The 72,089-nt window shown below is 43.4% G+C and overlaps 2 protein-coding genes and 1 pseudogene across 2 annotated transcripts; 2 read left to right on the forward strand and 1 right to left on the reverse strand.

The window, feature by feature from the left end:
- The first annotated feature begins 17,584 nt into the window (after positions 1 to 17,584).
- LOC123048495 (disease resistance protein RPM1-like) lies at positions 17,585 to 18,766 on the forward strand (annotated as a pseudogene).
- An 11,414-nt stretch (positions 18,767 to 30,180) lies between these two features.
- LOC123048496 (putative F-box/LRR-repeat protein 23) lies at positions 30,181 to 33,929 on the forward strand. The gene is made up of 2 exons (XM_044471585.1): positions 30,181 to 30,633; positions 32,954 to 33,929. Exons 1-2 carry the CDS (start codon positions 30,329 to 30,331, stop codon positions 33,621 to 33,623), a joined length of 975 nt encoding a protein of 324 aa, XP_044327520.1. The 5' UTR covers positions 30,181 to 30,328; the 3' UTR covers positions 33,624 to 33,929.
- A 551-nt stretch (positions 33,930 to 34,480) lies between these two features.
- LOC123048497 (probable flavin-containing monooxygenase 1) lies at positions 34,481 to 37,090 on the reverse strand. The gene is made up of 5 exons (XM_044471586.1): positions 36,623 to 37,090; positions 35,951 to 36,188; positions 35,573 to 35,748; positions 35,123 to 35,475; positions 34,481 to 35,023 (listed from the first exon to the last, which is right to left on the reverse strand). The coding sequence occupies exons 1-5, from the start codon at positions 37,061 to 37,063 to the stop codon at positions 34,672 to 34,674; spliced, it is 1,560 nt and encodes a 519-aa protein (XP_044327521.1). The 5' UTR covers positions 37,064 to 37,090; the 3' UTR covers positions 34,481 to 34,671.
- Between the last annotated feature and the right edge of the window lie 34,999 nt (positions 37,091 to 72,089).

The following is a 72,089-nucleotide window of genomic DNA, read 5'->3' on the forward strand; positions in this document are numbered from 1 at the left end:
TGACCCCTCCGAACCTTGTTGTTTTTGTTTTCTTTTCTCACTGCTCCTTTCTACCTCATTTGCAATGCAAGTCAGAACCCATTTAAGGTTAAGTTTGGTTGTTAGTATATTGCTCGGATGCGAAGGCCCCCACGATGATGCCATTGTGCAGCTTGCCATGGAGACGATGAATGTCGTGTGGCAAACGACCAAGCCACACCATGAATTTGATTGTTTTTCACAAATTGCAAAATATTCATGAATTCAAAACACATTTGCTAATTGGGAAAATTATTCATGAATGTGGAAAAAAATCTCCGGGAATTCAAAAACTATTTGTAAATTTGAAAAAAATAAGAACTAAAAAAATCCAAAAAACTAAAAAATCGTGAATTGGAAAACTAGCTAATTCAAAAAATATTTTTGAATTTAAAAAATGTTCACAATTTCTATAAATATTTTTGAGCTTGAAATATGTGTGATTTCAAAAATATATTCAATAATGTAGAAAAAAGTTATAGAAATTAGGAAAAATCATGACTATAAAGAAAAGGACGAAGGAAAAAAATTACCAGAAGAAACCAGGCAATATCCATGTTAGCACAAAAATTCTCAAGAGCAAAGAAGAACGATGGTAGTTGTATTTAGCGTCATGGTTGGGTAAAACCATCAGAAGGGTGCGTTAAATTAAATGTGGACACCGCATTTGATTCGGATAGTGGATCGGGAGGATCCGGAGCAATTCTTCGCGAACAAACGACGCTTTCCTGGCTGCCTCATGCAGTCATATAGCGTTTATGGTAGATACAAAAACAGCGGACACTAGAGGACTTTGACATGGCCTCATTTTGACAGGTGACATCGGATGCCACAATCTTGTGGTTAAAGCTGCCTGCATGGGAGTAATTGAGGTGATGCAGAGTGGTGGAAACTCCCTCGGTCCGACGGCAACAATTTTTGAGGAATGTACCTTTTTATGTCATAATTTCAACTCTGTTAACTTTAATCATTGCCCTAGGGAAGTCAATATGGCGGCGGATGCACTAGCTAGCAAAGTGGATATCTCGCGAATCATTGTATGGAATTCGGAGCCTCCAGGTTTTTTGGTTGATGCTTTGTCAAACGATGTGTCGATTTCTTTCACATAAAATGTAAAACGTCATGATGGCATTTATCTAAAAAAAATGGGAATAAAAAACCAGCCAGGGAAGGTTCTAGAACCAACCTTTCCAAAACCGGAAGAGTGAGTACGTTGGGAATCTCTTGTTGGGCCGGCCCAATACTTGTGTGTGTTTGCCTGATATCCACAGCGTTAGGCGGCAAATAAGGATTTACGCGCGAGAGATGATGGTTGTTGCGGCAGCCCGGGGGAGAGAGGAGAGGGCGGGACGCAGGAGCAGTCGGACACGGACTGTCAGGACAAACCCCACCGATTCCGGTCTGGACTCTGGCGTCGACGACAGAATTTTGGATGCTAGGTCGGCCCCATAAAATCGAGGACCCGGCCGGCCTAGCTACTGCACGATCAACAGCTAGCCATAGTCGAATCGAAGGGAAACCTAAAAGTTGAGTAGCATCTTCAGATCGATCGCCGGAAGGAGAGAAGCGATGGACGTCGTCGAGGCCGACTTGCCGGCGCCAGAGGCGGTGGGGACGAAGAGACGCTACGAGCGGGAGGAGGGGCAGTGCGACGTGATGGTAGAGAAGCGCTACAAGTGCAACTACTGGGAGGACCCTGACTACGAGTGGGAGCTGCAGCGATGGAGCTCACGCCTCGCCCAGCTGGCCGCGCTCGACAACGAATGCGAGCGCTGGGCCGCTTCAAGGAGGGCACGCGCGGGGCGTGCTTGATTTTTAGTTATAGTAGTACTGTCTGTTCAAATTAGTAGTGTTTGTTCATTGTCTCGTCTAGTAGATCTGTCATTCGCAAAAAGAAACAATATTGTACATCTGTCATTCAGTCATTGTATCACACGAATTGATTACTATCTCTCTCTTTTTGTCTCTTTTTTTGCACTTGGTTGAAATTTCTAGTTTTAATTTTAGGCACTCAAACCATGATTAACGCTTAATCAAGAAATCAAATGACATTTGAAATAATAAGTATTTCTAGTTATAATTAGCTACTAAACAATGTCGTCATGCAACGTTTAGGCTATACGCAATGTAGCCATTTGACATTTCTAGAGAGGGGCTCCCGACGTCGTTTACTCGTTGTCGGAGGAGGATAGGAGCACCTTGTCGAAGTCATCGTTGGAGTCAGGGTCGGGAGGTGTTAGGACATACATAGCTATGCGTGCACACATTCTACAGATGTTGGATGACAAAGGGATCCATGAAGGAGAACATGACATGCATGGAAGCAATTCTATGAACAAATTGAATACAGAAAAATAGTAGAAGTTGGTTGTCGCACCTAGTTTATAATACAAATGAGTCGTTTACATCATATATATATATATATATATATATATATATATATATATATATATATATATATGCATACTAGTTTTTCTTTTAGAGAATATACACACTAATTTCACTTCATAATCCCCGCAATTTTTTTTCACTTCATTACATGTCGATAACCGGATTTTCACACCACAAACCACCAAATATTGAATAAACTACAAATAAAATTTAGAAAATACTCTCTCCGTCCTATAATATTAGATGTTATTCCAACCAATGTACGCGACTTTAGGAAGTAACGAGTAAGCTCAAACAATTCTAGAAGTTAATTTAGGATATATATTTTTGCACGCCCACCTCTTTTTCCGATGCATCCACCTCATTTAATTTGGAAAAAACATGATTTTACCATATGGTGTATGTGGTAAGCAACCTCAAACAATGTCAAGAACATCATTCTAAACAATTCCGGTCCAACTTGTGGCCATCTTGTGAGATGGCTTCTGTCGGATTCACGCAAGCCAGTGCATTTGGTAAAAGAAGCCCACACTCAACTAAACATTGACGATTCTTTTCCAGAAATCATAATTTTGTTTATTTCTACTTTTTAACGGGTAAAATGGAAAATATGGAAACACTGTAGAAAAGAAAAACTACAAAGATTCAGGGTTCGTCATCTAATTGATGTTTTGGTGCTAAAATTCGTGCATTTATGACAAAGGGGTACGGCTATGGATCCGTAAAATTCCTGTGATTCAAATGCTCGCATTAGGAAAAGGAAAAATAAATAAATTAGTACACAGATTAGCCTATGTTGACAACTTTTTTGTGATTTTTACCAACTACTTTCTCTGTAAACTAATATAAGACTTTTCAAATCACTAAAGTAGGCCGCACTGGAATTGTTTGGAGCAGATGATAATGACGTTCGTGACCTGGATGGGAACTTTTGCTTCGTGGGTGTATATACATCCTAGATGAAAAAAAATAGTAATTAACTAAAAAATTTAAAAAGTCTGAAAATATTTTTGAAATAAAGTTGACCTTTCATTGTACTTGTATAAGAAAAAATCAACAAAAAGAAAAAAAGACTTCTTTTCAAGAAAAGGACAAAATAATGTTTAATAGTGACCTATAATTGCAAAAAGAAAAAAGAAACCTGAAGTCAGAGCTGGGTTTTTGTTCACGAAAATTTGTACTAGTGCAAAAGAAAATGAAGTTTATTCCAAAAAATACTCCTTATTTTTTACTTTTTTGTAATTATTAATTTTTTTTCTCATATATGGTGTATATACACCCAGGAAGCAAATGGTATTTCCCTTCGTGGCCTCTATAAATAGTAATATGATTTTATCCTTAAAAATCACTGTACACTCTTGGATGGTTAGGTGACAGTGGTATTCCCAGTCGACCAGGGTTCAAATCATATTGTTCTCGTTTATTTGCTGGATTTATTTCAGGATTTTCGGCAATGCGCGTCCAGTGGATGAGACGTTCTGTCGACTACGAGGCGCAGGGGTGAAGCCGGATATAAGGTCGCCGGGGTCAACACAAACAAATAACACTAGTGTTTCCCTAAACAAAGGCAATACTATATGGATAAAAAATATGTAGTTCGTATTAAGTAACATGTCCATAATTTTTTTTACTAACCTCACATAGATAAAAAATCATAGTTGTAAGCTTCGATAACAAAAGGTAGTTACCTCTCTATGTTTCTAAAAGAAATTCAGAAAACGACGATGGCGAAGACCGGTGGTGGCGTTGGCTGCGGATGCGGTCGGTGAAGTGTCAGATGAGAGGGCGACGCCGGCATGATTTGAAGTTCAAATGGCTGGCCGCGCCGCTATTTATAAACCAGAATAAGCCGAGTGTCATTTCGCGACCACTCGGCTTGCAGACAGGCCAAGCGTTTTCTAATAATAAAAAGGAAAATCAAGAATATAAGCCGAGTATCCCGTGGAGCATACTCGGTTTACACCTATGGTCATCAGGCTAGCCGTTAGGTGCGCCGACATGGCCACGTGGTAACAGACTTTGTCATCGTTGTTTTCTATGCCGAGTATATTTTCACGAGCCTGACGGCTTACTCTCCTAAGCCGAGTGTCGCCTGTAAGCCAAATACCTTTTGTTCGTCCTCATGGCTTACTCTAGCGTAACTTCCCCCTGTTTGCCGTGTACATTTTGGTCGACACTTGGTGTATCCTCTTGTAAGCCGTCAGACCGTGTTTTAACACTCGGCTTACTGCATGATACTAGTAATCGTGTGTTTTTCATGCAGTGCTATTACAATAATCAATCAAATAGTTTAGGGACCATGCACTTTGCCGTTAGAGAAAAAAAACCATGTCGACGGAGCAGGCAGCTTCATGGGAAAGCTTGGTTAATACGCTGCGCTCTTTCCAGGAACAACAACACGATCATTTCCTATTCATCTGCAGTTCAAGCTGATTCGTTCAAACAAAAGTCCGAAGTAATTAACAACCGGGTCGGCCGGCAGTTTGACGTCTTCTTTTCTTTAAGTAAGCAAAACTCCATCAAGAAACCAAATCGGCCTTTGGAACCGCACTTTTTTTTTCGAAAAGGGGATAGTCCCGGTCTCTGCATCAAAAAGATGCATACAGCCACCTTTATTGCCAAGCAAAATAGTTCGATAGTCGTCTCAAAGTCTCAACAGAGTACAAAAAAAGCTCAAAAAGAGCTAAAGATCAAAAATAAAGCCACCACCGGCTAGCAAGAAAAAGATAGGAAAACTAATTGCCTATCCTATTACATGACCGCCATCCAAACCGGTTGAAAATAACCCGTGCTAAAATCTCCCATCAGATAGACCCAGTAACCAAACGCTCCCTGACCTCCGTCGGAGTGAGTAGCGACCACATACGAATCAACGCAGTGGCTCGGAAGATAACCTGCAAAAAATGAGTATTTGATGCTCTGTTAAAAACCAAATCATTTCTGCAATTCCAGATAGCCCATAACAATGCACATACTCCTACGCGAATGTGTCTCGCAGTTTGGGGCTCAACCCCATCAAGCCACGTCCCAAATAACGTGTTGATATTATTCGGAGGAGTAATATTAAAGGCTATGTGTACAGACTGTCAAAGAATTTTTGCCAAGGGGCAATCGAGAAAGACGTGTTTGATGGATTCATTCCGATCACAAAAGCTACATCTAGTGGATCCATTCCAGTTACGTTTTATTAAGTTATCCTTAGTTAAAATGACTTGTTTGTGTACAAACCACATAAATACTTTAACTCTCAAAGGTACTTTGACATGCCAAACATTCTTCGAGTTAGGAATAGAGCTAGAGTTAATAACATCCAAATACATGGATTTGACCATAAACTAGCCATTCCTAGTTAGCTTCCAACACAACTTATCAGATCGTTGAGTTAGTTGAATATCCATCAATCTTCTCACAAGATGAAGCCAAGCTTCCTAACGGTTTCCGGCTAGCGCTCTCCTGAATTGAATATTAAGAGGCGTGGACTGACATACTGTCTCAACGGTTGCATCTCGCCGTTGAACAATGCTATAAAGAGAAGGATATTGAAGCGCGAGGGGCGTCTCCCCTAGCCATGTATCCTCCCAGAATCTCGTAGAAGTACCGTTCCCAATAACAAACTTTATTCAATTAAAAAAGACTGATTTAACTCTCATCAGTCCTTTCCAGAAAGGCGAATCCATCAGCCTCACTGTCACCTGGCCTAAACTAAGTTTTTTCTTAAGTTCAGTAGCACGTCGTTAGCTTAGCTTGAGAGTATTCTCGGTAGCGCGTGCTCCTCGCAATTTCTACGTACTTGTTGCCAGGAAAGGGGGGAGCCGGGCTAGCCATGTCATGACGTGACGCTCAACCGTCCGGTACTTCCGTCATGTGCCCAGCAAAGTTATAAGAGAGAGAGAGAGGAGAGTGCATTTTCTACCACGCACGGTATATACCGTGCATTGATCAGCCGCTTAATTATTTTAGGGTCCTAAAGAAATTACAATGTACTAACCTGCTGTGCGTCTTACTTTTCTTCACCTTTCTGTCACAAGGTCAGTTTGTGTGTGTCAGCCTTTTTTAAATAATGTTCTTCCGTTTGGATGCATTCCCCTTTTGCAACTCTATCCTAAAAATATATTTTCTCTTTCTATTCAAAGATTTGGATGCTTGATATCTTCTGAAATAAAAGCTTGTGTTATATTCTATTTGGACAAATGTGTTTATGCAGACGAGATATGTTAAACAAAACTTGAGCTATAAAAAACTCGATGAAACTTGGTACATACAATAGTTTTTTACAGTTCCGTAAGGTCTCTCCATGTTTCATATTTGAATTTTAAAAATTTTGAAAATATATTCAAGAGTGATCTTATTTCAATGTTCTCTTCACAAGGAACATAAATTTGCAAATGTATCATAAATCAAACGTACGGTTCAAAAGATAAAACAAATTTAATTTTTAAAATCGTATGAAGAAAACCCTGAGTGAGTGTAGTACTACTCGTCTCTACTTTGTGAGTGAGAGGAGAGATATTACAGGTAATAACTACGGGGAAAAGTTGTCAGGAGAAATAGTGACTGATTGATATGACATAAGTTAATAGAACAAGGGGTCATAAATTGAGGTTAACTAAGCAACACAAAGACTAGATGCATGCAGGACCCGAATCTCAAAAATAATCGGTGGCTCATACATGCACGGCATATACCGTGCATGGTAGAATGTCTTTTCTCAGAGAGAGAGAGAGAGAGAGAGAGAGAGAGAGAGAGAGAGAGAGAGAGAGAGAGAGAGAGAGAGAGAGATGGAAGCGACGGCGGTGAGCTTGGCGAGGTCCGTGCTGAGCAGCGCGGGCTCTGCGGTCGCCGACGAGGTCGCGCGGCTCCTGGGCGTGCCCAAGGAGGTGGACTTCATCCGCAACGAGCTGAGGATGATGCAGTCCTTTCTTAGGGTGGCCTCGGCGCGCCCGGACGCCGCAGCGCGCAACGACACCGTGCGGACCTGGGTGAAGCAGGTGCGCGACCTCGCCTACGACGTCGAGGACTGCCTCCTCGACTTCGCCCTCTACTCCGCCACCGTCTCCTCGTCGACGTGGTCGTGGCTCCCGGGGCCCCTGGCCGAACGCCGCCGCATCGCCGCGCGGATCCGGGACCTCAAGGCCAGCGTCGAGGAGCTGAACCAGCGCAACCTGCGATACCACGTCATCGTCGACCACTGCCCCACGACGCGCGGCGCCGAGGTGGACGTTGTTCAGCAGCAGCTGATGCCGGACCAGGACGTGCTCTCCGCCGCAGAGGTGGCGTTCCAGGAGTGGGACATCATCGGGCGAAGCAGCGAGAAGGCTGAGCTCAAGGACAAGATCTTGGGTGGCGACGACGCTAAGCTGGGTGTCGTCTGTCGTGTCGGTGTGGGGCATGGGCGGCATGGGCAAGTCGTCGCTGGTGAGCATCGTGCGCAACGACCCGGTTCTCCTCGACGCGTTCGACTGTGGCGCGTGGGTGACCGTGCCGCACCCGCTCGACAACGCCGACGATTTCAGGCGGTGCCTCAGAAAACAGCTCCAGCTCGGAGCGGCAGCGCACGACGAGCCGGCGGACGCCATCCGGGTCCGGGAGCACCTCAAGGACAAGCGGTACGTGATTGTAGTCGATGATCTGCTCTCGCAGGAGGAATGGACGCATGTATGGCAAGTCCTCAACTTCCACAACGGCAAGGGAAGCCGTGTAATCGTCACGACGCGCCGCCAGGACGTCGCCCGGCACTGCGCCGGAAACGTTGGTGAGGGGTATGGCCTTGTCTACGAGCTCAAGCCACTTGGGGATAATGAGTCCATGAGTCTCCTGTGCAAGAAGGTGAAGTCCTCCCACTTTTATTGAATCTAATCTTAAATTATTGCATCACTTTTGTGTTGTACTTTAGTGGTGTACTTGTTTAAATTGTTTTACGTAATGGGAAGGCACTTATGTTGTGTGTACCAGTCCGATGATACTACGTGCATCAACATAAATAAGTGCAACAAAACAAATAAAACTGCCCAAACGATAAGTGCAACCCGTGTTGCACGAAGCAACATGGTCCAAACGCCCCATTATCATCTACTGTATTTTGCCACATCAAACAGATGACATCAGTGAATTTTTTGGGGGGTTTTGAATTTAAAATGTTTTATCTCTTAAATAAAAAATCGATTAAAATTCTGTTTTCATCATTAAATCCGCCTCGAAGAGATCTTCAAAACTAGATCCCATATTGATATGTTTCAACGTTTTTTTGGCCAAAAGTTGTCATGATGTTGCACTGAAGTTGTCATACTGTTTACAATAAAGTTGCCATGATATGTTTCATCAATTTTTTTCTTCTAGATTTAAAGCTACCATTGTATTTCGACTACTTTTAATGGTAAATTTTATTAATTGATGACGACAATTTTTAGTAATTAACCACGGCAAATTTAACTCATGAATCATGGCAACTTTTAGTAATTCATCATGGCAAATTTAGTTTACAGAGGCAATTTTAGTATTTTGACATGGAAATTAATTTTTGTATGAACCATGGCAAATTTTAGTGCATATATCATGTCAATTTTAGTTTCTCGTTCATTGCAAATTTGAGTCATTGACTATGCATTTTAAAAGTAATTGACGACGGATTTCTTTTTACCTATGAACCATTTTAAAAGTAATTTTAGTAATTCTTCATGGCAAGTTTAGTTCCTTAATTCACTTTTCTATAACATGTCAAAATTTACTTTAAACGTAGAAGAAAAAATAGTTATAACATATCATGGCAACTTCAGTCTAAACACCATGGCAATTTATGTGCAATAGAAATGGCAACTTTTTACTGCCAAAAAATATCGTTGAAACATATCGATATGAGATCTAGTTTCAAAGTCCTCCTCGCCGCCGATTTAATGGTGAAAGCGAATTTTCAATCGGATTTTTCATTCAATAGATAATACATTTTAAAATGTTTTAAAGTTTGAAATATACAAAATATTCCTGCTGACGTCATCTGTTTTTGTCTGTATTTGCATGCATGTGTGAAAGAAACAAAAAACGGACATGTCACAATGAGTGGCTAGAAGGGAGTTTGGCCTGACCTCCTTGAGCCCACACGTGTGGGCAGAATTCCTTCGTGCCACCCGTGCGGCACTTACCAGGGTCCTAAAACTATTGCAAAAGCAAATGTAAGGTTGTTCTCCGTTTATATTTTGAAACAAGAAAACAACAAAGCATCTAACAAAACCATGTATAAAAAACTTTTTGATTGAATTTAACAAGGTGCCATTTTTTAACAAAATGTGAAGCATGAACCACACAGATTTGCTATGAACGTCCCACAAATATACCGTCCATGACCACACGAAAAATATTGCAAAACATTTGACTTATGATTGATAAGCATGATTTGTTGAGGTGGCATGGTTACATGGATAGACTATTGCCATAATATAACTTATGACTACATGCATTTCTTACTCATGTGGGCATAGCAACATAGAGTGGAAACAAAGCTAGTGGGTTACAACATTTAGGAATAGATAACAAATATGAGACCGAAAAGTTGGGTGCTAGAAAGCAATTAATTATGGCGCTATAGTGCTACCAACTTGCGGTAGAACTATCGACCATCGAGGTGTTATGAAAGTTTCTAAACTCATTTCTTGGATTATTTACAAGCGGTATTCAAGCTCTTATTTTTCAACAATAGCCGCAGCCTATATAGGTGATTCCATGGAGGGTCATTAATGTCGTATGTGAGCTGGGTTTAAAACGTCGTGATACAGTTCAGTCTATATCCATCTTTGATAATATTGGCATAAGATGTATGTATGATGTTAAACTAATTATATTCATTATTTACCAATTGAGCACGGTTTTCCTAAAGAGGAAGGGAAAATATACTATTCATTGAATACCTTTTCCTCTTATTACACTAGTACAAAATAGGGCTTTCGTCACAGGGCAATATTCACATTAGTCCCGGTTCAGTCACGAACCGGGACTAATGTGAGCATTGGTCCCGGTTCGTGCGGCTAAGGCATTAGTCCCGGTTCACCTGGGCCCTTTAGTCCCGGTTGGTGCCACGAACCGGGACTAAAGGGTGCGATGCCCATTAGTATCGGTTGGTGGCACCAACCGGGACTAAAGGTTAGTCCTTTAGTCCCGGTTGGTGCCACCAACCGGGACCTAAGGACATGTGCTGCCTGCGTCGCGGCCAAAGTTTAGTCCCACCTCGCTAGTTGAGAGAGCTCGAGAGTGGTTTATAAGCGCTGCTGCGCCCACCCTCTCGAGCTCCTCTCAATTGCAGGCTTTCGGGCCTAACCGTACACTGTGTGCCTGTGGGCCTACTGGGCCACCTGCGGGCCTGAATCCTGGCCCATGGTTGGGTTTCTAGTCGTATTCAGGCCGTGGTGGCCCAGTAGATGGCACTTTTTTTCTTTGTTGCTTTATTTATTTTATTTTGTTTCTACTTACAACAAAATACTTACTGTTGCTATTTTTATTTATTTTATTTTTTAATTCTTTTTGCTTTTAGGTCACAAAAATTATAAACTTTCTGTTAGTGCCATTAGTTTTCAAATTTGAATTCTTTGATTTTGTTATTACTGTGTTTTATGATTCTATTTAAAAATAGATTTTGTTATTTTAGTTTCTAACAAAAAAATCTTTATGATCATGCTTTTTGCTATTAAAATGTCTAACAAAAACATTCTTTATGAAAATTCTTTTTGCTATTAAAGGGCCCATCAAACTCTACCCCCCGGACCGCCTTTTCAGTTTTAGAAAAAACAAAAGAAAATGATGGAAATGTCAAAAAAATAAAATAAAATAAGTTTCCCATGTGATATGTGGTCTAGTTGTTGGGAAAATTAACAAATATGAATTTCGACTTTATTTGCAAAATCTCTCTGGAATTTCTTAAAATGGGCATAACTTTTGCATACGAACTCGGATGAAAAAGTTTTTTATATGAAAAATCATCTACTCGAAAAGTTACATCCGAATTTAACCAGGGGAACCTCGTTAAACATTTTCAAAATCCTCAAAAACCTAACAGAAAAAAAGATACGGGGCTTTTAAGATCTGGAGAGGCAAAAAAATTCAAAAAATTTCAAATTGTGGTCAAACTGTGGTCAAACAATGGTCAAACTAATTATTCTAGAATATTAGTGTTACTAAATAATTATTTCAGTTTTTTTGAATTTTGGTCAAATCTGGTCAAACTGTGGTCAAACAGTGGTCAAACAATGGTCAAACTAATTATTCCAGAAATATTAGTGTTACTAAATAATTATTGTTTTTTAAAACAATAGTTTCAAACTCAAACAGTGAAATGTGTCACTTCATGCTCAAGCTAAATTCCTGAGGGTTAATAGAATTGACATCTTACTATTGTCAGGAAAACAACAAGTGCAGACTTGGAAACGAGGGAGAATAGAACCCGGAAGTTAAGCGTGCTCAGGCTGGAGTAGTGAGAGGATGGGTGACCGTCTGGGAAGTTAGATGATTTGGAATGATGAGGGGTGATTAGAGATTAGAGGATAAATTGAGCAGTGATGAGGGGTGGTGATTAGAGATTAGAGGTTAAAATAATTCAGAAATTTGAAAATAAAAAAAATAAAAAAATTCGCAAAAAATCATAAAATTTCCTTTAGTCCCGGTTGGTAACACCAAACCGGGACTAAAGGTGGAGCTCCAGGCTGCGTCCACGTGGACGGCCTTTAGTCCCGGTTCGTGTAAGAACCGGGACTAAAGGGGGGAGGCATTAGTAACGACCCTTTAGTCCCGGTTCAAAAACCGGGACTAAAGGCCCTTACCAACCGGGACAAAAGCCCCCTTTTCTACTAGTGTTAATGTGTGTTATGGTTATGAGCTAAATTTTGATGTATGTTAGATTATGTTATAGTCTATCTACCCAATAAAGTTTTAGTATTGTGTTAACTTTTGAGTAATCCCATCATGCATTATTAGCATGGTAGTACAAAATTATATCACTGTAGCTAGTAAGGTTCAAGTGGCCTCTGCATAAGCCTGCTAAATCCATTAGTCAAAATCAATTGAGCTAACTCCATCAAACTCAAGTTGCAACCAGAGAACCAACATGTGCCTGGGTGGTTAGTACCGTGGTTAGACCCCAACCTAACGGTGATCAAACCCTATATTCTTTTGGTAGGAGGTCATACCCTTGATGGTGAGTCACCTATGGTCATTTTGTCAAATTTGAAGCTCCGCGGCTTTGGACTTTAGTAGGCGCTATGTGGTCTTGGGTGTATGGTGGTGGTGCGCATGTATGTGTGCAATACGATGTACTTTATGCCTCTACAGTAAACTAGGTTACTTTGTAGTACTAGAGTTGTTCTCGCATAAGAACAAATAAGTGATGTAAACAATAAATGTTTGCGAGGATTAATATTGATAAAAGCGTTCACGAATTTGCTAACTTACAATTACTTGGTTAGTAGTCAAACCCAATTTATTTCCATTTTTATCGATTAGACCGCGTCTTTCTATTTCGCAAGCATCCATCTATTACACAACTCATGAAGTTAGTCATTTGACTGTATCTTTCCTGTTTGGGTAGTGAATACAAGGAAGTTGGGCTAGAATAGAAAGAAGATCTAATAGCAAAATAAAATTACTCCAAAACTTGACCGTTTTGAAACGAATAGTAGGGTATTTAAATTGATTCAATTACAGTACTTTACCAAAAGTGAAATTTTGGAATAATTTTTTCCTCCATGATATTTGGGAAACAATAAACTAGAGTTTGAGAGCTACATATTTATTAGGTCCAACAAGGTACCACTGCCATTTAGGGACATAAATTCTTAAGTTAATCCATAATATACAACTTCTCACATTGGCCTATACATGGTTTATTTTAGTGAGGCAAAGATATATAAATTTAGGTTAATGAGAAAGTACACTGCCTATAGATGTGATCTGGTTAAAATGGTGTTGGTTGGTTCTAAAAAAGATCTATTCACACTACATATAACAATGTGTCTAAATACTAAGTATCAACATAATATCATAGTATCAGTAAAATATCATACAGTAAAGTACATATCTACCACATGAATTTGAAGGACGCTTCAAAATTCAAGTGTTCACATTCTCAGCTCTTGTTGGATAGTGAAATTGCTAGGGCATGAATCCACCAATAAGGGTTCATATCCTATTAGATTGGAGGGATGGATGAACATCATCTAACCTGATGTGGATGGACATAATGTAGGGGGAGAGAGAGAGAGAGAGAGAGAGAGAGAGAGAGAGAGAGTTGAGGCCCTAGGGAGGCCAAATAGGCAAATACAATATATAGGACAAACAACTCACCAATCTCTACCCTTCCACACCAGCAAATGAGATGTTGAAAAATGAAACCACCATATCCTCCATCAAGTGCCAACATTATATGATCTTTGCAGCTTTGTTTTGTCGAATGCTTGTATAATTTGAATGCATGTGAATGTCACTCGTGCTCCCCTATTGCTGAACATAGCGAGTGGTATATGTGATTAACAAACCTGAAATTGGAGTTCTAACTTGTTAGGCAGTCCATAAGAAATTACACGATGTTATTAAGCTGATTAGTCTACATGATGAATTGGTATCTGCCTCTTAACTAGTGCAATATAATTTCTACATAAGTGTTCACACCTTGCGACATGATAAATAAGTGTTTGAAACTGGAAACCTTCCCATTAAACTACTAGGAAATGTGCATGTCAATTGACAAGAATTGGATACCTAGGTCCTCAGTTATCCCACAGTTATTTCTGGTAGAATAAAAAAAATCCTTATATAGCACACAGCTGCCTACTGTAGCTTTTAATATATTTATTTTATTTTTTAGAATACTAAGAATATGTTATGTTTGCATCATTTGTAGGTCTATAATACAAGTAATTTTAATTTGCCTGTTGAAATGGAGGAGCAAGCCAGCCGTATTTTAAAGAGATGTCGAGGTCTTCCACTCGCCATTTCCACAATAGGTGGTCTCCTAGCCAATAGGCCGAAGACAAGCATTGAATGGATGAAGATGCATGAACACCTTGGAGCAGAGTTGGAGTCTGATCTTCGCAACATCACAAAGGTGATTGTCTCAAGTTATGATGGATTGTCGTACCATTTGAAATCAATCTTCATATACCTCAGTATCTTCCCTGAAAACCAAGAGATCAGATGCACCTGCCTATTGAGGCGGTGGATGGCAGAGGGCTACATAGCAAAGAACCATGATATGCCCGTGGAGGAGGTAGGGGAACGTTTCTACAATGAGCTTATCAATAGAAGCATGATCCAACCCTCAAAGAAGAAGATTATCCCTGGTGTGAGAGTTGCTCGCTGCATGATTCATAGTATGGTGCGGCAGATCATCCTATCCAAGGCAGTTGAGGGAAACCAACTCTTCCTCATTGAGAAGCAGTGCAATGAGGTACCACAGAGTAAGATACGCCACTTGGTAGTATCTAGGTGGAAAGGCAGGGAGGAGAAGCTAGAAAACATAAATCTGTCATATATTCGATCATTGGCGATTTTTGGAGAGTGCCCTGTTTCCCTCTGAAAGATCGTGGATGTCGCCTAGAGGGGGGAGGTGAATAGGCACTTTAAAATAATTACGGTTTAGGCTTGAAAAAATGCGGAATAAACCTAGCGGTTAATTTGTCAAGCACAAAACCTACAACAACTAGGCTCACCTATGTGCACCAACAACTTATGCTAAGCAAGATAAACTACTAGGTGATAGCAAGATATATGACAAGAAACAATATGGCTATCACAAAGTAAAGTGCATAAGTAAAGAGCTTGGATAAGAGATAACCAAGGCACGCGGAGACGACGATGTATCCCGAAGTTCACACCCTTGCGGATGCTAATCTCCGTTTGGAGCGGTGTGGAGGCACAATGCTCCCCAAGAAGCCACTAACGCCACCGTAATCTCCTCACGCCCTCGCACAATGCAAGATGCCGTGATTCCACTAAGGGACCCTTGAGGGCGGCCACCGAACCCGTACAAATGGCAACCGTTGGGGGCGGTCACCGAACCCGTACACTTTGGCAACCCTTGGGGGTCACCGGTACCCGTCAAATTGCTCGGGGCGATCTCCACAACCTAATTGGAGACCCCGGCGCTTGCCCGGAGCTTTGCACCACAATGATTGAGCTCCGAACACCACCAACCGTCTAGGGCGCCCAAGCACCCAAGAGGAACAAGCTCAAGGGTACCAAGCACCCAAGAGTAATAAGCTTCTCAACTTGTAACTTCCACGTATCACCGTGGAGAACTCAAACCGATGCACCAAATGCAATGGCAAGGGCACACGGAGTGCCCAAGTCCTTCTCTCTCAAATCCCACCGAAGCAACTAATGCTAGGGAGGAAAATGAGAGGAAGAACAAGAAGGAGAACACCAAGAACTCCAAGATCTAGATCCAAGGGGTTCCCCTCACATAGAGGAGAAAGTGATTGGTGGAAATGTGGATCTAGATCTCCTCTCTCTTTTCCCTCAAAAACTAGCAAGAATCCATGAAGGGATTGATAGTTAGCTAGCTCGAAGAAGGTCAACAATGGGGAAAGAACACGAGCTCAAAGGATTAGGTTCATTGGGGAAGAAGACCCCCTTTTATAGGAGGGGGAAAATCCAACCGTTATGTGCTCAGCCCGCACACGAGCGGTACTACCGCTCCACGAGCGGTACTACCACTCGGGCGGAAGAAGCAGGGAAAAGGAGCAACAAAACAAGAACCTTGGGGCGGTAGTACCGCCGATAAGCGGTACTACCGCTCACCCCAGCAGTACTACCGCTGGAGGAGCAGAACACGGGATAAAAGGAGGCAAGACAGAACAGAGTACGATGGCAGTAGTGCAGTAGCGGTACTACCGCTCGACCGGAGCGGTACTACCGCTTATAGGCGGTACTACCGTGCCTTACTGCCGCGCGACTACTGCTGAACCCGACACGAAAAGAGCAGACCCAAAATCGAGGCGGTAGTAGAGCGGTACTGCAGCGGTACTACCGCTTGACGCTACAAGCGGTACTACCGCTGCCACCGCGGTACTACCGCAGGGAGAAAAACAGGACTGCCAAAACTTCTTCATATGAGCTCCGAATTGAGCAAACTCAAGCTTGTTGGATACAAGACGACGAGTAGCATCAAAACAGCGGAGTGAAACCTCCAACAGAGAAGAACCGACATAACCTCCAACATCGAAAACATCATAGAAGATGCGAGTGAACTCCATTTTCGATGAACTTGAGCTTGTCAACAAGATGACCAAAAGCTCCAAAACTCACAAATAGAATAACCAAACAAGAACCAATAAAGATGATGCAAGGATGCAATGGTTTGAGCTCTCTACGAACGATACGATCAAGCTACTCATCGAGAGCCCCCCTTGATAGTACGGCAATCGATCCTATAACCCGGTCTCCCACAACTACCATGAGACCGGTAAAATAGAAAACATATCAAGGGCAAACCTTTGCCTTGCGCATAGTCCGCTTGAGCTGGATGATGACGATCTTGACTCCCTCAAGCTGGACCACTTTTCTTGATTGCGTTGGCTCGGTGAAGACTAGTGGATTGCTCCCCCATACTCCACTATGGGTGAGCCACTCTTCGGCACATCTTCACAAATCCATTGTCACCACAATGGACGACAAGCTTCAAGCATAAGATCTCTTTGTGATGATCCTACTTGAACTTGCACACCACAACCTAACCCCACAAAGAACTCTCACGAAGACCATGGGTTAGTACACAAAGCGTAATTGACAATGCTTACCATACCATGGGATCGCTTGATCCCTCTCGGTACATCTTCTATGCTTTGTGTGTTGATCGACTTGATTCACTCTTTGACTTAGTCTTGATCAACCTTGAATCTTTTCAACTCTCTTCATTTGGATGATATCTTGAAGGTAAACATGAATGATCACACACTCTTCTTCTTCAAGACATGCTTGCAATTAAGCTCAACCCTCACAAGACCAAACTTTGAATAATTCCTTAATAGCACCTTGGTCATCACGAACTCTTCTTGAAGCCAACAAATGGACTCCAAGAAAAGCCTATGGAGAAACCCTTCAAATATAACTCAAGGCAACCATTAGTCCATAGAGATTGTCATTAATTACCAAAACCAAACATGGGGGCACCACATGTTCTTTCACCCTCATCTCTCCTAAAATGCGGTTTCTGCGAGTGCTGGACCTAGAAGACACAATCAATATGAGGAATGAAGGCCTTAGGCACATTGGGGAGTTGCCTCACCTTAGTTACCTTTCCTTGAGAGGAACAGAGATTTCAAAGCTTCCATCTTCTTTGCAAAAACTTCGTTACTTAGAGACACTAGACATTGAAGACACAAAGGTGACAAAGCTCCCTCATGGAATTTTTAAACTTGATAAGCTACGTTATCTTCTTGCTGGAGTGAACTTCTCAAAAGATCTATTGCAAAAGCTGGTGCAACCAGAGATGAATAACAAAAACACAAACCTGTTGGGAAACATGGCACCTTTTCTATGCTGCAATAGAATGGATTATTGCAATATTTCCAACATGGACCAACTTAGTGTAAGGGCTCCTGAAGGCATCGAGAAGCTAAGGAACTTGCATATGTTTGGTTCATTCAATGTTGGCCAGGGCAATTGTGTAGGAGGGAGGCTCGGGAAGCTGACTAACCTGCAAAGGTTAGGGGTCACAGTCATAGGTCTCATTGAGGAAGAAGGCTAGGAGTTGTGCCAGTCAATAGAAAAGCTTGGCCGACTGCAGCGACTTGAGGTGCGATCTCATTCTCTTGAGTTTCTTGCGAAAATGGATGAATCATCAACACCGAAGCATCTAGCTTCACTCAAGCTGTTAGGCAATCTATTCATATTGCCCAAATGGATTACGTCGCTCAATGATCTGGCCACGGTGAAGATGGTAGGAACAAAACTACAACAGGGACAAGTTGATATCCTTGGAAACTTGCGCAGTCTCGCTGCCCTTTGCTTGTGGGAGAGATCCTACACAGGGGAGTCATTGTGTTTCAGTGTTGGTAAGTTTCCAAAGCTCAAGTTCCTTGATATTGATTGGCTAGAGAATATTGAAACTATGGAAATCAAGGATGGTGCAATGCCTGAGCTTGAGCGTCTTTGGGTGAACAATTGCAAAGCACTATGTGACAGTGGTGAGGGCTTGTCCGGAGTGCCGTATTTGCCAAACTTGAATGAGCTTCTTGTGAAGGAATGTGGCGAGAAGGAGAAATTGATGGAGATACTGCAATGGCAGGTTAGTGAACACAGGAGGCGCCCTAAGTTCCTAATTGGCAAGTCCATTTTACCTACAAGCTCAAAGCCAAGCACAAGTGCATCAGATGTACAGTGAGGATCGAAGGCCTTTCAAAAATATATTTTTTGTTTGTGCATGTCAATTATGTAAGCTCCTTATGTTTTTCATTTTAACTTGGTTGCAACTCTAAGAATATTTCCTGCAAGCTTGAGAAAAATGAAGTGTAATATTTCTCTGTTCGAATCTACTTATTTAGTTCAACAGAAATATGGGTGGACGAGATATTGACACACTCTTTACGAAAACCTAGAATAAAGAGAGGGTGAATGCATGTTATATTGCCTTATGAAATTCAAGTTCAATTTTTTTTGTTTAAAAATAAAAATGGTAATGTGGAGGGTTTGCATGTGCTTGATGATAAGGATGGCTTGCATGTGATGGAAAGTGAAAAGTAGAAAGTTTGCCTGCGCTTCATGATGTGGATGACTTCAGGTGCATTTAAGCAAGTGATCTCATTCCGACTATATTCGTTCGATGGGGGAGCATTCTTGTCGACTACGAGCCGCATGTGATGACTTTGTCAATCTCAAAATGTTATGTCGGCTAAGTATCTTGAAGGTGCTCATAGGATAGAATGTGCATGCTTATGTTTATAGGGATGAGTGTATGCACTGACAGAGCTCTTCTTGGGCAAGGTAGTGTGCCGCCCTACCTTGATGGCGTATACATGTTTATATGGGTGGAAGCTCATGTTCGACGCCTTAAGCGCTGAACAATTCCTGGCGCTCAAGTGCCCCTCCGTCGTGAGCCAGCCTAATATGAAGACGATGGCTCGTTCACGATTGACTGCAGACTTTTCAAGAAAATGTGAAAATTTTGAATAATAATCCAAAAGAAAATTTTCCCAGATTAAAAAATACGTGTTAACAAAAGTTCACGAATTTCAAACAAGTTCATGAACCCAAAAAAGTTCATGAGCTCAACAAAAGTTTGTGGGATTTAAAAAAGTTTATGAACTCAAAAAATTTCACAAATTTTAAAACGTGAGATTTGAAAAAGAGTTCCCGAAGTCGAGAAAGTTCATGAGTTCAAACAAAGTTCACTGCATTTGGAAAACTTTTGCGGGATTTAAAAAAAATACGTATTTGGAAAAGTTCACAAATAAAAAAAATCACAAAAAAATGTAAAGGAAAAAAATGAATAGGAAACCAAGATAAATGGATGGAAGCTTGTAGAAGCTTCCCAAAACCACCTGGAAGCTTCTAGAAGCTTCTCACAACTGGCTGAGACTCTACAGAAAAAATAAACAGTGTCGCACATGTGGGATTCCCTGATTCACGTGCAAAAAGTGTGCATGCCCGAAAATAAGGTCGAACGAAAATAGGAAAATGGGCCGAGCTCAATATGGCAGGGGTGTAATCATGTATTTATATTCAGTTAATCCAAGCATTCGAAAAAAATGTTAAACAAGTATTTCAAAATTGGTAATCAAGCATTTACAAAATGTTAAATATGTATAGAAAAATGTTGACTAGGTACTGAAAAAATATTAAACTTGTTCTGAAAAATATTTAATAAAGCATTTGAAAATTACTAAATGTGTACAGAAAAAATGTTGACCATGTATTAGATAAATTTTAAATTTCTACTAGAAATTTAATAATCAAGGACTTGAAAAATTGTAAATGTGTGTAGAAAAATGTTGACCATGTATTAATATTTTTTAGTCTAGTATTTCGAAAATGTTTATTGAGCATTTGTAAAATGTTAAATGTGTACTGCAAAATGTGGAGCATCTATTTAAAAAGTGTAAAACTTGTATTAGATAAATGTTAAGGATTTGAAAAATAATAATTAAAATGTGTGTAGAAACAAAGTTGACCATGTATTCAATTTTTTTAATTTGGTATTTAAAAAGCTGTTAATCTGGTATTTAAAAAATGTTAAATTTATATTGAAAAATGTTACAATGTATTCAATAAATGTTAATATTTTACTTACAAATATTAAACACATATTAGAAAATGCTATTAGACATATACCAAAAAATTATATATAAGAACAAATGAAAACCAGAGAGAACACACAAGAAAACCTGTAAAAATGAGAAAACAATAAGTAAAGCCAAAGAAAAATGTAGTAAAAATCTAGTGAAAACAAAGAAAAAACAGTAAAAACAATGAAAAGAAAGAAGAAAAATCGGTGAAACAACAACAACAACAACAAAAGAAAAATAACCTGAAAACCAGTGGAAACCCCACCCTTTTTATTCGTTGTGACCTACTAATTAAAGACGAACCAGTTGGTGGCCCAGTGGCTAGCAGTGCAACGTTGCAGCCTCGCCAAACATGCTTTTGATATGGATTTTGACACCATGTGTGGCTCATTAACCCTTCAAATTTGAATTGTATCCCTATGAACGTTAATCAATAAAAGAAGTGTGTTTGGACTTAAAAAAAGGAGATCGCGGGATTGATTGCTGTGGGACCCTTTTTCTAGTGTATTATTTTAACACGAATGGGCGAGCCCGCAACAGTAGACGCTTCAGGTGAGGCCGAAGGAAAACTCGCCATAAGCGAGATAAAGCCTTTGCGCAAGCTAATAACTATGGCTGGAAAATAGCTAGATAAAAGATAAGGCCCTTCGTTGGCTCAGCCATGCTAGTTGAGCTCGGCCTAACCAAGTTTTTTAAGCAACTGAGCCTAACCCCTCCATTCCTTAATGTAAGGTATATAATTTTTGGCACGGTGACCAAGGCACATAATTTTACACAATTTAGGATGAAATTAACCTTGGCTAAATCAATGATTAGCATCAAGTAAATCATTTAGACTTGGAGAGGAAGAGATACACGTAATCTGGGAAGAGATACTTTCCTTTTCTTCACTATAGTTAGAGATACATGCAATCAGAGGAGAGATTCTTTCATTTCTCTGGAGGGCTAAAGACAGAGTTACGAGGAACTAAAAAAAATGCACCTTACATTGTGAAATTTTATCAAGAAATAAATACACCTTATATAAACGGACGGAGGGAGTAGTTTTGAGCGATGAAAATAACAAATTTTCTCTCTAGTATGTGGATTTTGGGACATAACTCTATGCGCACCCGTTTAAATAATTTCATTTTTTAATTCTTAAAAAAGTATTTCATTTTTAAATAGTAAAAAAAACTTGAAACTTTTTGGTGATAAACATAGTATAGCATAATAAACACATTTAAGCTCTCAGGACAAAATGAGTTATGTAGTATTCTGAGCGAAAAAAGGATAATTGCAGCTATAAAACTGTGAGCTGTAGCGGTTATATAGTATTGGTTCTATCGTATTTTGCTATGAATATGGGATAAATAATTTTGTCCCGAAACTTGTTTTTTGCGGGAACCCGAAACTTTAAACATGAGTATTATGATTGACATTGTATGTTGCCAAAAAGTTTCAATTTTTTTACTACTTTTATTATTTTTCTATTTTTTTGAATTCAGGTGTGTGCACACATAGGTTTCACGATGTATTTTGTTTTCTCTCAAAGAAAAATAAAACAAGAACACATCGAGCCAGCCTCGGTGACTATCCCTACACACACGCCAAGAACCAAGCCAGCCAGCAAACTTCGGTGACTGCGCACGCCACGAGCCGAGCCAGCCAGCCAACCTCAATGGCTCTAGCACACCCCGCATCCGACACAAACCTGCATAATTCCGGCGATTATATGGGCTTGGCTTATTTTTCTGGCCAGACCAAAGCCCGCATCGGTGTCCGGCCCGTAAATATTTTTGCCGCAGCCCGCAAACGCAACCCCCGAGCCACTATAACTACGGGTTTGCGGGGCAGATGCAGGTCGAAACTCTATCCCCCCGCAACCGCGTCCCCCTTCAATTCCCCACCGCGCCGCTCGATTTGTCGCCGCTGGCGAGCCTTGGACCGCCATGGACGACTCGGGGGGATGAGGCGGAGTGCCGCCGCCGCGCCAGATCTGACGCCGCGCGCAAGCGGGGGGCGCGTCGGTGGCTCAACCACGGTGCGCGGCCGCCGCTGGCATTCAACCGCCGTGAGCTCGGAGTTCGAGCTCGAGCGCGGCCGTCGCCGCCGCGCCTCCTCCGGCAACTGGTCCGCGGGGAGCTCATCCGGCCATGGTTCCGCGGGGTGCTCATCCGCGGGCGCATCGAGCTCGCGGCCCGTTCCCGTGAAGAGGGAGCCGGAGGAGGCCGTGCCCGATGCGCCGCCGCGCCGAGGCGTCATCGGACCCGAGGACTACCTCCCCCCTGGGGCAGGAGGAGCTCCTCGAGCGCGTCGTCCTCGAGCGGTCGGCAAGGGATCAGGAGGAGATGGAAGAGCGCATCCGGTGCGAACTCGAGTACGAGCGGCTCTTCCTCGAGACGGGCGTCACGGCATCGCAGGCTGACCTGCGAGTGATGAAGGCGGAGCAGGCGAAGCTCTACATCTAGGTCGACTTCGACTCCGACTGATCGCCGCCGGTGGGCAGCTACCGCAGGAGCTCCGGTGAGCTCCATTTTGTTGTAGTGGTGCGGTAGTGTAGGCCCTGTCTAGCATCTCTGACCTTTAATATGTATGTATGTGGTGTGTACGAACTTATTATGCGAAGAAGAACCATCTTTGCGAGCGAGCTCCGGCGAGCTGCTGCTTAAATTTCTCGCGTGAAACAACTTTTTTTCAAAATTACGGGTTTGTTTGCGGTTTCTAGTCTGCCGCGGCAATTTTCAGCCTGCAAAAGCGCCCCCGTGCGACCTGCAAACACAGTTTACAGGTCAGCAAAATGCGGGGTCTGCTAGAGTTGCTCTAAACAGGCCTACATGCGCAGTTGTGGAGGACAACGATTAGCGAGCAAGCGAGTGCAGTCGCATATTTTGTTCCGAGTTAGACACCCAAACTTAAGGAATATTTTCAAAAGGAGAATAGAACACTATCATTGCCCTATTCTTCTAGATGTTATTAAAGCTTTATCATTGATATGTTGTTGTTTGTTTGTATTTAAAGTTTTAAACTAGTAAGTTTGCACGTGCAATGCACGTCTAATGTTAGTCCAAAATTTTCTTGTTCATCATAGTTAGGAGGCACATGTATTCAAATTGCGTCATTTAGTTCTTCTCTTCATTCCGACAATTGTGCTCACGTATTGGCCAATGGAAAATTCAATACTACAGATAATGCACTGATTGATTCCCGGCCTGACTTAACTGAACTTCTGAAGGGGACAACAACATACTTGCCTTAGTCATTGCCGCTCGCGCTCTAGACGGCCGAATGCCGACCCAACGTGACTGAGAGCTGCCCCCGTAAAGAACCCCATTAAAAATCATAAGCACATTTGACATGAAGAAATACACAGCAAAAGAAAAAAGCAGACAACGAAACAACACATGAAGAATACATACCAAAGTGGATAAATATAAACTCATGAGTTTGGATCCTCTTTTATTTTACCACTATTAGCATAAGTAGATCCTCTTTTAGTTGGCTACTATTATTGTTAGCTTAATTTTTTAACACGATTGGATGCATGCCCCAACTGCCGAAGAAAAAAATAGTTGCTGCAGCGAAATGTTGCAACTGCATCTATACATAGAACAGAAAACAAATAATCTGATATTTGACTACTCAGCTCTCCTCAAACTGAACAAAGATGGAATGGTGATGGGCATATCTTTCCCCGATTAACAGGTTCAAATTATCGGCAATCCTAGGACGAAATGCACGGACAAATTCATGCCAATAGTTGTGAATCAAAAAAGAAAAAGACTCACCTGCTTGTGCAACGAATGACCGAGAATACAGCTGCAAATACTCATGTGAATCAAAAAGGAAAAATACTCACCAGCTTGTGCAAGCATGGCGTCATACACGATTTATCCAGTGACAGCTGGTGTAGGAACTTATTCTGAATTCTTTGAAACCCAAAGAGCAATCTAAAAATAATTTATTCCGATCTAGAAATCTCGTTCAGTTTGAAAACAGATAATTAAAAGAAAAGAACACATATGTATCAGACAGAGGGAGTTTTTTTTCCACAACAATGGGTGGAAAATATAGTGCTACATCCCTGTAATAGCATCTATATATAATGGCCATATAGAGATATGAACAATAAAATGGATGATAAAGGGAACTGCACGGAGCAATGCACTGCTATAAGATCCTTGAGCAAAGTAAATATATGTACGATCTTCAATCTTGCAGTCACATAATGTGTTGGCTTTGTTTGTCAAGAGTTGTGTAGGTCATCTTAGGAACATCCGGCTTCAGGCTTTCGACTCTTGACCTCAAACCATTTTCCTTAGTAAATAATCTGCAAATAAATCGACATTGAACTAAGATGAGATAAAAATAAGACTGAATTTTGCTTATAAAATCAAACCAAAGGGTGAATAAATCAATTCTGATTTCTATGTTACTAAAATCAGATCTAATCCAGATGCATCTCACTTCGAGGCAGGTTAAGTCCCAATACCATGTATTTGTCTATGTGAAGAGCATCGTGCAAATTAGGATTAACCATGATGGTTGGGACAAGCGTCTTACATCCCAGGTTGCTGGAGTCCTATTGGTGCTGGTACGAAGTGGCCAAGATTTGGCGCGGTGACGGTCGGCCTCGGTGATGACCCCGTTAAGCTCATTTCGAGGCTAGCGAGAGCAGCCTTGGTGGCAGCCCGTCCTCTCAGCCGGCGCAGAGATGGTTCCCCCTAGTACCTCAATGGGGTTAGGTGCCGGCGTAGGTGGTTCCATCTAAAACCTCGCGGCGAAAGAAAACAACATAAAGAAAAAAGCAAGGTTTGATTTACATGCTCATCCCCCTCTCCTCGGACGCATAACATTTCAAGAAAAAAGTCAGTGTGTACACTAAGCTCCCAAACCTGGCGGCTTCAGCCGCACCATCTGAAGCATTTTCCATTCAGCTCTCTAAAAACAAGAGGTGAACGGCTGAACGCAGTTGTAATATTTAACATCTTTGGGCTATTTAGAACACCGCACAATTCATACTATGAAGACATACATTGTTGAATCCTTTATGGGTTCATTTCTATCCAAAATTTAAGATGCGTTGTGAACATTGTCATCAAATAAAGTGGAACCTCTCACCTTTTTCTCCAAGCTCAATAAAATTGATCTCTGCAAGACAATCTCTTCACTTCTAGTATATGCACAAAATAACATTCAGACATGTTTGCTATTTCAAAAATCTTCCTCCTGTCTCCATCATTGTATTTCTGACATAATCATGCTGCACAAAGAAACACTAAGTTATGCGGTCATTCAAAGTACACCTCGAATCGGATCTATCACCTATTGTAAACAAAAAAGCATCATCCCTCAAATTGTGTCATTTTGTTGAACTACAGAAACTGCGAATAGTAGGATGGATTTATAAATAGACACGATCGACACTCCTCCCCAATTATGATGATCCGGTGGCATAAAACCTTTTACTTTTGAACCATCTTTCATATCCCTCACATAAATGATGAACGTTCATATTGCCTTTAAAGAGTCATGTTTGGAAATGAAGGGAACATGAAATCTTGAATATTGTTGCCAACGCCATGACTCGTTTGTGAAGATGTGCCATGGTCAGTCCAGTTCTGGTATGAATCCATGGTCCACACTTTTCCCAATGATCCCAAGTCTGAAACAGACAAAATAAGGAATCCATAGTCGACACTTGTACATCTGTTTTTACACAGGACTAACTAGAGCTTGTGCCTGATTCTATTTGATTGCTAAAGTAACATAGCTTATAAAATGAATACAACATGAGAAAAAAAAATATACCGAAGCTTGCAGTTGATTACCATATATTGAGGCGCTACAGATTACACTAAAAACTGTCCAAGAAAATAGCATAGAAAGGTTGCTCAAAATAAATAGTATGGCACAATGGCATAGAGGAATGTCACATAAGAATATAGTAAGCCCTGCAGTTTAGTTTCTATGCTTCTCTAATACTGAAAGCAATACCAAATATAACTGTATAGTTCTTTGAGAGTCATATAAAATGGCGGGGTCGCTTCAATATCCAATCATAATGCACGTGCCTCACTCAGAATTGCTACATGATTAGGTAATTATGCATGTAACCTTCGTTGTCCAGAACACAGGGGGCTGATGCCTATTAGAAATGGAATTGGCAAGATGCAGAGCCGCCTACTTGCCAACACCATCCAATGTGACATAAAAAATACAGAATAGAATCTTCATGAAACAAATCTGCAGACAATACCGAAACAAGAAAAATATCGAGTGGTGATAGAACTTTCGTTATATTTTGTTTGTACTTAAATATATCTGCACTTTCATTGTATTTTTTTTTGGATTACATAAAGAAAGTTTTGTGTGGGGACACATAAAAATATTAGTGTGCATTGTTATACTGACCGACTATTTTAGTTATTTTTGTTCTGCATCAAAGTTTTTTATGCTTCAAAGTCCGCCCCACCTTAAAATTATTTTGTCTCTCTGCCACTGAGTATCTGTGCGTGTACTATGTTAAAAGAATTAAAATAAAATACCCAATTAAAAAAAATCTGAAGTATCTCTCCCCATTGCTTCTCTTTTTCACCGAACCGGCAAACCCCAAGCCGACCACTCGCCTCACCCCTAAAAAAAAGGCAAACCCTAGCCCCACCTCACCGCCGCCGCCGCTTCGCCACGGACGAGGGCGAGAGCCGCGACTGGGCCGGGATGTAGTCAGACGCGCTCTCCACCTTATTCGGGAAGCTGGACGCGGCCGACCTCCTCACGGGAGCCAGGCAGGTCTGCCACGCCGCGCGTGGCGCCGTCTCGCTGACAGAGACACCACGCTGTGGCGTCGCGTCGACATGACCCACCATGGAGATATCCTGAAGGCCGGGGCCATGCCTGCGCCGCTGGCACCATGAAAGCCTTCTGTGCCGACACCTTCGTCACTGACTGCCTCCTCCGCTACATCTCCGACAGGTTGCGACATCTTTCCTCTTCACATGGTGGCCCAAATTGTTGCCATCTGTAGTGAGCTACAACCTACGAGGGGAGCAACGGCGTTTTTTGCTAGAACCAGGCTTCGCGGGTGCTTGATCCAGCGAATGCGTTTTAGCTAGATCGTCGTTGGCTTTTTGCTGGAATGGAGCGCCGTCCGACGACAAGGCGGCGAGCGGGGCTCTGGTTGTCCAATCCAAGCTGGGGACGGGCGGGTGCAGCGGCGCGCTGGGGCGCGCCCCCTCCTCTCTTTTTTCCTTTCCACCCTCTCGTGCGGGGTTGAAGACGAAACGTAGCTGATCCGATGGTTAGGAGTCAACACAACGACGCACGGGATGCTACCGGCACCTAGCGCTGCCCTTTTACAAATGTATATGTATTTTATTTCATACTTCCTTTGTTTTTATTTACTCTGCATATTACATTTGCTGAAGTCAAACTTCACGAAGTTTGACCAAGTTCATAGAAAACAATATAAACATTTACCATAACAAATTTATATGATGTGAAAGTACATTCAACAATGAATCTAATAGTATTGATTTGTTATTGTATATGTTAATACTTTGGTTTATAAACTTTATCAAAGTTTATAAAGATTGGCTTTGACCAAAACTAATACGCGAACTAAATAAAAATGAAGGGAGTATTTATCAATGCCAAATCTCTTTGAGGGAAAATTTAGCAATGCCAATTTGATGGTACCTAAATATGTTCGAGGGGCACAAATCTGTTTCTACATTAGCTGAGAAAAAATTGTTTCACTTCTCTTTCTCCCCGCTTACTTTTCTCACGTAAGGCCAACTCTAACGCACAAACCCAAACGGGCGTCTGTTTTATCCAGATTTCGTCCGTTTGGGGGTGGCAAACGGACACGCTTTGTCCGGATGCGGTCGTTTGGCCGTCAGTGCGCCCAAGGCCGCCGCATCCCAAATTGTCCTCCAAAAGGACTAGCAAATTTCACCCAAATCCATCCCGAATAGACATTGCAAAATAATTTAAAAACCTTAAATATTCACATAAACCGCCCAATTCTAGTCCAGCACATTCTTAAACATACTTCAAATTAAAATGACATAAAAAAAACTAGAAGCACGTTGCCGCCATGGCTGCCGTTGCCTTCAGTTGCCGCCGCCGTCATCGTCCTCGTTGCCTGTGAGGTTGATGTAGGGCGGCGGGGTGTCCATAGGTGGGGCGGCGGCCCCTGCCAGGTGGGAGGCGCGGACGGAGGCGGGTGCAGAGGCGCCTGCACCACCTCTTCCTGTGGCGGGGACGGTGATCGGACCTCAGCGTGCATGGGGCGGCGGTCCCTGCCAGGCGAGAGGCATGGGCGAAGGCGGCTGCACCACCTATTCTTGTGGAGGGGATAGTGACTAGGCCTCGCCGTGCACGAGCTCCTGTGTGCACGGGACCGTCTCCATCCAGAACCACTTCTGGCCGACCAGTGTCGGGTTCCATTGTGCGGGCTCCTCCTCCTCCTCCTGCTGCACGTCTTCCATGGCCTCCTCCTTCACCACGACGTTGAACTCTGAGGTGACGACGTCGCCGGCCGCGGAGAGGGCTATCATGTGTTCGAGGCCCTGCCACTGGGCCTCGTCGTGGGTGTGGAGGGAGTCCTCCATGACCCGCCTCACCAGCTCCTCCTCCTTTTCGGCTATCATCTGAGCGGGTGGTGGCTGGGACGGCGACGGGTATATGGCGTTGGTGTCATGTCGCGGACCAGCCTAAATCCACGTGGTTGGGGAGGGCTGGCAGTGCGCTCGCGGCGGGGCGGGGCTCGGAGCATGACCGACAAAGAACGATTGCCGACGTAGATCGTGCTTGTTGCGGAGCCACGTGTCCCACAACGGCGAGTCCACGGCGTACTTCCAGTCGTTGACGAGGTCCGTCGGCAGGCAGGCCCGACGGCGGGCGATCTCCTAGTGCCGAGTGTGGCCACTCACCGGGATCGGTGGGATGGGCACCTGATCCGCGGAGAGATGCCAGTTATTGGGGAGGTGCAAGTCACGCCATGGCAGTGGCGTGCCCGACTCCCAGTAACGCTTGCAAATCTCCGCCTTCACGTACGGCCTCATGCGAGGTCAGGCCACCGACGACGCGGTGTGGAATGCGGGTGCCGGAGGTGGAGGTGGAGGTGAAGGGGTGGAGCGGCGATAACGGCCGGAGGAAGAGCCGGCCTCGTGGTCGTGCCTACCCTTGCTGCCGGAGATTGAATGCCATCCGATGGTGGCCGGCGGCGAGGTGGAACTAGGGTTTGAAGAAGGCGAGCGTGTCGGTCTTCGAGGAGGCACGCATCGCCGGGAGTGAAAGTGTGGAGTCCCACCAGTCCACGGCTTCCACATTAAAAGGACCACCCGCGCGTGCGCTATAAATGTGGACGGTGGAGGTAGGTGGACGACTGCCACGCGGGCCTGAGGCGGGCGCGTAGGCATCCGTTCGACGTCCGTGTGAATGCAAACTAGACGCAAGTTTGCGTCGGAAATAGAGCGGGCCAGACGTCAAATAGATAAAAAAACGGATGTGGTCGCGCGTTGGGCCGTGCCGTCTGTCCGTTCGGGCCAAACAGACACACGCGGACCGCATGAGGTGGTGCGTTGGAGTTGGCATAACCCCCAAGCCGACCACTTGCCTATTCTTCCTCTCCTGGCAAACCCTAGCCCCACCTCACCGCCGCCGCTGCCTCGCCACCCATGGAGGAGGAGGAGGGCGAGAGCCGCGACTGGGCCGGGATGCAGTCAGACGCGCTCTCCACCATATTCGGGAAGCTGGACGCGGCCGACCTCCTCACGGGAGCCGGGCAGGTATGCCACGCGTGGCGCCGTCTCGCCGACAGCGACACCACGCTGTGGCGTCGCGTCGAGATGACCCACGATGGAGACGTCCTGGAGGCCGGGGCCATGGCCTGCGCCGCCGTCGACCGCGCCGCTGGCACCATGGAGGCCTTCTGGGCCGACACCTTCGTCACTGACCTCCTCCTCCGCTACATCGCAGACAGGTTGCGACATCTTTCCTCTTCCTCCTGTTACATACATGCCCATTTCTTTCTTGAGATTGCAAATAATTTCGTTGATTGGCTCTGATGACCAAATTTATATGTAAATGCGAGTCTCTGTTAGTTAGTACCTTTTTTGATCGTACTCCTCGTAAATTAAAACGCATATCTGTATCTTCTTAAGACATAAGCTGCTGGTGATATATGTTTGCTCTTGCTTAGAAAATGGACCTTTCTGCTGTTTGATTTGACAACCATTCTTCTGCATCCTTTTATTTCTGCAAGGAATTTGTTCTCTGTTTCAACCTCAAACCTTGTGGTGGCTTCTGATGTGAACCGTTGGTTTATCAAATTGGGGTTCACCAACACAAACGAACTTGTCTAAAATTTCTGAAATTGTGCAAGTGGTAATCAGTATTTCCTACAGAAGATTAGGTGTTGGTTAGGTTAAGATCAAATGGCATGCTGATAGCACGGGTGGGTTAATTGGCGCAAGATCAGTATATAGAGTATGTAAATATCCTTTCATTTCCTTATCTTTTCTGACAATTCTACTTTTAGTACCAAAAAAGCCTTTTGTAATAACCTAATAAAATTGGAGGGAGTAAAATGGCACTCAGCAGTAAAATGCTTAGAATATATCGCGGGAGTCTCTAGTGCTGTGTCTCTGTGTGACTCAATGTACCTTGGTAAACGCTGCTTGGCGCGTAGCTCGGGATAAAAATGGGAGCAACCCAGAAAATGTATATAGAGTAGAATAGTGAAGGTTTGTCATCCCAGAGTGAATTGACCTGTTCCTACTACTCTCTGCCAAAGTGCCAGTAGCAGGATTGCTGAGACTTACAAATATATGGATTGATCCCTAAAACATACAAGGGTAGGTGCGTTTCAGCATGGAGACTTCACAGGGCAAAAGGCCATCTGAATATTTTTGTTGGTTGACAGCAAATTACCTTCTCCTGTTGATTTACTTGCTGTAAAGGTCCAAGTATTCTTGAACTGTAGACCACAAATAATCACTTTAATGGTCTGAGCTGCATGGTTAACTAGCATTATATGTTATTAAATGTTTTTGAGTAGATGATAAGAGTCATACAGCTGACATGGTACATGTTCTACCTTCTGTATTAACTGGAGTGTAGAAGGAACACTTCAAAATAAAGATGTAGGTTGGCTCTGTGCTGATTGTGTGACTTCTGTGTGCAAAATAACCATTGTACTTAAAGGCTGGACGTTTTAGTGAGCCTGCACATTTCATTTAGTTAACTACACACTCGAATTGGTTCATATTTGTTGCACTGGGCCTCCTCTTCAACATTTCCTTCATACAAATTGTTGAAGGCCCTTTGCTGAGTGCACATTCCATACCCTTTGTGTAAATCTGTATCATGTAGTAATAACAATCAGTCAACAACTATGTAATAAAATAAATGTGTAACTGCTAACTGTTAGTAGCTACTTTCTGACATGGTATTGCAACTTCTATATCCCCTCTCTGAAGCAAGAAGCCTAAGCTGACCATTTTTTTTATATTCTTGTGGCCATCTTTTTTTTTTTGCGAAAAGGGTATGATTTTATTCCTCTGAAATAATGTTACAGTCCGCTAATACAAAGCAACCATCTTTTTGCTTGGTAAGCGTAGTGCTAGTCAGAGTTCATATTTTCTTTTCGTTGTGTTGATCTGTTGGTGCATTGAAATAAAGTGATCTCAGTTTTATTGATGATGATTGAATTTGCTGGATATACCAAGTTCGATATCTACCAGAAGCATGGTGTCATAGGCTTGGGGTATAAAGGTTTTGGTTGAGCGAAGATTCTGATTGTGGCTGATAGGACTATAGGAGGGACGAAACTGTACACCTCGTTTACCCATGGTTTTTGAGCAGAGAGAGAAAGAGTGGCCGGCGTGATAGGAGTAGAAAGTAAGGAACTCTCTTCTTGGACCACACGTCATTAGCGGAACCTAGTTTAGGCTTGAATTTGCGCCTGCTGTAGGGCGGACGCGACCTGACACATGTTTCATTGCCCTCTTCTGCTCTTCTTCTCATCGTTTGACTGAATGTGATATGTAGAACACACAGTATCAAGTCATGTGGTACTTTGTTAGAACTGCACGTTAAAGTTCATTTGCATGTGACTGCAGTTATCAACCTTTTTGAAGATTATGATGAGTCCAACATCATAGAATGTTTTGTTTTCACATGGATTTCAATTGGTTATGTTGTTCCAGTGATATTTCTCATTGTAAGCTTGGAAAGCATGTTTCGATTTGATATAGCTTAAATGTTTGAGCTGGTTAAAAACTTACCATGTCTCAATGCAGATCATTCTCATTGAAGAGCCTTCAAATCAGCTTTTGTGATAAAGTATCTGATAAAGGGTTGGCAGAGGCAATTAATCTCCTTCCTCAGCTTGAAGAACTGGATATTTCGTTCTGCTCATTGTATGGCAATTTTTGCGAGTTAGTTGACAAAAGCCGCTCACAACTGAAATGCTTTAGGCTAAATGAACGCTGGGCTGATTTTCATAAGCGGTTTGATGCAGCCTATGAGCGCATGGAGATTGACCCAGAAGCATCATGGATTGCTAACAGTATGCCTCGTCTCCAAGTCCTTCAGTTGATTGGCAGCGAGATAACTAATGATGGACTGATGGCAATCCTTGACCATTGCCCTCACCTTGAATCACTTGACATACGCATGTGTTACAACCTCCAAATTGATGATGCAATGAAATCAAAGTGTGCTAGAATTAGAAACCTTAAGCTTCCTCATGATTCCATCTCTGATTTCAAGTACTGGGCCTATGTTGACAGTGAGGATTACAGTGAGGATTACTCTGGTTCTGATTTTGAGGTTGATATGCACGATGATTTGCTGGATGTGGTCATGGATGATGATGATGATGATGCTGATGGTGAATTCAATTATGTGGATGATTATGATGATGTCGGCTCAGAATCTGCCATGTATGATGATGTCGATGACACCTAAACGGTGACCATGGGCTTTCACTTTGGTGGGATTTGGAGCTGAAATGATGTGCTGTTCACCTGTTGTTGAATGAAATCCTTGAAGTGGGGTTCGAGCACTCTGTTATGTGTGATTCTCTTGTGTTCGTGTCACCTGTTTGTTTCTCACATTTTTTGCAAGAAACTAATCCATCCTCTTGCTGTGAGACTGGGTTGTTCGATTATCACTCTTTTGACTTGTAGTTTGTGCTGCCTTGTGACTTGTCATGGAATTGGATTCTTGTAATGAAGTATGGCACCCCTGTTATGATTTAGGTTTCTTTGTGTTTGCCCCCATCGTGGCCACTGAATCCTCTCAAAATGGCGCAATGCCATAGACGTCGGTGGCCAGCAAAGACCGCAAGCTCGTCGTAGTTGCTTGCAATAATGGGATGTTGTCTCGTGCGCTCAGTCGCAATAGGCAGCCATTATTTGGTTTGTCACATGGAGTAGCTCAAGTGGAACACTAGAAATGGTTATTATTTGATTTGGAATATATCTGTGCAACACTAGAAAAGGTTGGCGTTGCACATCCTTTATGCTAGATTGAACCATGTAGTTAGAAACATACTTATCTCCCATGGAGCGTTTCCTTATTTGCCCTGCCTCTTGGCTGACATAATAGGCGGGTGTTTTTGGATGGATTAATCCTAGTCTAGATGGTTAGAAGAATAGTAGAATTCCTGCCTAAAGCTTGTAGAGATCAAACATATTCTGTGTGTCACCAGTCACTTGCGGAAGGCAAAGCTGATTTAACCATGCGCGTGGTTCATTTTCTCATATCGAGATGTTCTCAGTTTAAGATATCTGATATATGTTCATCACAGAATCATAATTTATCAAAATATCATTTGTTTAAGATATCTGATGTATGTTCATCACAGAATCATTATTTATCAAAATATCATATGATCGACCATAAAGGATAATCAGGTTCGAAAATACACAAAAAAACATACTAAGTTGATATAACCCACATGGATTGCTCAGAACATATGAGCTGCACATAAGAATCCTACCAAGACCTCCTCTTACTTGGGGTGAAGATTAACATAATCACGGGGACCATATACCTCAAATAATTCAGCTAAAATGCTATTCTTCCTTCTCGGGTTGCATCCCATGTCCTGACATAGTTGATCATTGTACCAGATGTGAAGTAGCCCAATACAGGACCTCCTGAAGTAGACACGAGAATAGCGCTTCATGAACTTCTCCCACTCAAGGATATCACTCTGCATTGCTTTCACACTTGGTAATTTGAATCCACCATCAATGAAATGTGCCATCCATTTGGCCCGAATTTCTGCAGTGTACAGATTCGCCAAACTCTCTGAATAACCGAGGACCGCGAGCTGTGGAATCTTAGGATGTATGCACTCCCTGAATAAAAAAAAAATGAAGAGTATATTCAATAACCTGATCTAGATTGGAAATCAGGTACACATGTACACAAAAGCCAGGTAGCAATAGTAAAGTAACCTGTAGAGAGGTACCGTCGAGGATGTTGGCCCAACTGCAATACTCTGAAAGTATTCTGAAGTAAACATGTTTGTGATCTTTTGGTCTCCCTTGAATCCCGTTCCGAAGATCACTATATCGCTCTTTATCGGCGAAGATTCACCTTCAACAAGTACACCTTCCTTGCAGAAGCTAAAGGTCTTGGACTTCTTCAGAACAATGCTGCCTTCGTCTAGTCTCTTGTAGTGATCCTTTGGTGTAATGGCAATCAAGCATGTCGCTAGTGCCTCAAAGAAGCTATGCTCAGGCACCATGTCATGCTTCTTCATGGGGATGGAGTAGTAGCTCTCAGCAAACTTTGAGAATAACCACCTCTATTCATATACAAACAAGAATTAAGCGTATGTCGATTTAGTTTGAAACCTAAGTGTAAATTACATCAACGCAAAATAACATGCTGACTTTCAGTACCAGGGGAGTCAAGATGGTGGCCAAGAGCCATAGGAGGAAGCCCTCGCCGGGCTTGTGAATGAGGAATTCAGAGAAGCGATTTAGATACAAGTTTGATATAGGAAAACCCCAAGCATAGTAGCTTGGTATGATCCAGTGCTTTGTTCGGACAACCATTGTACACGGATGTTCAGTACCTGCAGGACCAGTAAGTTTTATCTAAGTTCTCATCCAGGATAAATGTTAGAATTCAGGCAATGTAATAATGACAGACAATGTACACAATTTCATCGAATTGCTAAAAACGGCCCTATTGTTTGTCATACCAACAAAAATCGTGAGAACTTATAGTTACTTCTGCGCAAGGGAGAAATAAATTATAGCCGTAGGATTGTGTACCATTTACATCTGCACATTCAGCGGCTACGTCAAGGGCTGATTTCAAGTAGCCAATGACAGTTACGCGCTTGCCCTTTAACATCTCATTAGCTTTCTTGGTGCCCATTTTGGCATAATCCATGGTGTGGATCACCTGCCCATCAAATTCTTCTGGACCTTTGCCTGGAGGGAATGTGGGTATGTTGGGCACACCGCTAAACCTCCCAATACAAAGGACCACAAAGTCTGCCACGTGTATCTGGGGATAGGAAAAATATGATGCATCTAATATATCATTATCTTCACTGATTGAAAAGGGACATTACAAGCTAGGGGTTGGAAAATTGATGGAAGCAAAGTGGTTTTCACTTTCAGTTTCAGAAATCTTTTAGCAACAACAGTGATATCGGTTCGCATTTTGGTTGAAGGACTGAAACAGTAGGATTTAACCAAATTTTTTTGTTGAAAAATATTTAATAAGATATTTGAATTGATGTGTACTACTGAAATTGCTTATGTATTTTGGCCGAAAGCTAAATATTTCACTTTCTACTAAAATTCAATTAATTTCATCTAAATCTCATTGACCGTGAAAACCATACAAACACGGTCGACAGAGGCATGGATGATGGATCAACTAGGTAGTACTTCATCTAGAAAAACTCTAGTTCGTCGATCAATCCATATCTGTACCTCGATGTTGCCCTCGGCGTTGGCCACGTTGAGACGCCACTCACCCTCGCCAGAACCAAACGCCTCGCCGCACCCGGCCCACTCCTCCCACTCCACCACCTCCTCCTCACCGACGCCGACATACTCCATTCCGACCACCCGGTGACCAAACCTGACGCAATCGAGCACGCCGAAGTGGCGGGCATAGGCGTCGAGGTAGTCGGCGACCTGGCGGCGGTCCGGGAAGACCTCCGTCACGGACTCCGGCCACGGGAAGTCGGAGAACTGGTACATGGGCCGCTCCGACTGCAGCGACGTGCAGTCCGGGGCGCGCGCCCACACGCCGCCCAGGAGCTTGTCCGCCTCGAAGACCGCCGGCCGGCAGCCGCGCTCCAGCAGGTGCTTGCACGCCGTCAGCCCGCTCACGCCGGCTCCGATGATGGCCACCCTCTTCTTCTCCATTGCGGCCACTGCTAGTTTACGAGTAGGAGCGTGTGTGTTTGATGGTGTGGCTAGATGGTGGTCATATATGTGGCCAGAGAGCAGTTTTGCACCACGTGCTTTGTTGAAATTCTTGGATTTGGATAACATATTTAAAGCACCGCGCCATTCGATCTGACGTGTTATTTTTGTTATCATTCGTCCCGAGTCCACTCTTAGTCTTTGCTGAGCAAATATGGCATCAATTGTCCAGCCACGATGATAGGCCTTGTCGCTGAAGAAACCGTGGCACGTGTATACGTTGCATGTGTTGCATGTAGCACGTACCAGGCCACGCACATGTATATATACGTGTACGATATGTAGCACACTCGAGAAATTATCGATAGGCAGTGAGTGCTCCACAGTGCAGATTAAGCTATTAAAAAAGTCTGTCTAGGACAGATGTATCCTAATTATTTCACATGAGAGAGTGACTCAATCAAAAATAAAATAATAAAATACCCACACAGATTTTCGCATAAAATCAATGACATATAACTTAGGTATGTAACACCTAGAACACATCTAGATGTGTTTTAACAAAATTGATAAGAAAAAGAAACGAAAAGCTATGAGAACTCTTTAGATCATGAATTTAGTACGAAAAGATGCATCCAGCACACTGTAAACTTATTCTTTTTGAAAAGTAGAGTAAGCCCTGGCCTCTGCATTGAGTGATGTGTTAGCTTCCTGTAATCTCTGTTGTCATGATGGTTAGTTTAGTTTTCTGTTAATAATGCATGGCCGCATGTGGCGCGTGCAAGTAGCTAGGACGGACGTGCTGCACTCTGCACACGATCCCGCGTTTTACCTGTTCTCCCGATCCGCAAAAGCTGTGAGACGAGGCTGTGGGATGGCGCAGCAAAATCGGATCATAGCCGGCGGATCGGGAGGTAGCTAGCTAGTAGTCAACTGCTGTAACAAGAGATATAGCAGAGAGCAATAACAGAAAACGCTGCAACTTTCAGTGCGGCACAAAAACCACTGTCGTTCGTCTCCACCTCTCCTCTGAACTTCTTCAGAATTGCAGTTACTGTAGCGATTCCGGCAACAACAGTTGGCATCAGAGCAGCAGGTGTTTGATCTTGCGCCTGGTTGATCGAGTGGTGTTTGATCCACTGCGGTCATGTCGGACTCGGAAACGGAGGAGAAGAAGAGCAAGACACCGTCGTCCAAGGCGCCGCTCGCGCGCCTCACCGGCAGCGGCAGCGGCGAGCTCCGTGTGGTGGAGCGCGTCGTGCGCGAGGAGACGGGGACGTCGATGATGCTGACGCGCACCAACTACCAGGAGTGGGCGCTGGTGATGCAGGTCAAGCTGCAGGTCGCCCGCGTCTGGTGTGCGGTGACCGACGACGCCGCCGACGAGAACGATGACCGGCGTGCGCTACAGATCCTTCTGACCGGCGTCCCGCCGGAGATGCTGCGCGTGCTGGCCGCCAAGGACACGGCGAAGAAGGCGTGGGAGACAATCAAGACCATGCGCATGGGCAGCGAGCGCGCCCGCGAGGCCAAGGCGCAGGTGCGCCGGCGGGAGTTCGAAGATCTCAGGTTCAAGGACGGCGAGTCCGTCGAGGATTTCGGGTTGCGGCTTTCGGCCCTAGTCGCCGATCTGGAGCTGTACGGCGACCCGGTCTCCGAGCACAAGGCGGTCCAGAAATTCCTTCACGTGGTGCCGCGGCGGTACCGCCCGATGGCCATGGCGATTGAGTCCCTGATCGATCTGAAAACCATGACCATCGAGGAGCTCGTCGGCCGCCTTTCCGCCTGCGAGGACCACTACGACCTCGACAATGGAGCGCAGAACGCCGGGCGCCTCTTGCTCACTCATGAGGAGTGGCTGGCCCGCGAGAAGGCGGGCGGCGGCGGAGGCTCGTCGTCAGGCGGTGGCGGCGGCAACACCGGCAACAGCAAGGCGCCCGGCAAGGCCAAGGCCCAGGGCGCTGGCAAGAGCGCGCCGGGGAACGCCGGGGCAGGCGGCTCTGGCGGATCCGGCGGCAAGAGAAAGAAAGGAAAGTGCCACCACTGTGGCATCCCAGGGCACTGGAAGAAAGAGTGCAGGACTTGGCTGCGGGAGCAGGAGCAAGCCGGCAAGCAAGAACAGGCCAATTTAGTGCGCGCCGGCGACGAACACGACCAGGGCCTGTTCATGGCCATGGTCACCGGCATCAGCACGCCCACGTCGTCGCGCCGCAGGCCATCTACCTCAACGAGGAGAAGCTCGTCCCAGTGCCGTCGCCGGAGGGCGTATGCTACTTCGACACAGGGGCGAGCAGCCACATGACCGGTGAGCGGCACGTGTTCGCGACGCTGGACGAGACCGTGCATGGCACTGTCAAGTTCGGGGACGGATCGACCGTGGCGATACGCGGACGTGGTTCCGTCGTGTTCCGCGGCCAGAGTGGAGACCAGCAGGCACTCACTGGGTGTTCTACATCCCAAGCCTGCGGAGTAACATACTCTCCGTGGGTCAGCTCGATGAGGGCGGGTGCACGGTCGACATCATGACGATCCAGGATCCAGCGCGGCGTGTTCTAGCCCGTGTCAAGCGCACGGCGACGTGCCTGTACACCGGCGTACTCACGATCGACACGCCCACTTGTTTGCTCTCGAAGAGTGACGACGTGACCTCGCGCTGGCATGTGCGCCTGGGTCATCTTCACTTCCGGGCGCTGCGCGCCATGTCCACCAAGGGCATGGTCAAGGGCATGCCAGAGATTGACCGCGTGGTGGAATACTGCGACGGCTGCGTACTTGGGAAACAACACAGATCGCCGTTCCCGCGGGCCACAACGTATCGAGCGGAGAAAGGGCTGGAGCTCGTCCACACCGACTTGTGCGGCCCGATATCGCCGGCGACACCGAGAGGTAACAAGTACTTTATCCTCGTCGTTGATGATCATAGCCGCTATATGTGGGTGGAGCTTCTGAAGTCGAAAGACGAGGCGCTCGAGCGCTTCAAAAGGATCAAGACCATGGCCGAGGCGGAGGGCCAGTGCAAACTGCGCGCGTTCCGCTCGGACCGGGGCAGCGAGTTCAACTCCGGCGAGTTCGCGGAGTTCTGCATCAACCATGGCGTCAAGCACTACACCACAGCCCCGTACACGCCCCAGCAGAACGGGGTTGTCGAGCGCCGCAACCAAACCATCGTCGAGATGGCGCGGTCCATGCTGAAAAGCACGGCCATGCCGGCGCTCTTCTGGGCGGAGGCGGTGAGGACGGCTGTGTACATCCTCAACAGGACGCCGACGAGGAGTCTCACCGGAGTGACGCCATACGAGGCGTGGCGCGGACGACCGCCCATTGTGCAGCACATGCGTACATTTGGTTGCATGGTGCATGTCAAGAGAATCGGCCCCGGCGTCACAAAACTCTCTGACCGCTCAACGCCCATGGTGTTCGTTGGCTACGAGGAAGGTACAAAAGGGTACAGGGTGTATGATCCCACTACTAACAAGGTGCAGGTGACGCGTGATGTGCTGTTTGAGGAAAGCAGGGCTTGGAACTAGGAGGCACACAGCGCTCCGAGCGTGGTCACCGCACCACGCACGTTCACCGTCGAGTACATCACCGAGCACGGCGCCACGAAGGTTGACACGGGAGAGGCGTTCGCCTGTACGCCGTGCTCCGTTACGGCCACGGCGCCCGTGACGCCAACGCCATGCACTCCTGCATGACGCCGGGCCCTCCACTCCAGCAGCACACCCAGCTTCGCCGGCCTTGAGCACACCCGTGGCGACTTGAGACTCGAAGTAGGCCACACCACTCACGCACGATGACGGGTGCGACGTGGAGAGTGGACAGCCACGCCGCTACCGGCGCATGTCCGGGGTGATGGCTGAAACAGAGGATGAGGCCGTCTACGATCAGTTCGACAGCTGCTTGCTCGTGCGCTGTCTGTTCAGCGCCGAGGAGCCGCGAGACGTGGATGAGGCCCTCACGGACAAGGCATGGAAGGGCGCCATGGACAGCGAGATGCAGTCCATCATCAACAACAAGACCTGGGAACTTGTCTCGCTGCCTGCCGGACACAAGGCGATCGGCCTCAAGTGGGTGTACCGGGTCAAGCGCGATCCAGCGGGCAACATCGTCAAGCACAAAGCCCGCCTTGTCGCCAAGGGATATGTACAACGTCAGGGGGTGGACTTTGAGGAAGATTTTGCTCCTGTGGCGCGGATTGAAACTGTCAGACTGCTGCTCGCGCTCGCCGCACACTCTGGTTGGGAAGTTCATCACATGGACGTAAGATCGGCATTTCTGAACGGCGAGCTCAGTGAAGAGGTTTATGTGGCACAGCCGCCGGCATACGTCATCGCTGGCAAGGACCAGAGTGTGTTGAAGCTGCGGAAGGCACTGTATGGCCTACGACAGGCTCCACGAGCATGGTATGCAAAGTTTGATGATTCCATGGCGTCATTGGGTTTTACCCGAAGCCCTCTCGAACATGCAGTGTATCGCCGTGGTGACAAGCAATCCTTCTTGCTGGTGGGTGTCTATGTAGACGACCTTGTCATCACAGGAACAAGTCTGACAGAGATCGAGGAATTCAAGCGACAAATGTGCCAGTTATTTCAGATGATAGTGATCTTGGCCGTCTCAGTTACTATTTGGGCATAGAAGTGGAACAAGGAGATGGGGTGATCACACTCAAACAGCAGAGCTACGCCGGAAAGATCCTGGAAGTGGCTGGTATGAGTGATTGCAACAGCTGCACCACTCCCATGGAGTGCAGACTGAAGCTGGTCAAGGAAGACGGGGGCAAACCTGTGGATGCAACACTGTATCGCAAAGTTATCGGCAGTCTCCGTTACCTGGTAAACACCCGTCCTGACATAGCTCATGCCGTTGGGATCGTTAGTCGCTTCATGGAGAAACCAAGTACTCATCATTGGGCAGCCGTCAAGCAAATTCTGCGTTACATAAAGGGCACAATGAGCTATGGCTGCACCTACAGAGCAGGAAACAGCAGTGCACACTTGCTTGGGTTCAGTGATTCTGATCATGGGGGAGATGTTGGAGATCGGAAGAGCACATCAGGTCAAGTCTTCTTCCTCGGTAAGAACCTGATCACATGGAGCTCCCAGAAACAGAGAATTGTTGCTCTCTCTTCTTGTGAAGCAGAATATGTGGCAGCATGCGCAGCAACATGTCAGGGTGTGTGGCTCAACAGTCTCCTCGTAGACATGAAGGGAGAGACACCGGAGAGCTTCAAACTGATGGTGGACAATAAATCAGCGATTGAGCTAAGCAAAAACCCTGTTCACCATGACCGCAACAAACACATTGACATCAAGTTTCACTATGTCCGTGACTGCATGGAAACCGGAAAAGTGCAAATTGATCATGTGGGCACCAAGGACCAACTAGCTGATCTTCTGACGAAGGCGTTGGGCAGGGTGCAGTTCATCGAGCTACGGCAGCGTCTGGGAGTAGCTAGGATTGGGAATGGACAAAGAGATTAAGGGGGTGAAATGTTAGCTTCCTGTAATCTCTGTTGTCACGATGGTTAGTTTACTTTTCTGTTAATAATGCATGGCCGCATGTGGCGCGTGCAAGTAGCTAGGACGGGCGTGCTGCACTCTGCACACGATCCCGCGTTTTACCTGTTCTCCCGATCCGCAAAAGCTGTGAGACGAGGCTGTGGGATGGCGCAGCAAAATCGGATCATAGCCGGCGGATCGGGAGGTAGCTAGCTAGTAGTCAACTGCTGTAACAAGAGATATAGCAGAGAGCAATAACAGAAAACGCTGCAACTTTCAGTGCGGCACAAAAACCACTGTCGTTCGTCTCCACCTCTCCTCTGAACTTTTTCAGAATTACAGTTACTGTAGCGATTCCGGCAACAACACGATGCACCCAGTCATAGTGCAATGTAAACTTATAAACTCAAATTTGTTCGACCCTTCAAGAAACATAAACGGTAAATCGCTTGCGCTTGGTGAAAAGTAGCTCAGTTACAACTTCAATAAATATTGATTCAGTTCTTAGTTTGCTTGATGTTCAGTAATGTGCGGATCGATTTAGATTTCAAATTTTATTGATGGCGCGGTTATCAAAACTAACGAGGTGGAAGCATGGGAGTACTATACTTTTACGACCCTGATAAGTGTCACACGTGTGGCATGAACACATGGCAACTTCAGAAAATTTTTATGGCAAGTTTAGTGATCCCAATTCACGCAATTCTAGTGCTCGATCTGCCACTGAAAACTGTGGCGGCCATGGGTGCGGCAAAGCGGCGGCTAATGGTGGAAACTGTGCACTTGCTAGGGAGTTATCTTCCAATGAAAATTGTGGCGGCCATGGGTGTGGCAATTCAAGTACATTAGTTAAGACGGCGAAAAGAGTTGGCATATAGCCATGGAAGGAACTCGAGATTAGGGTGTCGGATGATCAGTGACATTAGTGAAGACGGCGACAAAACTTTGCATAGGTGACGGTCATGGTACGCTGTTTTGGGAGGATCGTCGGAATGATAGCCTACGAACTCGAGATGTATGCCATAATTGCATAGCACGTGCGATCGGCAAGAAATGTTTGCATTGCTCCTATGAAAGGAGCTTGGGCGAGGGACATTCATCCCAACATGAAATTGAGCACATTGGCGGAATACTTGGTACTGTGGCAAAGAATTGCCAACGTGCGGCTACACACTAGGGTTGCCTATACTATTCGTTGGGCTTGGGAGCTGGATGGCGTTTTCTTGGTCCGGTCCGCACAGGCTGCCAAGTTTACAGGGCGGGAGGTGGTGCCCACCTTGGAGTTATCATAGCAACTGAAGGCCCTGTTGCAGTGTCGATTCTTTCCTTGGCTAGCCCTAAAGAATAGATGTTGTACAGGATGCATGCCTGTTATGTGATCAACATGCTGAAACCATCAACCACATCCTACTTGGTTTTGTAATTGAGAGAACTCTGGGGACGGTCGTGTGCACCGCCTTGGGCAAGCAAAAGTGGGTACCGCCGGCGTATGAGATGCTAGGCAAATGGTGTTAAGCAAGGATATATAGGGGCACCTGCAGAAGAAAATCCGCGCCATCATTATTATTGGTTTGTTTGAGCTGCAGAAACATTAGAACATGATCATATTTGAGGGTGCTACACCATCACCGAGATTTTAGTGTACATGACTGAGAATGAGGGCCGCGCCTGGAAGGAGGCAGGGTTATTAAGGGGAGCTCTGGACCACTTCTTTGGGGCGATGTCGATGTGCAGTGGTGGAGCTATTGATGCGTCTCCAATGTGTCTATAGTTTTTTATTGTTCCATGCTGTTTTATTATTAATCTTGGATGTTTTATAATCATTTTATAGTCATTTTATATCATTTTTTGTTACTAACCTATTGACATAGTGCCAAGTGCCAGTTGCTGTTTTTTTCATCTTTTTTACATCGCAGAAAATCCTTATCAAACGGAGTCCAAATGCCACGAAACTTTACGGAGAATTTTTATGGACGAGAAGGAAGAAGTTGGGCCCTGGTTGCACCTGGGGGGAGTCCCGAGGAGGGACAACCCACCAGGGCGCGCTAGGAGGCCCAGGTGCGCCCTGGTGGGTTGTGCCCACCTCGGGTGCCCCCCGGACCGCCTCTTTGCTCTATAAATACCCCAATATTTCAGAAACCCTAGAAGCGTCGATGAAATATTCATCCAGCCGCCGCAGAGTCCAGAACCAACAGATCCAATCTAGACACCATCTCAGATGGGGTTCACCACCTCCATTGGTGCCTCTCCGATGATGCGTGAGTAGTTCTTTGTTGACCTGATACGTCTCCAATGTATCTATAATTTATGAAGTATTCATGCTGTCATTTTATCATTCTTGGGTGTTTTACAATCATTTTATAGCAACTTTATATCATTTTTTAGGACTAACCTATTGACCCAGTGCCCAGTGCCAGCTGCTGTTTTTTGCTTGTTTTTTACATCGCAGGAAATCAATATCAAGCGGAGTCCAAACACCGCGAAACTCCACGGACATTTTTTATGGGCCAGGAGACAACCATTGGGCCAGAGCAGCACCTGGGGGGTGCCCCGAGGGGGGCACAACCCACCAGGGCGCGCCCAGGTGGGTTGTGCCCACCTCGGTGGCCTCCCGCACCCTCTCTTTGCACTATAAATTCCCAAATATTCTGAAACCCTTTGGGGTTAACCTAGATCGGAAGTTCCGCCGCCGCAAGGCTCTGTAACCACCGAAAACCAATCTTGACCCTTTCTGGCACCATTTCGGAGGGGGGAATCATCTCCGATGGCCATCTTCATCATCCCGGCGGCCGCCACGATGAGGAGGGAGTAGTCCACCCTCGGGACTGAGGGTTTGTACCAGTAGCTATGTGTTTTATCTCTCTCTCTCTCATGATCTATATCATGGGCTTTGTTAATATAGTCGGATCATATGATGTTTCTACCCTCTATACTCTTGTTATGATGAATTGAATCTTTACCCCTTGAAGTTTTGTCTTGTCGGATTGAATATTCAGAGATAAGAACACATGATATGTGTCTTGCGGTATGAATACTTGAGGTGACAATTGGGGTATCTTATTGATTCACTTGATATATGTTATGGCATTCAACTCGCGGATTCCCGCTGTGATATTGGGAATCTATGCATAGGGGTTGATGCACGTTTTTCTCCGACGGAAACTTCGGGGTCTCTTTATAGTTCTTTGTGTGGATTGAGTATTATGAATATGAACTTGCTTTGGTGTTATCTTAGTACGAACTCTAGGATAGATCGAACAGAAAAAATAGCTTTGTGTTATTTTAGTACGAACTCTTGAATAGATCGAACGGAAAGAATAGCTTTGAGGTGGTCTCATACCCTACAAATTTTTTCTATCTTTTGTTCTCCGCTAATAGGAACTCGGGAGTGATTCTTTGCTGCACTTTGAGGGATAATCATATGATCCAACTATGTTGGCACTGTTGAGAGATTGCACTAGCGAAAGTACGGACCCTAGGCCTTGTTTTCAAGCATTGCAACACCGTTTTTGTGCCCGTTTACTATTTGCTACCTTGCTGTTTTTATTTATTCAGATTATAAAAATATATTTCTACCATCCATATTACACTTTTATCACCATCTCTTCGCCGAACAAGTGCACCTATACAATTTGCCATTGTATTGGGTGTGTTGGGGACACAAGAGATTTCTTGTATTTGGTTGCAGGGTCATTTGAGAGAGGCCATCTTCATCCTACACCTCTCACGGATTGATAAACCTTAGGTCATCCACTTGAGGGAAAATTCCTACTGTCCTACAAAACTCTGCGCTTGGAGGCCCAACACGTGTCTACAAGAATAAACTTGCGTAGTAGACATCAAGCTCTTTTCTGGCGCCGTTGCCGGGTAGGTGAGTGCTTGAAGGTATATCCTTAGATCTTGCAACTGAATCTTTTAGTTTCTTGTTTTATCATTAGTTTGGTTCATAAAAGAAAACTAAAAAGAATGGAATTGAGGTTGCATCATATTATTGATCATCTTTATAATATCTTTCTTGAAAATGGTGGTTCAAAAAATTGTGCTCAATTGTTAGAAGAAGAAATCGGTAAAATGTTTGGCACAAAATATTTGAATGATGAGCATGATTACAATGTTGTTAGTATGAATTCTTTGAATATTCTAAATGCTAATGATGATAGCACAAGTCATGACAAAAATGTTTCTTATAAGCATGTCACTTTTTGTGGAGTTAATTGGGAGTGCCTTTGCACACTAAAAGGGGAAGATAGATTTTGCAAGAAGCATAAATATTTAGAAACGAAAAACTTGCAAGAGAGGCTAGATGATTGTGCTGAAAGATGTAATTTTTTTGGCCATCCTTGTGAACTTTGCAATGAACGTGGTCATTTAAATCTCCAATGCAAATTCTTTCATGATCAAATTGTGTCCAAAAATTGTGATAACTTGATTACCCTTGAGCATCATAAAGAGCTTAGTCTTCTTTTGGGGTATGAAGAAATGAAACGTATAACTAAGGGTATTCCAAAATTTAATCTCAAGAGATTTCTTGATTTTGATCTAGAAGAAATTTATATGTTTTGTGTGGTAAATTGCATTGAGAATCCTTATATTGCCAACTGCCTAAAGAAAAGAAAACAAATGGAGTATGAAGAGAGTACTAACACTACTAGGGAAAACCCTAGCAGTAGCGCGGGTATTTTGCCTATCAGTAGCGCGGGACGACGCGCTACTGATAAGGCGCTACAGCTATACATGGCTAGCAGTAGCGCGCTTTAGTGTAGAGCGCTGCTGCTAATATATGCAGCGCTTTTTAGCAGGAAGCGCTACTGGTAAGGGAGCGCTACTGCTAACTTTGTTCCCCTCGCTATTGCTAGTTTTATTAGTTTCTGTTTTTTTTTCTGCATATTTGTTTTGTATTTGAATAGGCTTTATACAATAATCTTTAGCATATCATACACATACAAATGTAATCATAGCATATACATACAAATAGTCTCATCAAATCATGTCATCATCATAATCATCATCCAACACAAAGTGGTCTCTCGTCATCATCTCGAAAATAACGATACAAGTCTCGATTACTTGCAACTACATCGTCATCCATCTAAACAATGATATACGCGAGAAGGGCTATCACTTTGAGTGAGAGCGGAACTATGTAGTACATGAGTTCGTATCCCTCTCTCGCATTAGCGTGAATCTAAACTAACTACTGGTTGTCGCTCGGAAACCAGAAACCGGTACACCTGGGCCTGACATTTCGGCCACTCGTCGTATACTCCTAGCGTAGCACTTCTTCGCCATCGATGATCTATACACCTGCATCGTCACATGAGTCAATGATATGCAACATATATAGTTGAGCAACAGAAAGAGACAAACTTGGCAAAAATAGAAGCAACATATCATAAGCATAAATAACAAAGTTCATCGTACCCAAAATGCCCTAACTAGAGTGATCTTCGCTAGTCGAGGAGGACAGTTTAATTACATCACAAATAAAGTTTCGTCGTGCATAACTCAAAGTTTCGTCATACAGATAGTATGGACTAAACGGACACATTGTCATATATCGACAATCACTCCAACATGTCGTGCCATCCATCCAAGTCAGGGAGATAGTCCCCGAGCTTAGTGAAAGGCTTCAGGTCGAGACGCTGAGCGGCTACGCCTGTTCGGATGTCTTCCCGCGACATTTGTCCTTCTTCGTAGAACATCCCTGTTTTTCTGACGACCTCCTTCATGATGATTTGGGCAAGTTCGCGCTGGATGTGATAGAATTCAGCTCGAAGTCGATGATCCTCGATATCTCCTAAGTTCTTTGCCCATTGCAGAATATGGGCATCGTCGGATCTAGGTGACATGTGAAGTTCTGGTGATCCCGTCTGTACTCCAGCATGTGGTGTAGGACATAGAATCCATCATTAAGAGAATCACTCGGTTGCTGGATGCAGCAGAAGTCGGTCTTATGGCCGAAGGCGGGCCTGCCGTCCCTTTTCTTCTTCTCCTTGACCTCTCCACCCCGTGCGCCGTAGTAAAACATAGCATTGTCAAGAACAGACTTGATGTGGGTGTAATCCTTTTTGTTAATGTTCTTCGACGAGTCCAAGTAAAGAGCGTGGGAGTATCGGGGGTAGAGGATGATGAGGACGGCGCGCCCGCCGCTGCGCAAAATAAGTACACCTCAAATTAATTAGCCTCCACCATGCAAATGAATGATTGAAATCAAAGGAAGGATATCCACGCGGATGACTTACAGGGGATGATAAGGCACGAGAATCGCCTCCTTGTCCTTATTGGCGAGCATGAAATTGGTGATGTATTCCCTCGCGTATTCACGGTGCTCTGCGCAGACTCCCAAGAAGCCCTCGTGCATGAAGTACGGGTCAGCGACACAGATATGAGGTATCTGCTCAACCCCGATGAGGTAGTTCATGTGCAAGGCATAAAGGCGGACAAACGTAAAATCCAGCTTCTTCAAGTGAAACATGTCGAAGATGTAATCGAATCGAAGGAAGAACTTCTCCGCGGGGAATGTGTCGACGTACGACAATTGCCGCGGCACGTTAACCACGTAGAGTGGGTATCCTGGATTTTTTGAGGCGATGAGGCCTTTCTCTATCCGTAGCACATCGTCATGAAGTCTCCTTAAATCGCCAAATCTGGCCCCTAGCGCTGCTTTAGGTAGGATTGGTTGACCAGGGATATGCCATTTTGCCGCACCGGGGATATCTATACGGTCTTGAACCCGAGGCTGCTGAGGCGGCTGGATCATAGAAGCAGCTTTTTTGCCTTTCCTCGGTCTCTTCCTAGACTTCTTTACTATTGGAAGGTTGTCCATAATACGTTCAGACTCCGGAGGCGGCAATTCAGGCACCGACTCATGACGCTCATCCTCATGTAAGTAGGCGCCAGTATTGACATACTGTTGAGTGTCATCGTCATCCTCATCCTCATCTATGGCGATGTCACCAGCGACTAATGGAGCCTCTTCCTCACCCCCTCCGCTATCACCCAGCACAACAGCCGACACTAATTGGGTAGGTGACACTACTACAAAAACAGCTATAGCCAATATGGACACTAATGGCGCACTGTACATGTGGTGCGCCATTACTAAATACTAATGGCGCACCATGTGTTGGTGCGCCATTAGTGTGAAAATACTAATGACGCACCACATCCACGGTGCGCCATTAGTAAATTTTTTTCTTTTAATTTTTTCAAAACTACTAATGGCGCACCGTCTAGTAATGGCGCACCACTCCCACGGTGCGCCATTAGTAAATTTTTTTTCTTTTAATTTTTTCAAAACTACTAATGGCGCACCGTGGGGTGGTGCGCCATTACTAGTTCAACTAGTAATGGCGCACCACTCCCACGGTGCGCCATTAGTAATTATGTTTCAAAAAAAAGAGCTCACGAGATAGAGCCCACCCAACTCCACCGAACGCCTCCTCCCTCTCTGTCTCGCGACCTCTCTCCTCTGTCCCCCACGAACCCCTCTCCCTCGTCGCCGCCACCACCCACGCCGGCCTATTTCGGCGAGCTCCGGCTGCGGGAAGCACTCCCCCAACCTCCCCAAGCTCCATGCCTCCTTCCCCTCCGGCCAGAATCGACGCTCCCACCCTCCATCGTCCCTCGTAGCTAGCTAGGGATTCGGCCACCACCTCACCTCCGGCGACGGCGAAGCCAGCGGGTGGCGGATTAGGCACCGGCAGCTCCCCCTCGAGCTGATCTACCTTCCCCACCGGCTCAATTTGGTTATGCTCGCCTCCTGAGGTCGTTCCCATCGATCCCCTCCGCTAGGGTTTCGGTGGTGATGAGCCCCTCATCGCTGGCAGTCTCCTTCTCGTTGCTCCAGTCGGGTACGCCACCTCCCACACCTCCTGGTGGTGCTGGTGTTGCCTGGGTCATGCTCCTGCTGTGCACGGTGCCCCTCCGCCGGTCGGGAGGCGTGCTGTGCAACCCCGGCGTTGGTTGGCGCCGTGCGGTGCTGTGGCTGCTGCCTCGCCGTGCTGGTATGGTGACGTGCTCGGCATCGGCTACAACCCTAGCCCAATGAGTTCCACTTCTCCTCTCTGGCCTACTACTACTTCTAGTGTCTTGGCCATTGTTGCCGCTCTGTTGATGCATTGCTACTGCTGATTGTTTTAGGGCCAACTAAAGGTTATTCTAATGTTGCGAGTAATTGTTGCTATCCCTTTAGTTGCTCCTGTGGTCATGCCCTTGCTTATGTATCTGATTTGGTGTTCTGGTTTGTGTAAGAACTTGGATAATGCCTTATTGACATCCTACTGTATCTAGTTTAAGTGGTTCTAGGTTGTTTCTACTGTTGTTGGCACTATGGATATAGTTGCTGGTTTTCTTGTACTGTTAATTGTGCTATTGTTATCAGTTTTGTAAAACTGTTAGGATCAAAGGCATGAATTACTAGTCTAAGGCTATACTAATTGTGCTCAATACTACTGTCATGAGGCATGCTACTTTTTAGTTAGTATGCTACTGCTTAATGTCACATGTCATGTTGTCTATGTGATATGCTGCTTGCTGTCATTAGGAGGAGCATGAACCTTTGTCTTCTGCCTTTGATGGATCATCTCCAGCTTCTGCTATAGTCGCCGTTGACACAAATCTAGACACATCCACTCCTGACACTTATCGGGCACCCCCTGCACCATTGCCTTATGATGTTAGTTTGCCAGTTATAGAGAACCCAGGTAAAGCTCTTATGGGCTTTGAGGCTGATTAGAATTTATTTATTTTAGGCTTATTAGAATTAGCCTAGTGATGGTAGTGATGCAAGCTTATAATTTTTCATGTGCAGATCTGGAGAGTCAGATATCAAAAGCAAAACAGATGATCAGCAGGAATCTCTGAAGGTGGATGAATACGAATCATGTGAAAAAGGTGCTCCTGAAGATAAGATCGAGGAGGAGGATGTTTGCCCTATTTGCCTTGAAGGTTGCTTTTCTCTTGATCATTTGTTGGTACTGTCTTTACTTGGTTGGTTGTGGAACTGGATGAACATGTTTGTGCTACTCTTCCATTCGTTATCATTATTTCCACAGTTTTTTTGTTCAAACATATACACATAGTGAAAGTTGGCGACCGTAATAAAACTGAGTACACCATGACTACCCCAATTGATTAATATTTCTTGATTTTCCTTCTTTTATATGCATGTCTAATCTCTGATTTATCCATATATATGTTGGCTGACAGAAAACGGTCGAATCTTAGTGCTGCTGCCCCATGAACACATTTTTTTAATTTGACTGTACATTCAAATGAAGCTAAGTGGAGTAGTATACTGGTAGTATAGTATAATAATATTATCAAAAGGTAAATGCCCTGATTATTTAGCTCTGTCAGATAAATACTTGTCGAAAGTGGGCTCCTTTCAAAATTCATTTCCATTATAATCTTACTCATACAATATTCACACCATGTAATTTTGAAAATATATGCTCATATCTAGTTCTGCATAAAAAATGACAGTATTGACATGTTATAAATAGTTTGTTTGTCTTTCTGTTTATTTTGATACATTTTGCAGGGATAAAGTGAAGAAAAAGAAGAAAAGATTACTAGAAGATTAGTTTTAGGATTTTCTTTTATTTCCTTGCAATTTTCCTTTTATTGGAAACTTGTAAAGACATTGTAATATTCTTACTATAATAAAAAATATGATTCTATTTCATTTTTTGTTTTAAAATTATTTTTCCTTATAGGTTGTTTTCTGTAAATTTAGTTTTTTTTTGTTTTCCAAATACATTACTAGTGGCGCATTTAAGCCCTTATTAGTGGCGCACCTTCCTTTATTACTAGTGGCGCACCTATAAGGTTATTAGTGGCGCACCTGGAGGGAATACCAGTGGAGCACCGAATGGTATACTAATGGCGCACCTGTGGTGCGCCATTAGTAATAAAATCTAATGGCGTGGTGCTAGTGGCGCACCTGTAGTGCGCCATTAGTAGGCAAAACAGGTGCGCCACTAGTAGCCCTTTTCCTAGTAGTGCGAGGTGTTGATGTTCATATCTAACTGCGTGCTCGTGGGTGTGCTCCCGGCCGCCTCCAGACGATGCAGACTCTTTGGCCACAACAGGACCCACCCATTGCAACAATCACCAAGCCGCCGCGGGGTCTCGTCGTCATCCCCCACTATTACCAGAGGAGCCAAACCTTGAAGACGTCCGGGGGGATCGGCCGGCTGTGGAACAATGGTTCCTTCGGCTCCAGTATCGTCTCCTTCCCCACGTCGACCTTCTGGTCGCCGATGGTGTACAATATGGTGCACGGGGTTTCGTCGGCCTGCAAAGAAAAGTCTGCGACGCGAGACATCCGAAAGGCAACGAAAATGGGAGATTATACATTTATTGAAGGGGGCCGGTGTGACAGATACCGTGAGGGCATCGAGCTCAGCCAAAGACGAAGCACCGCCGAGCACGTCCAGTGCCGGAGCTGGTGCCGGAGCAGGTGCGGGAGCCGGTGCGGGAGCAGGTGCAAGAGCCGGTGCCGGAGCCCGTGCGGGAGCAGGTGCAGCTGCAGGTGCTGGTGCAATGCTAGTCGAGCTGCTCCCGAAGAAGTCAGCAAGGGGAAAGTCCGCTGCATTTTTTCTCTCCGGATTTTGCCTGCTCCAATTGAAAACGGCCGGAACCAAGGTAGTAGACATATCTACAAGCACCTGTTTTGTGGCAGCTACCGCTGTTGCGACTGTCTCAGATGATTTCTTCTCAACCGCAATCTCAACCTTCTTGTCGAAGTTTTCTTCAGTTAACCTCCGTCTTTCCTTTCTCTCCTCCGTGGTCTCACGGTAGTACCTCTTCCACGTGGCGCTGTCTCCGACATCGTGCACGTGTCCATACGACGGTCGAGTCTCCACCGGGAGTCCTTTCATTATGTTCAACGCCCAGTTGAATGGAGTGTCCCACTTGGGCCTCGCCAACGCCTCAGACGGCGAGTCGCTTTCGGCCGCAATCCTGTGCTGCTCTCTCTGCAAAAGGCACAAGGATCGTTTACAAATATGACTAACGTGCATTCGAATTGATCAGAAACTAAAATTACCAGCAGTCTCCTGAACTCCGTCGTGACCGCGTTTGTCTCGAAAACCTTCTTCACTGGGTCCGAATGGTGCCGGGCCCTGAGGACGTGACGCTCCTGCGGGACAGTGAACTCCGCCAAGGGGTCTGGGATGCCTAGACTCGCGGCTTCCGCGTCCTGCTTGGCCCATATGGACCTCTTCCCGCCGTAACCACGGCTTTCGAGGTGGTGGCACCCAATGTTCCTCTGTTGAAGCCCCTTCATGTACTTCGACTTTTTTTGGCAGCTTCGGCCTCGCCAGCCGCCTTGAATATTTGAAAGTGCTCTGGCATGATTGTCGGATTATCCTTTACAATCTCGGAGTAGGGTTCCTTTTTGTTGACAATCCGATATTTCACCCTTGATTTCCAGGCGGCCAACGCATCGCTAAACTTGGTCATGGCGTGTTTGTTTATCTTCTTCATTGCCGGGTCCTTATCTGGATCTTTACAATCCTTTTCATTCCGGCCCGGGAACACGAATATCTGGTGCAGCTTCTTTAGGAGGGAGGGCCTCATATTATCTATCTTCTTTAGTTTCTCATCGTTGATGGTGGCGGTTGTCTGTATGATGCAGCCTATTTGATTGCCGTAGCACGTGCGCGCTTCCTCGGGTGCGTTTGGCTCAAAATTGCCGTCGTCCACCTCCGTGACCACCAGTCTAGTAGTCCTGAGCTTGTTGGGAAGCCGTTGCCTCTTTGCTTTCGGTTCTATACCCGCTCCGCTAGTCTCGGCGCCGGTCTCAGTCTCAGCGCCGGTCTCGATGCCGGTCTCAGTCTCAGCGCCGGTCTTGATGTCGGTCTCAATCTCCGATGTGACAGGTGGACCTAGCAACATCAACTCTTGATCGTCGGCTTCCCTCAAAATTCTTTTGCCGCCAGGTAGACGTTGTTGCAGTCACCAGAACCCTGTCCTTCATCGTTGCTAGCCATGTTTCCTACGATTAAATGTAGTCAATTGATTCTAGACCTAATAAAATTAATAATGACATAAAAAAGGCCTATGCTTTGCTGGAACGTTGACTCCTTCCCGGTGCGGCAAATCCCGGGCACTCGATATGTCCTAGTTTGTAGCACAAGTCATGCCAAAATTCACGGAAAATTTCGGCATGACTTTTGCTAAAAAGTGGACAAATCGAGAACCTGAAATTTGACGGAACGTAAATGAATCAACATTCCGGCAAAACATAGGCCACTCGGCTTCATTCCCTGGAAACAACAAAGCCACTTGGGCACAATCAAACCACTTCAATGAAAAGATATAACATGAGCAAACACTTGATACGTCCATTTTGCATCATGCTTTTATATCGATATTTATTGCATTATGGGCTGTTATTACACATTATGTCACAATACTTATGCCTATTCTCTCTTATTTTACAAGGTTTACATGAAGAGGGAGAATGCCGACAGCTGGAATTCTGGGCTGGAAAAGGAGCAAATATTAGAGACCTATTCTGCACAACTCCGAAAGTCCTGAAACTCCACGGAAGTTATTTTTGGAAATAATAAAAAATACTGAGCGAAGAAAATACCAGAGGGGGCCCACACCCTGGCCACGAGGGTGGGGGGCATGCCCTACCCCCGGGCGCGCCACCCTGCCTCGTGGGCCTCCTGTTGGCCCTCCGGTGCCCATCTTCTGCTATATGAAGTCTTTCGTCCGAGGAAAATTCATAAGCAAGCTTTTGGGACGAGACTCCGCCGCCACGAGGCGGAACCTTGGCGGAACCAATCTAGGGCTCTGGCGGAGATGTTCTGCCGGGGACACTTCCCTCCGGGAGGGGGAAATCATCGCCATCGTCATCACCAATGCTCCTCTCATCGGGAGGGGGCCAATCTCCATCAACATCTTCACCAGCACCATCTCCTCTCAAACCCTAGTTCATCTCTTGTATCCAATTCTTGTCTCTAAGTCTGAGATTGGTACCTGTAGGTCGCTAGTAGTGTTGATTACTCCTTGTAGTTGATGCTAGTTGGTTTATTTGGTGGAAGATCATATGTTCAGATCTTATATGCATATTAATACTCCTCTGATTATGAACATGAATATGCTTTGTGAGTAGTTACGTTTGTTCCTGAGGACATGGGAGAAGTCTTGCTATTAGTAGTCATGTGAATTTGGTATTCGTTCGATAGTTTGATGAGATGTATGTTGTCTCTCCTCTAGTGGTGTCATCTGAACGTCGACTACATGACACTTCACCATTATTTGGGCCTAGAGGAAGGCATTGGGAAGTAATAAGTAGATGATGGGTTGCTAGAGTGACAGAAGCTTAAACCCTAGTTTATGCGTTGCTTCGTAAGGGGCTGATTTGGATCCATATGTTTCATGCTATGGTTAGGTTTACCTTAATACCTCTTTTGTAGTTGCGGATGCTTGCAATAGGAGTTACTCATAAGTGGGATGCTTGTGCAAGTAAGGACAGCACCCAAGCACCGGTCCACCCACATATCAAATTATCAAAGTACCGAACGCGAATCATATGAACGTGATGAAAACTAGCTTGACGATAATTCCCATGTGTCCTCGGGAGCGCTTTTCTCTATATAAGAGTTTGTCCAGGATTGTCCTTTGCTACAAAAAGGATTGTTCCATCTTTCTGCACTTTATTTACTTTTGTTACTTGTCACCCGTTACAAATTATCTTATCACAAAACTATTTGTTACCTATAATTTCAGTGCTTGCAGAGAATACCTTGCTGAAAACCGCTTATCATTTCCTTCTGCTCCTCGTTGGGTTCGACACTCTTACTTATCGAAAGGACTATGATAGATCCCCTATACTTGTGGGTCATCAAGACTCTTTTCTAGCGCCATTGCCGGGGAGTGAAGCGCCTTTGGTAGGTGGAATTTGGTAAGGAAAAATTTATATAGTGTGTTGAAATTTACTGTCACTTGTTACTATGGAAAGTAATCCTTTGAGGGGATTGTTCGGGGTATCTTCACCTCGACCAGTAGAGCAAAGAGTTGCTCCTCAACCTACTGAACCTACTGAAAATGAAAATGTCTACTTTGAAATTCCTTCGGGTATGATAGAGAAACTGCTAGCTAATCCTTTTGCAGGAGATGGAACATTGCATCCCGATTTACACCTAATCTATGTGGATGAAGTTTGTGGATTATTTAAGCTTGCAGGTATGCCCGATGATGTTATCAAGAAGAAGGTCTTCCCTTTGTCTTCGAAGGGAGATGCATTGACATGGTATATGCTATGTGATGATATGGGATCATGGGACTACAAACGGTTGAAATTGGAATTCCATCAGAAGTTTTATCCTATGCATCTTGTTCATCGTGATCGTAATTATATATATAATTTTTGGCCTCGCGAAGGAGAAAGCATCGCTCAAGCTTGGGGGAGGCTTAAGTCAATGTTATATTCATGCCCCAATCATGAGCTCTCAAGAGAAATGATTATTCAAAAATTTTATGCTCGGCTTTCTGACAACAATCGCTCCATGCTCAATACTTCTTGTATTGGTTCCTTTATGATGAAGACTATTGGATTCAAGTGGGATTTATTGGAAAGAATTAAACGCAACTCTGAAGATTGGGATATCGACGAAGGTAAGGAGTCAGGTATAACACCTAAGTTTTATTGTGTTAAATCTTTTATGGATACCGATGTTTTCCGTAAATTTAGCACTAAATATGGACTTGACTCTGAGATAGTAGCTTCTTTTGTGAATCTTTTGCTGCTCATGTTGATCTCCCTAAGGAGAAGTGGTTTAAATATAATCCTCCCATAGAAGTAAAAGTAGTTGCACCTATTAAAGTTGAAGAAAAGACTATCACTTATAATGATCCTATTGTTCCTACTGCTTATGTTGAGAAACCACCTTTCCCTGTTAGAATAAAGGATCATGCTAAAGCTTCAACTGTGGTTCGTAAAAGTAATATTAGAACTTATACACCCCCTGAACAAGTTAAAGTTGAACCTAATATTGCTATTGTTAAAGATCTATTGGCTGATAATATCGATGGGCATGTTATTTACTTCTGTGATGAGACTGCTAGAATTGCTAAACCTGGTGCTAAAGATAAACATAGACCTGTTGTAGGCATGCCTGTTATTACCGTTAAAATAGGAGATCATTGTTATCATGGCTTATGTGATATGGGTGCTAGTGCAAGTGCAATACCTCATTCCTTATATAAAGAAATTATTCATGATATTGCACCTGCTGAGATAGAAGAAATTGATGTTACCATTAAGCTTGCTAATAGAGATACTATTTCACCAATTGGGATTGTTAGAGATGTTGAAGTCTTGTGTGGAAAAACTAAATATCCTGCTGATTTTCTTGTTCTTGGTTCCCCACAAGATAGCTTTCGTCCCATTATATTTGGTAGACCCTTCTTGAACAGTGTTAATGCTAAGATAGACTGCGAAAAGGATGTTGTTACTATTGGTTTGGGTGATATGTCTCATGAGTTTAACTTTTCTAAATTTCGTAGACAACACCGTGAAGAGGAATTTGCCTAGTAAGGATGAAATTATTGGTCTTGCTTCTATTGCTGTGCCTCCTAATGATCCTTTAGAACAATATTTGCTAGACCATGAAAATGATATGTTTATGAATGAAAGAAGGGAAATAGATGAAGTATTCTTTAAACAGGGACCTATTCTGAAACACAACTTGCCTGTTGAAATCCTAGGGGATCCTCCTCCACCCAAGGGTGATCCCGTGTTTGAGCTTAAACCTTTACCTGATAATCTTAAATATGCTTACTTGATGAAAAGACGATATATCCTATTATTATTAGTGCTAACCTTTCAGAGCATGAGGAAGAAAAATTATTGAAAACTCTGAAGAAGCACCGTGCTGCTATTGGATATACTCTTGATGATCTTAAGGGCATTAGTCCCACTCTATGTCAACACAAAATAAATTTGGAGAAAGACGCCAAACCAGTTATTGATCATCACGACGGTTAAATCCTAAGATGAAAGAAGTGGTAAGAAAGGAAATATTAAAGCTCCTTGAGGCAGGTATAATTTATCCCGTTGCTGATAGTCAGTGGGTAAGTCCTGTCCATTGTGTCCCTAAGAAGGGAGGTATTACTGTCGGTCCTAATGATAAAGATGAATTGATTCCGCAAAGAATTATTACAGGTTATAGGATGGTAATTGATTTCCGCAAATTAAATAAAGCTACTAAAAAATATCATTACCCCTTGCCATTCATTGATCAAATGCTAGAAAGATTATCCAAACACACACATTTTTGCTTTCTAGATGGTTATTCTGGTTTCTCTCAAATACCTGTGTCAGCTGATGATCAAGCAAAGACCACTTTTACTTGCCCTTTGGGTACTTTTCCTTATAGACGTATGCCTTTTGGTTTATGTAATGCACCTGCTACCTTTCAAAGATGCATGATGGCTATATTCTCTGATTTTTGTGAGGTTTTCATGGACGATTTCTGCGTTTATGGATCATCTTTTGATGATTGCTTGAGCAACCTTGATCGAGTTTTGCAGAGATGTGAAGAAACTAACCTTGTCTTGAATTGGGAGAAGTGCCACTTTATGGTTAATGAAGGAATTGTCCTGGGGCATGAAATTTCTGAAAGAGGTATTGAAGTTGATAAAGCTAAAGTTGATGCTATTGAAAAGATGCCATGTCCCAAGGACATCAAAGGTATAAGAAATTTTCTTGGTCATGCCGGTTTTTATAGGAGGTTCATTAAGGACTTCTCAAAAATTTCTCGGCCTCTGACTAATCTATTACAAAAAGATATTCCTTTTGTTTTTTATGATGATTGTGTAGAAGCATTTGAAATACTTAAGAAAGCATTGATTTCTGCACCTATTGTTCAGCCTCTTGATTGGAATTTACCCTTTGAAATTATGTGCGATGCTAGTGATTATGCTGTAGGAGCTGTTCTAGGGCAAAGAGTTGATAAGAAATTAAATGTTATTCAATATGCTAGTAAAACTCAAGACAGTGCCCAGAGAAATTATGCCACTACTGAAAAACAATTCTTAGCAGTTGTATTTGCTTGTGATAAGTTTAGACTTTATATTGTTGATTCTAAAGTAACTATTCACACGGATCATGCTGCTATTAAATATCTTATGGAAAAGAAAGATGCTAAACCTAGACTTATTAGATGGGTTCTCTTGCTACAAGAATTTGATTTGCATATTATTGATAGAAAGGGAGCTGAGAACCCCGTTGCAGACAACTTGTCTAGGTTAGAAAACGTTCTTGATGACCCACTACCTATCGATGATAGCTTTCCTGATGAACAATTAAATGTCATAAATGCTTCTCGTACTGCTCCATGGTATGCTGATTATGCTAATTACATTGTTGCTAAATTTATACCACCTAGTTTCACATACCAGCAAAAGAAAAAGTTTTTCTATGATTTAAGACATTACTTCTGGGATGACCCACATCTTTATAAAGGAGTAGATGGTGTTATTAGACGTTGTGTACATGAGCATGAATAGGAACAGATCCTACGCAAGTGTCACTCCGAGGCTTATGGAGGACACCACGCTGGAGATAGAACTGCACACAAGGTATTGCAATCCGGTTTTTATTGGCCTACTCTCTTCAAGGATGCTCGTAAGTTTTTCCTATCTTGTGATGAATGTCAAAGAATTGGTAATATTAGTAGACGTCAAGAAATGCCTATGAATTATTCACTTGTTATTGAACCATTTGATGTTTGGGGCTTTGATTATATGGGACCATTTCCTTCCTCTAATGGATACACTCATATTTTAGTTGCTGTTGATTACGTTACTAAGTGGGTAGAAGCTATTCCAACTAGTAGTGCTGATCATAACACTTCTATTAATATGCTTAAAGAAGTTATCTTTCTAGGTTTGGAGTCCCTAGATATTTAATGACTGATGGCGCTTCACATTTTATTCATGGCGCTTTCTGTAAAATGCTTGCTAAGTATGATGTTAATCATAGAATTGCATCTCCTTATCACCCACAGTCTAGTGGTCAAGTAGAATTGAGTAATAGAGAGCTCTAATTAATTTTGCAAAAAGACTGTTAATAGATCTAGAAAGAATTGGTCCAAGAAACTTGATGAATAGAACTGCATATAAAAATCCTATGGGTATGTCTCCGTATAAAATGGTTTACGGAAAAGCATGTCACTTACCTCTTGAACTAGAACATAAGGCATATTGGGCCATTAAAGAGCTCAATTATGATTTCAAACTTGCCGGTGAGAAGAGGTTATGTGACATTAGCTCACTTGATGAATGGAGAACCCAAGCCTATGAGAATGCCAAACTGTTTATAGAAAAAGTTAGAAGATGGCATGACAAAAGGATACAAAAGCGTGAGTTTAATGTAGGTGATTATGTATTGCTATACAACTCTCGTTTAAGTTTTTTTGCAGGAAAACTTCTCTCTAAATGGGAAGGTCCTTACGTTATCGAAGAGGTCTATCGTTCCGGTGCCATAAAAATCAAAAACTTCGAAGGCACAAATCCAAAGGTGGTGAACGGTCAAAGAATCAAACATTATATCTCAGGTAATCCTATAAATGTTAAAACTAATGTTATGGAAACCGTAACCCCGGAGGAATACATAAGAGACACTTTCCAGAACGTTTCAGACTCCGAAAAGGAATAGGTACGTGGAACGGTAAGTAAACCGACTCCAAAACAGTTCTAATGGCAATTGTTCTCCGTTTTGGAATATTTAGAAAAATAGGAAAATAAGAAGCAGTCCGGGAAGGACACGAGGCCTCCATGAGGGTGGAGGGCGCGCCCCCTGCCTCGTGGGCACCTCGTGTACTCTCCGGACTCCGTTTTCTTGCACGATACTTCTTTTGGTCGATAAAAATTCATTATATAATCTCCCGAAAGTTTTGACCACCGTATCACGCGAATATCCTCTGTTTTCGTTTCAAGCTGATTTTCTGACAGATCTAGATCATCATGACGTATCCAAGCACCCCCAAGGACAAGTTCTTCGAGAAGGTCATCAACCCTTACCTCGCGGAGGTGCTGCAACACCGTCAAACCATTGAGATGCATGATGGGTTGCTGCACATCCATGATGTTGAGGGACCAAGGAGGACCAGAAGCGTGGAGACGAGGCTCGAAGCAATGGGGCAACAAGTTTTCAAGTGCCAGGGGATGGTGGATTGTGGACTCAACGCCAACCACATGATGATCGTGAGTTCACCAACAACCACAAGCTGGATGCCAAGAACATTGGGGAGACCATCTTCAAGCTTCACGAGAAGATCGAGCACCTCGAAGCCCAAATCTATGACCTGCAAAACCAAAACTGTGAGTATGAATATAGATTCAAGAGGATGAGTTTGGCTGCAGATTTGAGGATCCCGGAGACTCGATCATCCTTCTATGATGGTGAGCCTATGCCTTGGAAGATGGACGACAAGCCCACATCATCAACAACTCCACCATCTTCTTCACCAGCAAAGGAGATATAATCACATGGGTATGGCCACTCCCCTTGGCAACTGCCAAGCTTGGGGGAGGTCCCCGGTATCGTATCACCATCACACTCCTATCTTTACCGTTTTTTCTTAGTCCGATCCTTTTAGTATTATCTTGATCTAGTAGAATAAAGATTTTGGTATGATCTAGTTTTGAGTTTTGCTTTATGATCCCTCTATGTAATCGAGTCCGTGAGCTATATATAATAAAGATTAGTGTTGAGTCAAGGGCTTGATTATCTTGCTATGATCTTGAGGGAATAAAAGAAAAGAGAAAGAATAAAAAGAAATAAAGAGATCATATTGATCTTATGGAAAGTAATGACTTCACATATAAAGAGTATGATGATTAAAAGTTGTTGAGAGTTGACAAACGTAGTTTTGGTCATCGTTGCAATTAATAGGAAGTAATAAAGAAAGAGAGGCTTCACATATAAATACACTATCTTGGACATCTTTTATGATTGTGAGCACTCATTAAAATATGACATGCTAAAGAGTTGATGTTGGACAAGGAAGACAACGTAATGGGTTATGTTTTCTTATATCTGAAATAAAGTATATTGTCATGGATCATCCAACATGTTGAGCTTGCCTTTCTCCCTCATGCTAGCCAAATTCTTTGCACCAAGTAGAGATACTACTTGTGCTTCCAAATATCCTTAAACCAAGTTTTGCCATGAGAGTCCACCATATCTACCTATGGATTGAGTAAGATCCTTCAAGTAAGTTGTCATCTGTGCAAGCAATAAAAATTGCTCTCTAAATATGTATGGTTGATTAGTGTGGGAGAAAATAAGCTTTATACGATGTTGTGATGTGGAAGAAATAAAAGCGACAGACTGCATAATAAAGGTCCACATCACAAGTGGCAATATAAAGTGACATTCTTTCGCATTAAGGTTTTGTGCATCCAACCCTAAAAGCGGATGACAACCTCTGCTTCCCTCTGCGAAGGGCCTATCTTTTACTTTTATCTCTTACCCTTATGCAAGAGTCATGGTGATCTTCACCTTTCCTTTTTTCATTTTATCCTTTGGCAAGCACATTTTGTTGGAAAGATCCTGATATATATATCCAATTGGATGTAAGTTAGCATGATCTATTATTGTTGACATTACCCTTGAGGTAAAAGGTTGGGAGGAGAAACTATAAGCCCCTATCTTTCTCTGTGTCCGATTAAAACTCCGTAACCACAAGTATTGCGTGAGTGTTAGCAATTGTGAAAGACTAAATGATAGTTGAGTATGTGGACTTGCTGAAAAGCTCTTACATAGACTCTTTCTGATGTTATGATAAATTGCAATTGCCTCAGTGACTGAGATTATAGTTTGTTAGTTCTCAATGATGTTTCTGATTCATACTTGACATTGTGAAGATATTATTACTTGAGCATAAGAAATCATATGATAATATTGATATATGTTGCTGTTATAAGAATGATCATGATGCCCTCATGTCTGTATTTTATTTTATCGACACCTCTATCTCTAAACATGTGGACATATTTATCGTTATCGGCTTCCGCTTGAGGACAAGCGAGGTCTAAGCTTGGGGGAGTTGATACGTCCATTTTGCATCATGCTTTTATATCGATATTTATTGCATTATGGGATGTTATTACACATTATGTCACAATACTTATGCCTATTCTCTCTTATTTTACAAGGTTTACATGAAGAGGGAGAATGCCGGCAGCTGGAATTCTGGGCTAGAAAAGGAACAAATATTAGAGACCTATTCTGCACAAATCCAAAAGTCCTGAAACTCCACGGAAGTTATTTTCGGAAATAATAAAAAATACTGAGCGAAGAAAATACCAGAGGGGGCCCACAATCTGGCCACGAGGGTGGGGGGCGTTGATACGTCTCCAACGTATCTATAATTTATGAAGTATTCATGCTATTATATTATCCATCTAGGATGTTTTAGATGCATTTATATGCTATTTTATATGATTTTTGGGACTAACCTATTAATCTAGAGCCCAGTGCCAGTTTCTGTTTTTCCTTGTTTTTGAGTTTTACAGAAAAGGAATACCAAACGGAGTCCAATGGACGTGCCAATTTTTGATGATTTTTTATGGACCAAAAGAAGACCCCGGAGCAAAAGAGTTGGGCCAGGAGAGTCCCGGGCTGCCCACGAGGGTGGGGGGCGCGCCCACCCCCCTGGGCGTGGGCCCCTACCTCGTGGACAACCCGGAGACCCCCCTGACGTGAGACCTATGCCAAAAAAATCCTATAAATACAGAAACTTCCAGAAAATAACCTAGATTGGGAGTTCCGCCGTCGCAAGCCTCTATAGCGACCAAAAACCAATCGGGACCCTGTTCTGGCACCCTGCCGGAGGGGGGATCCTTCACTGGTGGCCATCTTCATCATCCCGGCGCTCTCCATGATGAGGAGAGAGTAGTTCACCCTCGGGGCTGAGGGTATGTGCCAGTAGCTATGTGTTTGATCTCTCTCTCTCTCGTGTTCTTGAGGTGGTACGATCTTGATGTATCACGAGCTTTGCTATTATAGTTGGATCTTATGATGTTTCTCCCCCTCTACTCTCTTGTAATGGATTGAGTTTTCCCTTTGAAGTTATCTTATCGGATTGAGTTTATAAGGATTTGAGAACACTTGATGTATGTTTTGGTGATCAACTTGCGGGTTCAGTGACCTTGTGAACTTATGCATAGGGGTTGGCACACGTTTTCGTCTTGACTCTCCGGTAGAAACTTTGGGGCACTCTTTGAAGTTCTTTGTGTTGGTTGAATAGATGAATTTGAGATTGTTTGATGCATATCATATAATCATACCCACGGATACTTGAGGTGACATTGGAGTATCTAGCTGACATTAGGGTTTTGGTTGATTTGTGTCTTAAGGTGTTATTCTAGTACGAACTCTATGATAGACCGAACGGAAAGAATAGCTTCGTGTTATTTTACTATGGACTCTTGAATAGATCGATCAGAAAGGATAACTTTGAGGTGGTCTCGTACCCTACAATAATCTCTTTGTTTGTTCTCCGCTATTAGTGACTTTGGAGTGACTCTTTGTTGCATGTTGAGGTACAGTTATATGATCTAGTTATGTTATTTTTGTTGAGAGAACTTGCACTAGTGAACGTATGAACCCTAGGCCTTGTTTCAACGCATTGCAATACCGTTTGTGCTCACTTTTATCATTAGTTACCTTGCTGTTTTTATATTTTCAGATTACAAAAACCTATATCTACCATCCATATTGCACTTGTATCACCATCTCTTCACCGACCTAGTGCACCTATACAATTTACCATTGTATTGGGTGTGTTGGGGACACAAGAGACTCTTTGTTATTTGGTTGCAGGGTTGTTTGAGAGAGACCATCTTCAACCTACGCCTCCCACGGATTGATAAACCTTAGGTCATCCACTTGAGGGAAATTTGCTACTGTCCTACAAACCTCTGCACTTGGAGGCCCAACAACGTCTACAAGAAGAAGGTTGCGTAGTAGACATCAAGCTCTTTTCTGGCGCCGTTGCCGGGGAGGTGAGTGCTTGAAGGTATATCTTTAGATCTTGCAATCGAATCTTTTAGTTTCTTGTTTTATCACTAGTTTAGTTTATAAAAGAAAACTACAAAAAAATGGAATTGAGTTTACCTTATACGCTTCATCTTTTTAATATCTTTCGTGAGTATGATGGGAAGGAAAATTGTGCCAAAGTGTTAGAAGAAGAATGCATTAAAATGTTTGGCACTAAATCTTTGAATGATGAGCATGATTGCAATGTTGTTAGTATGAAATCCTTGAATATCCATAGTACTAATGATGATTGCACTAGTTATGATGAAAATGTCTCCTATAAACATGTCAATTTTTGTGGAGTGCATTGGGTTTGCAAGTACAAACCAAATACGGAAGATAGATATTGCAAGAGGCATAAGCATTTAGAAACTAAATTGTTACAAGGGAGGCTAAATGTTAGTGCTGAAAATTTAAAATTTCTTAGCCATACTTGTGAACTTTGCAATGAACATGGTCATTTAAATATCAAATGCAAATTGTTTCATGATCGAATCGTGTCCAAAAATTGTGATGACTTGATTTCCCTTGCACATTATAGTGAACTTAGTTTGCTTTTGGGTTATGAAGAAATGAAACGTCAAACTAAGATTATTCCAGAATATAACCTCGAGAAATTCTTCGATATTGATCTAGAAGAAATTTATATGTATTGTGCGGTGAATTGTATTGAAAATCCTTATATTGCCAATTACATAAAGAAAAGAAAGCAAATAGAAGATGAAGAGAATACTAATGAAAGGGAAGAGGCTTCCCAATACCCTCCTATTATTTCTTACGATGAATCAGGTAACGAGGAGGAGCTTTCTATTCAACCAATCTCATCAATAAGGAGCTCAAAAAAGAGGGATAAACCCGCACATGATGTGAAGAAGAGAAAGAAAAAACGCAGAAGCAAAGGTAAAAAGGTATCCCTCCAAAATGATGTTGCTCCTACTACTCACTGTGATGATGATAAGTGCCATACTATTGGTGCTATCCATACTATTAATGACGATAATGATTATGCTTATGATATGAAAAGGCCCAAGCTTGGGGAAGCTATGTTTGATGAGGATGACATATTTGAGAATATATTTGCTGAAATTAATGTTTGTCCCAAGCTTGGGGATGCTACGTTTAATGAAGATGATATTTTTAGCCTCCCAATTTTTGATATGCAAATTTATAATGATGATAGCATGCCTCCTACTTATGATGATTATATTTATGAAAGTAGGTTTGGAAGAGTGTCAACTTTAGGAAGTAATGATCCCACTATTTTGGAGGATGTTGAATCTTATAATATTTATGAAAGTGGATTTGGAGAGGTCATGACTTTATTTAGTGATGAATCGACTATTTCAGAAGAGGTTTCAATCGATTATGATGAGAACAAAGTTGCTACTTATGATGATTATTGTGATGAAACTTATGCTATAAAAATTAGTGATGATTATATTTATAAAACTTGTCATGATTATGATTACCCTTTTTCTGAATATTACTCTGTTAATGTGGAAACAATTTATAGTATTCAAGTCTCTAATGATACTCCCACTATTCCGAATGAGAAGAATTTTGCTTATGAGAGTAGTAAAATTTCTATGCAAGTAGATCATGAAAAGAATTCTTTAGGTGCTGGTTATATTGTTGAATTCATTCATCATGCTACTGAAAGTTATTATGAGGGAGGAATGTATGCTTGTAGGAATTGCAATGATACGAAGTTTCCCCTCTATGTGCTTAAAATCTTGAAGTTATGCTTGTTTTGCCTTCCTATGCTAGTTGATTATTGTTCCCATAAGTTGTTTGCTCCCAAAATCCCTATGCATAGGAAGTGGGTTAGGCTTAAATGTGCTAGTCATATTCTTCATGATGCTCTCTTTATGTTTCAATTCTTATCTTTTATGTGAGCATCATTGAAATCATCATGCCTAGCTAGGGGCGTTAAACATTAGCGCTTGTTGGGAGGCAACCCAACTTTATTTTAGTTTCTTGCATTTTGGTTCTGTTTAGAAATAAATAATCCATCTAGCTTCTGTTTAGATGTGGTTTTGTGTTTTAATTAGTGTTTGTGCCAAGTAGAACCTTTGGGAAGACTTGGGTGAAGTCTTTATGATCATGCAGTAAAAAACAGAAACTTTAGCGCTCACGAGATTAGCTAAAACTTTTTACTGGAGAGTGATATTTAGTTGATTCTTTTTGAAGATTATTACTTGACAAATTCCTCAGGTCCAACAATTTATTTGAGAATTTTTGGAGTTCCAGAAGTATACGTTTGATACAGATTACTACAGACTGTTCTGTTTTTGACAGATTCTGTTTTCTATGTGTTGTTTGCTTATTTTGATGAATCTATGGCTAGTAAAATAGTTTATAAACCATAGAAGTTGGAATACAGTAGGTTTAACACCAATATAAATAAAGAATTAGTTTATTACAGTACCTAAGTGGTGATTTATTTTCTTATACTAACGGAGCTTACGAGTTTTCTGTTAAGTTTTGTGTTGTGAAGTTTTCAAGTTTTGGGTAAAGATTCGATGGACTATGGAATAAGGAGTGGCAAGAGACTAAGCTTGGGGATGCCCAAGGCACCCCAAGGTAATATTCAAGGATAACCAAGCGTCTAAGCTTGGGGATGCCCCGGAAGGCATCCCCTCTTTCGTCTTTGTTCATCGGTAACTTTACTTGGAGCTATATTTTTATTCACCACATGATATGTGTTTTGCTTGGAGCGTCGTTTTATTTTCTTTAGCTTTGCTTGCTGTTTGAATAAAATACCAAGATCTGAAATTTTTAAATGAGAGTGAGTCTTCACATAGCTACATAATTATTTAACTACTCATTAATCATCACTTATATCTCTTTGGAGTAGTTTGTCATTTACTCGTGTGCTTCACTTATATCCTATGAGTAAATGGTTGAATGATTTGAGTGTCACAAATCTGAAATTATATATGTTTCATATGCTTATCCTATGGGGAGTAATGACTTCACATATAGGAAGTAGAGGTGGTAAATTTATTGAAGGTTAGCAAACATTGTATTGGTCACTTGAACAATTCATGAAAGAATATTGAAGGAAGAGAGATTTCACATATAAATATACTATCTTGGACATCTTTTGTAATTGAAAGCACTCATTAAAATATGACATGATAAAAGGTTGATGTTGGACAAGGAAGACAACGTAATGGGTTATGTTTTCTTATATCGGAAATAAAGTATATTGTCATGGATCGCCCAACACGTTGAGCTTGCCTTTCCCCCTCGTGCTAGCCAAATTCCTTGCACCAAGTAGAGATACTACTTGTGCTTCCAAACATCCCTTAAACCATTATTCCCATGAGAGTCCACCATACCTACCTATGGATTGAGTAAGATCCTTCAAGTAAGTTGTCATCGGTGCATGCAATAAAAATTGCTCTCTAAATATGTATGATCTTTTAGTGTGGAGAAAATAAGCTTTATACGATCTTGTGATATGGAAGAAATAAAAGCGACGGACTGCATAATAAAGTTCCCTATCACAAGTGGCAATATAAAGTGATGTTCCCTCGCATTAAGATTTTGTGCATCCAACTATAAAAGCGCATGGCAACCTCTGCTTCCCTCTGCGAAGGGCCTATCTTTTATTCTTATGCAAGAGTCATGGTGATCTTCACCTTTTCTTTTTACATTTTATCCGTTGGCAAGCACATTGTGTTGGAAAGATTCTGATATATATATATCTAATTGGATGTAAGGCATCATGAGCTATTATTGTTGACATTACCCTTGAGGTAAAAGGTTGGGAGGCGAATCTATATGCCCCTATCTTTCTCTGTGTCTGATTAAAACTTTGAACCCATAAATATCGCGTGAGTGTTAGCAATTGTGAAAGACTAAATGATAGTTGAATATGTGGGATTTGCTAAATCAAAGCTCTTACATAGACCCTTCCTGAAAATAAGATGAATTGCAATTGTTTGATGACTGAGAACATAGTTTGTTAGTTTTCAAGTAAGTTTATGGTCTATGCTTTAACATGTGAATAGCTTGTTACTTGATCATGAGAAGCTTTATGATATGAGCTACTGTTATGATATATAATGATGCTAGAAAAAGTTATTGGAACTATCATTGATCAAACTTACGCACTTGCTAGCATTCACACTTCATAAATTATTTCTTTTATCATTTACCTACTCGAGGACGAGCAGGAATTAAGCTTGGGGATGCTGATACGTCTGCAACGTATCTATAGTTTATGAAGTATTCATGCTATTATATTATCCATCTAGGATGTTTTATATGCTATTTTATATGATTTTTGGGACTAACCTATTAATCTAGAGCCCAGTGCCAGTTTCTGTTTTTTCCTTGTTTTTGAATTCTACAGAAATAGAATACCAAACGGAGTCCAATGGACGTGCCAATTTTTGACGATTTTTTATGGACCAAAAGAAGACCCCGGAGCAAAAGAGTTGGGCCAGGAGAGTCCTGGGCTGCCCACGAGGGTGGGGGGCGCGCCCACCCCCCTGGGCATGGGCCCCTGCCTCGTGGACAACCCAGAGACCCCCCTGACATGAGACCTACGCAAAAAATCCTATAAATACTGAAACCTCCAGAAAATAACCTAGATCGGGAGTTCCGCCGCCGGAAGCCTCTGTAGCCACCAAAAACCAATCGGGACCCTGTTCCGGCACCCTGCCGGAGGGGGGATCCTTCACCGGTGGCCATCTTCATCATCCCGGCGCTCTCCATGACGAGGAGGGAGTAGTTCACCCTCGAGGTTGAGGGTATGTACCAGTAGCTATGTGTTTGATCTCTCTTTCTCTCTCGTGTTCTTGAGGTGGTACGATCTTCATGTATCGCGAGCTTTGCTATTATAGTTGGATCTTATGATGTTTCTCCCCCTCTACTCTCTTGTAATGGATTGAGTTTTCCCTTTGAAGTTATCTTATCGGATTGAGTCTTTAAGGATTTGAGAACACTTGATATATGTTTTGGTGATCAACTTGCTCGTTCAGTGACCTTGTGAACTTATGCATAGGGGTTGGCACACGTTTTCGTCTTGACTCTCCGGTAGAAACTTTGGGGCACTCTTTGAAGTTCTTTGTGTTGGTTGAATAGATGAATCTGAGATTGTTTGATGCATATCATATAATCATACCCACGGATACTTGAGGTGACATTGGAGTATCTAGCTGACATTAGGGTTTTGGTTGATTTGTGTCTTAAGGTGTTATTCTAGTATGAACTCTATGATAGATCGAACGGAAAGAATATCTTCGTGTTATTTTACTATGGACTCTTGAATAGATCGATCAGAAAGGATAACTTTGAGGTGGTCTCATACCCTACAATAATCTCTTTGTTTATTCTGCGCTATTAGTGCTTTGGAGTGACTCTTTGTTGCATGTTGAGGGATAGTTATATGATCTAGGTATGTTATTTTTGTTGAGAGAACTTGCGCTAGTGAAAGTATGAACCCTAGGCCTCGTTTGAACGCGTTGCAATACCGTTTGTGCTCACTTTTATCATTAGTTACCTTGCTGTTTTTATATTTTCAGATTACAAAAACCTACATCTACCATCCATATTGCACTTGTATCACCATCTCTTCGCCGAACTAGTGCACCTATACAATTTACCATTGTATTGGGTGTGTTGGGGACACAAGAGACTCTTTTTTATTTGGTTGCAGGGTTGTTTGAGAGAGACCATCTTCAACCTACACCTCCCACGGATTGAAACCTTAGGTCATCCACTTGAGGGAAATTTGCTACTGTCCTACAAACCTCTGCACTTGGAGTCCCAACAACGTCGACAAGAAGAAGGTTGCGTAGAAGACATCAGGCGTGCCCTACCCCCCTGGGCACGCCACCCTGCCTCGTGGGCCCCCTGTTGGCCCTCCGATGCCCATCTTCTGCTATATGAAGTCTTTCATCCGAGGAAAAATCATAAGCAAGCTTTCGGGACGAGACTCCGCCGCCACGAGGCGGAACCTTGGCGGAACCAATCTAGGGCTCTGGCGGAGATGTTCTGCCGGGGACACTTCCCTCCGGGAGGGGGAAATCATCGCCATCGTCATCACCAACGCTCCTCTCATCGGGAGGGGGCCAATCTCCATCAACATCTTCACCAGCACCATCTCCTCTCAAACCCTAGTTCATCTCTTGTATGCAATTCTTGTCTCAAAGTCTGAGATTGGTACCTGTAGGTTGCTAGTAGTGTTGATTACTCCTTGTAGTTGATGCTAGTTGGTTTATTTGGTGGAAGATCATATGTTCAGATCTTATATGCATATTAATACTCCTCTGATTATGAACATGAATATGCTTTGTGAGTAGTTACGTTTGTTCCTGAGGACATGGGAGTAGTCTTGCTATTAGTAGTCATGTGAATTTGGTATTCGTTCGATATTTTGATGAGATGTATGTTGTCTCTCCTCTAGTGGTGTCATGTGAACGTCGACTACCTGACACTGCAC

Source organism: Triticum aestivum, chromosome 2D (assembly GCF_018294505.1).
Source record: "Triticum aestivum cultivar Chinese Spring chromosome 2D, IWGSC CS RefSeq v2.1, whole genome shotgun sequence".
NCBI lineage: Eukaryota > Viridiplantae > Streptophyta > Magnoliopsida > Poales > Poaceae > Triticum > Triticum aestivum.

Coding starts and splice junctions, on each gene's coding strand:
- LOC123048497 (XM_044471586.1), bottom strand. CDS start 37,063: ATGGAGAAGAAGAGGGTGGCCATCATCGGAGCCGGCGTGAGCGGGCTG. Junction 36,189..36,622: donor ACGCCGAGGGCAACATCGAG/GTACAGATATGG, acceptor TCCTATCCCCAG/ATACACGTGGCAGACTTTGT. Junction 35,749..35,950: donor TGAATGTGCAGATGTAAATG/GTACACAATCCT, acceptor CTGGTCCTGCAG/GTACTGAACATCCGTGTACA.
- LOC123048496 (XM_044471585.1), top strand. CDS start 30,329: ATGGAGGAGGAGGAGGGCGAGAGCCGCGACTGGGCCGGGATGCAGTCA. Junction 30,634..32,953: donor CTCCGCTACATCGCAGACAG/GTTGCGACATCT, acceptor GTCTCAATGCAG/ATCATTCTCATTGAAGAGCC.